We start from the raw sequence: 72,089 nt of genomic DNA on the forward strand, positions 1-72,089 counted from the left end.
GTAAAAGCTACTTCTCTTTGTCAGATTCCCGATCTGACAAGAGAATTCTTAGTTGCTTGAGAATGAGTGATACAGGGAAATTGGGAATTTATAGGGGAGAATTGAGAGAACAGGGAGAGAGAGAAATGAAAATTGAGAAGGAAACTAATTTCCAAATTCATTCATCATCTAGGATTAGGGGCGGATCAGTAGTATTTATACTGATCTGGAGCTGAGTTTGGGCGCCAAAACGGTTGCCCAACTTGCCCACTTGCCTTTACAGCATGTCCAAAGGCATGCTGGAACATTCCTCCAACTATGCCAAACACAGTTTTATTTTCACAAGGCCTAACAGCCCTACGACAACAGCTAATTAGCTAGCTAACTTGACACTCCTGAACTTTGTTTCTCAGGAGGCTTTTATCTTTAGACATTTGCCTTTTAGATTTTCTTTGAAGTTGATATGTATTAGCACAATTAATGGAGTTCAACACGAGACTGTGTTTATGAAGATTTTGACAAATATATAAAAATTAAAGTGAAGAAAATAAAATAAATGGGTATAGGGCTAGAGATAGAGAACACAAAGATTTATAGTGCTTCAGCTTTTTTCCAGCCTCACTCCTATAGCTTCAACCAGAGATTTCATTCTGTCTTGAAACCACAAGGCACAATCAGTAATTGATCTGCTTCTTGCTAAGCATTTTCTTATCTGAAAAAAATTCCAAGATTTTTATCCCAAAACCTCTCAAAAAATTCCTATTAGTTGATACAATATGATGCAAGCTCACCAAAAAGAATTCCTCGGAGGAGATCTCACACTAACAATAGTAAACTGTTGCAAAGAAACGATCTCCCCAAGATCAAATGTACAAAAAAGAAAGCTCTCTTCTTGAAAATATGAAACAATAAAACTCAAAAATACTCTCAAATAGATCAATTGTAGGCACATCTTTGGATGTTTGAATATAGTGTAGGATTTAAGTACAAATATTCTTTAGTTCCTGTTTCCTTTCTCTTCATTGAGAGTATATGAATAGGTTTCAAGCCACGAATTCTTAACTCTTGCCTCTAGATACGAGCGCAACTCCTCTAGATAAAAGGGTGTTGATTAATAGATTTTATTGAATTAAAAAATTTTAGATTTCAAGTTCTCTATTGGTCAACTGTGAGATCAATATCGACTGACCCAACTCTTACAGCTATCTGCTTGGACAATTGACTATAGGGTCAATTTTTGAGCAAAAAGATACAGATACAAAGATTGTGCAAAACCGGAAGGTCTGTTTTTCATTTGGATGGACTACTATGTTGATTGCGCAAACTAATAACTTTCTCACATCGACTGTTGCATTCTTGGCAAATCACTGACCATCTTATCTTACCTCAGTCATTGCTTGCATAGTCAAGTGTAAGGGTAACTGAAGGCTCTAAAATGTCCGATCTCTGTTTTGTTTCAACTGGTTTGTCTGTCTTCTTTTTTGTACATAGTTACATTCACTGCCATTTAAGTCAAACTAATGGAAATGAGGACATTTACCTTAGGTATAATGTAAATAAGGAAGAATATTCCATTTGAATTCAATAAAATTATAAAAAAAGTCAAAATCCTTACGAATAAAAAAGTTGAAATGTGGTTTGAACAAATTCACAATTTTTCTGCAATTTAGTGTTTTTCATCTTCAAGATCAAGGGTTTGGCATTATCAAAGATCATCAAAACTCGTCCCTACCAAATAATCAAAAACGGCCAAATTTCCATCATAATTTAGTTTATTTTCTTATAGCCCTGGGTCAGTCCTGTAAACTTAAAAAAAATTCTAGAATCTTAACCACTGTATACGTCAATTGCAGGATACCATGTTCTACCTTTTCTATCATTTATACCTATCACATTAATGGATATACCTGTATTATATTCATCTATTAACAATATTTTTTTGACATACTAATATCAAACTAATGTCTAACAGTATGAGTGGCTTCAACATCCAATGCACATTTCACCATAAGTAAACACCGATGCATATAACAATATCTTTGAATAATTCTCACACTGTTTCTATTTTGTTGCACATTAAACAGAGTATGAGATTGAACACCACAAGCAACATTGTTCTTATTTCTTATTCTCCTTCCTTTGTGACATTGGCTAGTCTTTGAATGAGGGCTCATTTTGAGCACATTTAATGGGAACAATTGTAGTTTCAATTATATACAAACTGATGCCTACTTTTATGGGGATCTCTTTAAATAACTTGAAAATTTCTTCTCCTGCCTGCCTGAATTAGCAGGTGAATGCATCTTATGTTAGAGGAGGAACAATTGAAATGTACAACAATATGTTAGTCAGTTGTCTGTTTCCATGCCTAACAATGAATTCTTACCCCTGTACTGAATAGACTTTGGTTAGCACCTTAAACTGGTGCTCCTCTCTCCATTATGGCTTTTATTTTATTTGTCTTCATTTTTTTGTCTTAACCAACTTGCTTGCTGGGAAGTGCAGCCTGGCCATGAGGGGTCGAGGCCCCCTTGTTTTCTGGTCAAATCCTCTTACACACACAAATCCTGCCAAAAAAGGGAAAGAAGATTAAAAAAAAAGGAAAAATCACTCAAATGAGCAGAGAACAGATGTATTTGTCATGCATTATATATTAACACTCCCAACCATGCAAGAGAAGGGGAGGAGGAGGATCAACATGTGGGTAGGTGAGGGAAAAAGATTTGCACAAAACTATGTTTGTACTTTTGAAGCATGTCACTCTATGTTAGATGCCTAAATGTTGATGTACCAGGTTGTTTATGTGATATAAAATGATGAAGTTATGTTCAATTCAGTTCATATCGTACTCTACTTTCATGTAGGCTTGGTAGAGGACTGAAACCATGTATATGTATAGCAGAGAGGGAAAAATCAATCAACTGGGGGGGGCAAGACAGTTGACTAACAGTTGAGTGTTCCATCTACTGTGGAGATATAGAAACCATGAAGGGTCAAATGGAGGCTGGGATAGTTGACTATCGCCTCCGGGTTCAATTGCTAAACAAGAAAATCAACTGAGAGTTGGTGGTGGAACACAGAATGTTTGGAAGGCCAGTTATGGTGGGAGGAGAGTCAACTGTTGATTGGCAGTCCATGACTAAATTGACTGGTCACATCCACTGATGTGACGGGTAATAAATACAGTACCTAGGACTGGTTACTTATGACTTTTGGTCATAATAACTAAACACCAAGTTTCAACGTCTAGAAAAAGATGTCTTAAAAACTAAACCAACAAAATGACAAATACAATAACTATCTTTAAATGAAGCGAAAGGCATATCTTGTTTTCATATTTATCTATTTTGTTGTGGTGTGTTGTTATGGTCCACTGCAAGGTATGGGACTTGCCCCACATCGGAAGTTTAGGCTCTTGGTGTGGGGTTTATAACCTCTTGGGAACCTTCCCCTTGACAGCTAGTTTTTTAGGGTAATTCTACCCTAGGGTTGTAACATGTGTTTGATGGAAAGTGCTTCTTGCAATTGATGAGAAGAGAGGAAATCTTACTATACGTGAACTAACTACAACTATAGGTAATTGGATTTTGAATAGTGAAGATATAATGCAATGATGTGTATGTTTATCATGCTTGCTTCTTCAGTTTATTATAGCTCGAATGTTTGATTTCTTAAGGTTGTAAATTATCAAATGCTTATTGTATTCAACCAATGTAGACAAAGGTTAGAATTCGTACCTCTCCAAAAACAGTATTGAATTCCCTCTGTTGTAAGGCCTGGAGAAAAAAACATTTATTTTAGAAGCCATTTTTTGTAAGTTGATAGTTTGAAAGTTGATGCATTTAATTTATTTATAGCAAAAATTGATTTACCTTTAAAAATTGTTGACACAGAGGTACCAAAGTAAACTGTCCGTCTTGGCAAATTCCATAACCATGCCCTTGGAACATCAATTGGGTTCAGACTGGATTCATGATCTGCAAACACCTGATAATAGCGGGGCTTTGTTATGGTATGAGATAAATGCCTTTTAACACTTCTAAAAGGGAGGTCATGTTAGGTAGTCTTTATTCTAGGTTCAATTGTTGGTTGTTATGAGGTTATGAAGTTGCAGCATTTCCTATCTGAAGTGGTAGTACTACCATACAAGCAATTACTACTAGTAAAGATGAGATATCAGCATTTTGATTACCTCATTAACTTGGAAATATGTGCCATTGAGTGGAAAGCTCCCTCTCATTGCAGTTCGACATGGAATCTGGACATAAGGTAAATGTGAGTAAACTGCTAATGGTACAATATCCTAATGGCCTTGAGCGTAACTTGTAGTAGCAATGAATGTGCAAATACTGCTAGGTTAGATTTTCTCACCAGAAGTGTCCCTCTGACTGTTAGTGAATTTGCTTCTCTTACAGAATTGCATGCGAAGCACGTTTTCTCATTGCAGAGTTTTCCTGATTCTTGAGTTCCACACCTGCTTTCTGGTGGTTGAATTGAATTTGCTGTTTCACCTAATATCAATGATGCCAAAGTATTTGCAAGCAATTAGTGCTAAAAGATAACAAATAGCATTGATATGTAAGGATTTAGATACTAAATATTCTCAATCAATTCTATCAGTGTCACTTGGGTTCAGACTGTTGCGGACCATATTTAGGCTTTAAATTATGATAGTCTCAATGGTGTAGGACATCTTGCGGTAAATTTTGTAACGGATGAATATATGTGGAGTTGCAAAAGCAATGTATGATGTTACCTGGTGTCCATATAGCAAGAAGGTATGGGCTTGGATCATCTGGTTCTCGCGTATTCAGCTGAATGGTATAGAAGAAGACAATTAGTTGGGAGCAAGCTATTTTGCACATGGGAAAATATGTAGATAAAAATGGAAGAAATAACTTACCCCTTTTAGGAGAGGGTGTGAATCTGGAAGTTCATACCTGTAGCAAGACGGAAGTAGTTAAAGTTGTGCAACAGTAGGAATTTTGACCAGCCATACATGCAATGGTAATGGGATACTTGAAATTTTCACTAGTTAGGATTGCTTATGTTTGTTGTGCTGAGGTGGCATCGACCCATGTTGAATCTAGACTAATCATTGGATGATTGCATTATCTCCTGCAATCTGTCTTCTATCAAGGTCTAACTAGGTACTTCATTGCTGAGCCACAGCCTTACCAACCTAATAATATATTTTTCTTAGTTGGGTCTTTCACTTGGAAAGAGTTTTCAGCTACCACTGTTGGGATGTGGTAATATTGGTCAACTGAAATCACTTGCTGATTATAGCTTTTCTGCACAAATATGATCTTAAGCAATTCATTTTTGGTGGCATATCGAATCAATCTAGTTAGTTTTAGCAATCTAGTTCTGATGTACTTAATAAATGTGATCTGATTATATTTGTACACCACAATGTAGGATTGGATTTGAGGATGGCTACTTACACTTGGTGCTCTGTCCGCAGTCGACTTACATTCTTCAGTTTGGGCGTCGGGATGGAAGCAGCTTCAGGATCCAAAGCAACTAAAGCTTTGGACATATCGCTACCTTGCAGTTCCATATTCTCTTGCATATACTGGTGCAGGTTAAGTGTGAACTCTTCAATGTTGAGTTTGATGGTGGGGATTTCATCAGGATCCTCATAGAATGCATCTTCAATGTCACTTTCTGTTACTTCTGTTATTTCTGGTTCTGGTGTTGCTGGTTCCTCGACAATTGGTTCACAGTTAGTCACAACTAGCCCTGTCTCTTTAGCTTCACTGCTACTTGCTGGTGGTAGTGGCATGTGTTTGATTGTCACAGCAGCGCTTTTTGGAGTAGCAGTGGGAATAGTTGAACTCACTACACTTTTCACTTCTGGACCTGGGAGGGCAAGTCTTGCACTGCACCAAAAAGTGTCCCAAGTATTTTTATCACATTCATACAGAAATATGAGTTCAAATTTATACAGAAATATGGGCTCCCGTCTTTCTCCGAGAGAAAAGGGGATTAAGGGGCTTGGTGGAACACTGGGGGAAAAGTATGAAATACTCTTTTCTGCTACATATAGTACTGAGTAGGTCATATAATTCAAAGGCACACTAAAGAAAATGCTCCAAATGCCCCATAAGAGAGATAGAGAGAGAAATAGAAGTGGCTACTCATTTATTTTTCCTCCCAAGCACCAAATAGTAATAGGATTTCTTTTAAATAACGTTTCTAAGTTATTTAAGTAGATATATATATATTCCTGTAGATTTTAATGCCTATTATGTTAGAATTTCTTGCACACCTTATTTTGTTTTCCATAGTAGATAATATGGAGTAAACAGTGAGAAAATTATTCCATATAATAAATCTCTGCAGGAACAACATGCTCCCCCCCCCCCGTGCCCCGTGCGTGCGCAACCCAAGGGAAAATTATGGCTTCGTATTTGCCTCAAATATTAACAAATGGGTATTTCTTATATGATTTATGCAGCTTTTATTAGCATTCTGTAAGTTGCACCTGAAATACCTCTAGTTAGCCTTAATGAATCTACAGGAGTGAAGAAATGCATTTCATGTTGGAGATTTGTTCACTTTTTTTTATATTTTAACATGTTTAGAATTGGGTCGGTATTCCCAAATGACAAATTAAAATTGTTCTTGATAGGAACTAAAGAACTCGTTCAGAGTGCCCATAAACTTGTTGCTGTGTTTAAAACTGCATTTTTATTATGTATTTTAGGAGTTAAGAAATTTAACCCAAATTTAAGACTCTACTCTTATGATGTTTTCCCCCTTATTCCCAAGTGTGCTAAAAATTAGGAATGTCAGATAGTTCAGTCAATGCTTTTCTAACAATTAACGTTTGTCCTTGAATAATGTTCACTTTTTAAGTGTTATTGCCATTTCAATTCCCTCATTCAAATCTTGTGTACGCAGATTTTTAGCCACCTACTTTTTAATGTATGTTTTTACACACTAAAATTACACTAGTAATGGACAACTACTACCCTTTCCTTCTGATGAGTTGCTTGCAGTCATTATATTACTTTTGAAATTGCATATTCTTGGGCTTCAACATTGTGGAGTTGATGATACTATCACTGGTTGTCACCCAAAAGTAGCTGTTTGAACAAAAATATTCAAATGCTTACCTGGCAAAAGCACTTGCGAAGTGCCTGCACTCTCCTCTCATTGGACATGCATTGCAATTTGGCTTGCTCTTCGTGCAGAAAACCTGTGTGAATGTCAAGGAACAAGTTGCCACCTGAAGTGCTTGTAAAAATAACTAATGCTTTTAGGAAAAATAAGATCATGATAACGTACCTTTCCAAATGTAATCATCTGGTAATGTAGCTCATACCTGCAATTCATGGTATGCTAATTAGCAAAATGTACAGAATACAAAACAAGTCACCTTCATTTGTTCCATAGAAAGTAGGAAGATGATAGTTTGTTCGAAGTTATGAAATTACAGTGTCCGCTGATCCAACTTGCAAAGTCTTGGCCACAGATATTTTTGAATTGACTCCAGAACTGGGTACCTGGTTTCCAGATGATTAGTGACTTAGTGTTTCTTTGCAATAGAAAATTTTCAGTGTTATTTAGCTGGTGCATGCTCCTTACAGTTCTAGGAGATGCAGTTGAAGTGATTCAGGCAGGGGTTGGAGAGGGACCCATCCTAGTCTCACGGCTATCCTTCCAACATTTGTGTCAACCTGACATATAAAACACTAGCATAAGGTCCTTTTTGTGTCTGTCTACTTTATTAGTAGTTTCCACATGAATCTTACCGGAAATGCAACATGATGAAGAGTTAATAGCCGCACACACTCAACACTTTTCAGGCCTAATCCCCGGATACTCAAAAGGTAATCTCTGCAAAACATGATATTATAGAGATCAAAATATGAACTGTGTAACATATAACTCTCTGCATATTGTAGTGAAGGACAATGTATGACGTATGGGTACTGAATGGGCAACTGAGATAAGTGCATTAGAACTGTTTGTTGTCTCTCTCTTGCAGTGTGCACGTGGCCGCAAATAGTCTAAGCTTTATTTTTCTAATATTCAACATGTACAAATACATTTCATTTAAGTTCATGGAAGACCTTCATAACAATTCTTTATGTTATGTTTTTCTTTTAAAACCAAAAATTTAGTATCCCGTTATAGCCCCAGTTGGGAAGTAAACGGTATCCAACCAAAGCCCCTACTGGTAAAATTTAGCTGAGATATTGCTCAAATCAGTATATGAAATAGAAAATGGAACATTAAGTGACAAGGAGATACCAAGGTAGTCAAGGGCCAAAGGCACCTTTAAGGCGCTATGAACCTTATATTGGCTGAGGTGCTAGGCACTAAATTTACAAAAAAAACAAAAATTAAGGAAAAATATATAATGTGAATAAAATAATCAGACAATATAATATGTAACATTAACACACAAAATCTAAGTTTTATAATAAATGTTCAATGTTTATATAAAAAAATAAACAATGTTAAATACTTATAGGAAGGCAAACATAAAAACAGAATAATATATGAGATTAACATAAAATATAAGTTATAGTATAAGTAATATAAAGTTAAATAATATATAACATTGACACAAACAATATTGAATGCAAAGTTATAAGTTACAGTGCTACAAGATTGCAGTTATAGCAAACATTAATTGAGTATTGACTAAAAGTCTAAAACAAAAATGGACAAACTCACAGTGTGAGGAGCCAGGTGCATTTGCTTTTCTTCTTCTGTTTGTTCTTTTCTCTTCCTATTATAACTGAGAGACCCTTTGCATGCTTTTTACAGACAATGCTTCAGTTTTTCCTTTGATTTTGATTGGTTACAGCCTAGGCAAGCACTTCTGGCGCCTGATGCCTCAACAGAGGTGCTCGCCTAGGTGGCGCCTGAGTGAAGGAGCCTCGCCTAGCAGTAGGCGAGGTGCTTCCCCAGCGCCTTGCATTGCCCAAGTGCCTAGGTGAGCCGGGCACTTGCCTTTGACTACACTGGGAGATACAAGACAGAAGGGAAAAAAAAAAAAGAGAGAAAAAAATTACTCGAGCAAAATTTTAAACCATAGGTTTGATTCTTTTGTTGGGCCATTGCACTTAGTGAGTATGAATTAGTGAGTATGATGCTCATACTATTGCCAATAAGAATCCTTGCATGATTTGTATTAGATGAGTTTAAACATAGCCTGTCATAACCCCCTTAAAATATTTTACTTAATGGTCATTGGATCTTATTTCATATTTGGCTGGCTGGCTTATGCATAACCTACTGGCAGTTCAATATGGCTTACTTTGCTTTGTCTGGAGGAACATCTCTCAACCACTCAAGGTCAATGCTTCCATGTTCTCTGACTAGCCGGTTTAGGAAGTCCTGTATAATCATACAAACAATATCAGCCAGTTAGCCTATCATCTCACATAGTTGGAGCTTTTGAAACGGACTTCAACAAATTTAGCAATCTTCAAAATGGGATTTATGTCCATACCTTGATTCTTTCTGCTAGCATATTGTTCATTCCTCGTTCTCTGATAGAGTTAGAAATCTCATTAACATCTGCACATCGCACTGATTCATAGTTCAGGGAGTCCATCTGGTCCTTGGTTCTTTCTTTTCTTCTGTCATTGTGCTGCGCGAACTTTCTCAAGCTTTCCCAGTCAAATGATTTCCTTTTCTCACCCTCAGTCTTTCCTTTTCTTGTGTTTGGCAGATTCCTACTTGTCCCTGTAGTTGTCTCGCCAGAAGAATATGCTTGCTCCTTTGCATTTGCTTCAATTGCTTTTGTTTTTAAGAGTTTATCCTTACTGACTACAGTACTACCCTCCATGCCAAAAGCTTGTCCTGTGTATGCAGTCTCATCAGGGACTTGATGTCTGGTAATACTCTGCCTCCTATTAACTGCTTCAGTAGGTCTGACCTCTTTGACCAATGCGTTTTCCAATTTATAGGCACCAGACTTGTCTTGTTGAGGACTGTTGACACAAATCTTGTCCCTCCTATTGTCAGGTACTGTCTGAAAGCTATTCTCTCTGGGTGTCATGTGCTTGGTTAGATGTGCATGTGGGGAAAATATTGATGCTTGATTCATTGGTGCTCCATCCTGTTGCACAGAAGTTTTACTTAATCTTTCTGCAGGATCTCCAATTCTTCTACTTGAAGTCAAAGAAGAGATGCTTTCTTCTTTCAGCATTCCCGAGCAGTCTACTTCTGTTGTTGCGAAGTGCAATGACATGGGAAAGTGAAAACAATTTGGGGGCAGAATTGCTCCTTGCATCTGAGGGCTATTAGAATCGATTGGGTGGATAAAGCTGGAAGAGTTCTTCAGGTTATTGGGCTCGCCCAATCTTGGTACTCGCTTGTCTATATATTCTGAGTGGATATGCCAATCCAACGGACGGTCATCAAAGCACAAGCTTTCACTTACAGGACTGTGTGGTACCTGGAACGAGTCAGTTCCCCTCATATGTAGAAGAGGAGAATAGTGGATCTTGTTAGACTTTCCCCTACTTGCTGAATCTTCTGCTTCTGAGTTGGACCCTGAGCAGGAATGGATTTCACCATTGGTTTGAAGAATGAAAGAGTCAGAAGAATTTTGTGATGAGCTGGCTTTTTCCTCTGTTATACTATTATGCTCAGTTGCCAGGCTTGTTCTTCCTGTTGTCTGTGTTGGATCTTCTGTTCTGGGCTTTATTGATTCACAGTATGTTACAGATGATTGGCTGTAGACTGATTGCCTTACTAAGTTACCAAAATGATTCATCATGGTCTCTGTGTCTGGAACCTGGATCTCTGGTACTTCAGCCAATATGCTAATTCCACTTTTATGGCATACTTTATCAGTGGTGGTTGATTGGATGGGGAATCTTGCTGCAAGAGACATGAAGGCAGAGCTGCATCCAATGGAAAAATAAGACATTTTCAGTTATGGTCTATAGCGTCTGCACCTTAGGACTTGAATGAATAGCTGAGTTTACCTTGAAAGATGGTCTGAAACATTCTGTGTAAGGAATACTCCTATTACCGAGTCAACAACTGACCCTTTCCACCGTGAGAAACGTCTATCACCTGCAAAGGGCAGCATTACCTTATTAGTATGGTAAGTGTCTCTTTTAACTTTATATGCACTTGCAAATCTAGAGAAGACTTTTCTATAGTTTTTGATTCAGACATAATTGTAATATATCATGTAAGATGCCTGTAGTAGCAATTCAAAATAATGCCAGGTTGAGGTAGATTCCCCAGAAAATCTTTATCTCAGTGCATCATCCTAAAATGATGTTAACTGTATTGAAAACTTGACCAAGCAATAAAACATGAAAAAGAAATAAACAGAGAACAGTTTTTGGTAGTTTCCCTTTCTTTAAGATTTATAAACAAAGGTGAAATCTCAGCAATGTTAGTCATTTATTTGCCAAAGCTAATTGGCCTTGTCATATAGTGTTATTCCCATATCCATTTACATCTCGAAGTCCTACACTGGCCAGGGTCAGTTAATTTCTTCATCATCTCTCACTTTGTATTTGGTCATCACTTCAGATTTGTTGACACTACTTTGATTTTGGTATGACAAAAGTAAGTATATCCACACATGTGATGGGTATAAATGATAGAGGTTAGAACATGGTTTTTGTGATATTCATGTTTATGGTAGTTAAGATGCCTTACTTTTTTTTTGGGGGGCGGGGGCGGGGGCGGGGATTGGTCATTGGTCAATATAATGAGAGGTACAATAACAAATAGTCAGTTTTTTGCACGGTCAACAAACAGTCAACTATGAAAGTCAACACCTGAGGTAAGATGCCCACTAGTTTGCATGGCTGATTGTCCAAGTGGATAGCTGATCTTCCAGTTTTCCATACTGTCTACATCTTATCATTCAAATTCAATCCAACAGTTGATTGTCTAAGTGGCCAGTTGATTTCACAGTTGACTGTCTAAATGGACTCTCTGACACCCAACCTTAAGAAGTGGTTAATTGATCTCACAGTTGATTGTCATGCACCAACAATACAATTTTTTAAATTGACAGAATCTCTCACTCAATGGTCTTTCATATAAAAATATGGGTCAACATTTCAAAGTTCAAAATCTCTTTATATTCTCTCAAATTTGAAGAGGAAACTGACAACTCAAGAAGAATTCAATTATCACAACCCGCCACTTCATTCATTCAAGCATTTAAAGAGTGTGCCTACGGCTCTTCATCTATTTGAGAGTATTGAGTTTCATTGTTTTATATTAATCAAGGGAGCTCGCTTTCATATATTTGATCTTTGGAGAGATCTTTTCTGCGTAACAAATTACTCATTGCAAGTGAGAATTCCTTGGGGGGATTCTTGTTGGTGTGCTAGCACAATATCAAGTATCAACTAGCAGGGATTTTCTTGAGAATTTTTGGGGTAGAACTCTTGGGTTTGTTTTTGGGTAGAGAAACTCCTGGAGGTGAGCTAGCATTGGATCAACTAGCAATTGGTTTCAAAATAGTGTATTGAAATTTCTAGTTGGAGTTACAAGAGTGGACGTAGGTTGAGGATAAGTCAAACAACTATAAATCATGTTTTCTCTCTCTATTCCTACATTCATTTATTTTTTTTCTTTATTTTAATTATATATATTTGTCAACTCCTTATAAACCCTATTCACCCTCCCCCATTAGTTGTGGCAACAAGATTTATATCTTGCTTTCCTGTTTTAGTTATCCCCATCTCATGTGGCATCACTGCAAGTTTGTTCACATGATTTGAAGGATTATCTGGAGTATCAATGATTATAAAAAAATGATGCTGTTTTCTTTTCCTTTTTTTAAAAATAAGTTAATGGAGTCCACTTAAGGTTTGAATTATAAAATCTAGCAACGTGAAACATTTGAAAGTTCTAGTTCTAGTGTGTAAATAGGTAATATTACCTTGGACAAGATGCATGCGTGCAATGAATGAGTCTGCTCGTCCTTGGAATACTTTCCTTTCTTCTTCCCACCATTTCTCGTTGTCAACTGCTTTGGTGGCTTCACCTCCTTCCTTTCCCATTAATAGATTCCAAATTCTATTTGTCTCTGGATCAAGATCCACTTTGGCCCGTGGTCTGTGTTTCTTGATCTGGTCAGATCCCTTGTATGGAACCATTGTGCCATCACCTTTATATGGGACAAGTGCATTTTGCTGTTGGCCGTCTTTTTCCTTGCTTTTATCGGTTATACTTAGGCCTTGAAGTCTGCATGTGATTTTATCAATTTCAACCAAGTATTGCTCTCTGTCTGGATGATCTGCATCACATATCCAAAAAAGTTACTTTATTACTTGGGATGCAATATTTTGGAGATTTATGCATTGCTATTTTAAGTGATTCAAGTTTCTGAACAGTTACCTCTTTCTTCCCTTGAGGATTGCCAATGGTCAGGTGAGGCATCTTTTTGGTCTTCCAAAAGTACTTTATTTGTACAGGATGAGACCCATTTGGATGAGGTTGGTGATGTATTGTGGCTGTTAACCGATACATTTGTACGGCAAACTTCAATTCCTTGCTCATAACCAGATGTTGGACAATTTTTGGTCCGAGTTGATAGCATTTCCAAGCTTGACATCCCACTGAGGGAGGAAATTTTGTGGACCTGAGTTCTTTTCTGGGCCATGCTGTCTGCAGTTAAATGCAGTTCCCTTGCAGCAAGGTGCTTCTGAATATTAGTAGTCTGAGCAGTTATGTAATGAACACGTTCATCAACACAATTGGAATTGATCCTGTTTGTTAGCTTCTCAAACGTTTTGTCACTGTCTAAGTATGACACAGGTATCCCACCTTTGGTTAGTGAGATATTAGCATTCACACATACACCATTGTTGCTTTCTGTTTCAATTTGTCTCGGGCCATCTTTAACAACAGCAGCATAAGGTGCGCTAGACACAATTGGATGAAATCCATTCTCTGTTCTCATTTTCTTTTGAGTTTCCAAAAACCTGGTTCCAAAGTTGTAGCTGTTACTCTCCTGACAAACTGGGGAAGCCATCTGATTTTGACAAGAGGGAGCTTCCTGATCAAATGCATGATAATATTCCCGTTTTGAGCCTCCTTTTTGATTGGAATTTCTCTCATCTTTTCCTACCATGTGGAGAGTAGTCTGCCATGTGATATTGCCAGTTTCCTTGACGTTTATGGGAGTGGTATTTCCTTGAGAGGGATTCCTGTTGACTTCTCCTTGGAGGCATTGATGCACCTGACTCTGACTGTTTTTGTTGCTTGTTTTGCATTGACTTGCATTTCGCATATTTCTTGCAATAACATTTAGTTTGTTGATCGCAGTTGGTGCAACAGAAACATTACATCTCTCTGGCAATGTTAGAATTTCTGGTGGTGTTTGATTCACAGAATTAGCAAGGCTGTAACTTCCTGCTGGCAGTTCTGCTGCTGTATATCCGCTCTGTATGTTTACCTCAGCCGATTCCTCAACGGCATTCTCAACAGCAATGCTATCGATTCCAGTGCGTTCTGTTGCTTGAGAATCCAAATTCAAATTAAACCGGACTGGATTCTCTTGATGTACATCTACCTGGAGATCAGCTGCTTCACCATGGTTTGCACCCATTTTATCATATTCTAAGTCAAAATTTAGCCTTTTCCTACACGATTTTGCGTTAGACTCAGATGCAGGAACCACTTCTTGATCTGCATCAACCTGCTGAGTTGCTGCTGCGTCAAGTCCCTTCTTACGCACATATTTCCGTTTTCCTGATGGTTGAACTGAACCTGTGCGTGTAGCATCTGCCTGTTGAGTTTCTGTGGATTCAAGGCCCTTCTTGCGAACATACTTCCTCTTTCCAGATGGGTTGGCGCTGGAGTTTGTGTTCTTTGGAGTTTTTGGAGTTGGTGTCCTTTTGGGTTTGCCTTCCACAATTACCTTTGGTCTATGTTTCCGCCTTTTTGGTGTTTTTGGCTGGGGTGTCTTATTCAAGTCAATGCCTGAATTTCCTCCTTCAGAACCGTTCTCCTTCTGTGTAGAAATAGCAGCAGATGACGAGTCCACGATATTCTGCAAGAGTTCATTGCAATTGTTCGCAACTGCTTCAATTCCTGTAAATGTCAACAGATTCTCTAGCTTATCCTTTTCTTGGCTGGAGCTTTCAACAACTGAAAAGTTCCACAACTCAGAATGAGGGTGGTTATCAAATTGCTTTGCGTGATCTGGTGTTACTGGTGTGAAAGCCAAAGAATTTGTTGTACTTGATGTTGCATCAGCTTCCGATCTCTGTGGCGAGTTCAGGTTATAGTTGGGCCGGAAAGGGACAGGTAATCCACCTGTCACAACAGTTTCTTGTTAGTTGTCCACTGTTCATAAGCAAGCTAGATTTGATTTTTTTTTTTTTTTTTTTTGGCTTTTTGGCTAAGCATAAGCAAACAATATTTAAGGATGCATTTCCTTGAGGAAAATAGTCGAGCATACAATTTCTGACGCCAGAGGATCATTCTTTTTAACTCAATAATGGCAAATGGTGGTTCATCAGTAAGGTTTGTCAGCAAAACGAATTCTACGTGTTAGCATTGGGAAACTGAGAAATCGGCAGGCCAATGACACCTTAAGCAACTTGTGCTTGCAGATATTGGAACGTGTTATCAGACAATACAAATGGTGATATTTTTGTGCCAACTATGAATCAATGAAAAACGAAACGAAGTCATGTAAGAAAGTCACTTCCTTGTCAAAATAGCTGAAGGATAGAGATGGCATTGACAGGTGAAATCCTTACAAGTGTATTTTGACAAGAAGTTGCTACGCATATAACAACTCATCAATCATTAATCTTGTTAGGTTGGGGTCGGGGTGAGTTATATGAATATTAGCATGCCAATCAATTTTATCTATTGTCATATACTGTGTAAGAAACTGCTGGGTAAATCTAAGAGATTTTGAACTTATCATAGGGAAAATAAAATGATTTGTAAAGTAAACAAATAAAAAATAAATCATTCCAATGAGGATTTCTTGATTGATGTCATAAGACGAGAAGTTGCAAAAGTAAAGAATTTGCAGGGTAAGATCTAGTTTCAGATGCTTCACATTGCTTGTCCCATTTCATCTTACTCCTTATCTTTTAATTCAGATTAACAAAACAAAAGGTTAAATTACACTTCTAATACAAACAGAAAAAGATGGGGGAAATAACAAAGGTATAAGGTTCAAGCAACTTGCCATTAGCCATCAGTGGTGAACTGCCAGCAACGGTTGGCTGGCTTAGATCCAGGTCACAAATTTCATTTCCAAGTAACAGATTAGTGAAGTTGCCTTTCGTCCAACTGCTGTCAACCTGAGTGTATGAATTCAGAATGGTTGGTGTGTTTGCCGCAAGCATTTTTGTGATCGATGTTCCATTTGCAGAGGCTGAATACTTGTCCCAGCTGCTGTCAACTTGGGGATATGAACTCAGAATCGCCGGCGAATTTGCTGCATATACATTTCTGTTTGATGCTCCATTTGCAGGGGCCATAGAAACCATGTAATTTGTTGAGAATACCTCTGCCAAAGGATTGTTATCCCATGCTGCACCATCATTTCTAAAGGTCTGTGGATAGGAGCCAACACTAGGACCAAATCTCCTGTTCTCGGCTGGGGATGGGGAAAGGGCGAAGCCACAGGAACCGCTATTCTGGCTCTGGCCAATCAGCCCAAGTAGATCAAACCTTTGATGTTGAACACCCCCATTGTAATTCATCGCCGGTTGTAAATGCCCACCGGCAGAAAGTCCGGCTACTTCATAACAATTCATTCTCCCGGGGAGATTCCCCTGCCTGTCCGCGGGAGTAACTGTTGATCCCGACAGGATGGGCTTTCCTGGCGTCAGAGGCACCCAAGGAGCCCCACCGCCGACGGGGACACCATTTTCAGTGCGAACAAGAAACCCCTTTCCAGAATTCCTAGAATTCATTGAAAAATCCGACCAATTCAATCTTCCTAATCACTTTTGTGCTCTTCTAACCTAGAGATTCCAGCATGAAACCTCTAGTTCCACCATGAAAACTAACGTCTTTATCCGATTCACAGAGAGAGTTGCTAGTTTTCTCATTGCCTGCACCTCCCTGCCAAAAGCCCTCAATCACATGAAACACCATTTGATGCAAATGCAGACATGAAAACAAAAGCCATGTTATCAAATGCCCATAGAATAGAATCAAATGCCAGCTAATCCAGAAACCGAGCTTTCCAAAAAAACAAAAAGACCTCTCCTCAAAGCCACCAATCCAGCAACCTTTACTAATCAGCAAACTCACAGCGCCAAAAAGCGAAACACACAGATAGAATGCAGAATCAAATGGGAAAGAAATCGGCAGCAACAATTCGCGAGTAGCTGCGGAATTGGGGAATCTGAGTGAATTTCACGAGTTTAATTGCTAGCACGAATGGAAATTAAACAGGAAACGAAAAACGCATCAAATCAGCACAGAATCTCTCGCCTCGATTTTGCAGAAAATGTATAGCCACCTACTCGTTTTGGGCGCGTTCGGTCAATCCAGCATGAATTGGATGAGAATGCCAGGCCGAACAGCCCGAAAAATTCACCGCCCGCTTCTTAGCTAGCCGATCTCTGCTTCTGTTGCGCAGCCGCAGTCCGCCGCCGGAGACTCCAGTCAATGCCGGAGCCAAGTCAGTCCTAGGTAAACCAGCGAAGGGGCCGAGAGAGAGAAGAAAGCAAATACGCACAAACACACACACACACATATATATATATATATAGAGAGAGAGAGAGAGAGAGAGAGTGTATTTTATGTATAAAAATAAGTGCTCGAGGCTGAGCTGGTCACGTTTTTATTGGGGCACCCCTTCCCAGTTTGGTACAAATAAGATTTAATTCACCGCACATTTACATCATGAGTTAAAAGTGTTTTGAATTTAAAAATATTAAAAGTAAAAAAGAAATTGACATTTTTATATAGAAAATATCACTAAATCGGAAATGTCAGTAGTAGTTTTAGACCAAAACCATGTTTTTTTTTTCTTTTTTACTTTAAGAATCGATTTTTGCTTTGAAAATAGAAAATATACTTAAAAGCAGAGTGTTAGAACCTTTTTTAACGATTCTTTGACTTTTAATTTTCAATACATAGATACGATCTTATTTTTTTTTTTTAATAATTCCATATTCATAAGGGTATTTTAATTTTAAAAAATAATTTTGACTTGAAAACGACAAAACATTATATAGAGTATCATTAGTGTTCTTACAATTCTTATCTTTTCTCGGATTCTTATAAATATTTGACTTTTACTTTTTAATACAGGAGTATAATCGTATATTTCTCTTTATGGTAGTTTTATAGTTGTGATGTTATTTTGAATTTAAAAAGTGACTTAGACTTGAAAAATGACAAATAAAAAATACCATTAAAAAGGGGTGTTTGTAGTGTTACTATAATTATTTAATTTTTATTTCTCAAGACATAGATATGAGTCATATGCTTATCTTTATAATAATTCTATATTTATACCACTATTTTGACTCTAGGATTTGATTTTAGCTTGGAAATGCAAGAGTCAAAGAATATAACTAAGTGGATTGCCGATAGAGTTCTTACAATTCTTTGACTTTCACTTTTCAATGTATAGATATATATTTCTCTTTACCATAGTTTTATGTCTATAATATTATCTTAATTTCAAAAAGTAAATTTGACTTGAAAAATAATAGACAGTTAAAGTGAGTGTTAATAGTGTTCTTACAATTCCATGACACCCACTTTTCAATGCATAGATATAATCTTATATTTTTATTAATAATTGTATTAGATCTGAACGTTATTTTAACTTTAAAAAATGATTTTGACTCGAGAAAACGGCAAATATGACCTTGTTAGAATTCCTTTTTTGTTTTTCAACTCATTGTAATTCTTTTTATGAGGATATTATATCTATAACACTATTTTGACTTTAAAGAATGTTTTTGAGTTGTGAGAATGACAATTAGAAATATCACTAAATTAAAGTGTCTATAATATTTTTATAATTTTTTTAGGTATATGAAAATAACTGTAAATGTCTATACCCGTAAATATCACCAAAACTATATATATATATATATATATATATTGCCACCAAATGTTTGTCATCTTTAGAGTAGCTCCTTGGAACAATTTTATAATTTTTTTACTTTTTTTTTTCTAACGAGAGGATATGAATCATATAATTATCTTTACGATGATTCTATATTTGTAACATTATTTGAACTCCAAAAAGGGATCTTTAACTCGAGAAGACGACAAATAAAAAATGTCATAAAATAGAGTATCAATGATATTGTTATAATTTTTTGAATCTCTTTTAAATGCATAGATATATGATTGTTCAAATCTCCTATGATGATTCTATATCTATAACGTTATTGCGACTTTAAAAAATAATTTTGAGATGAGAAAGCAACAAATAAAAAATATCAATCGAACTAAAATATTGTATGTAGCATTTTTACAATTTTTTGACTTCCTTTTTCTAGATGGGAAATACAAATAAACACTTTTCAGATATAGATTAACTAATTTTATCGGACATTAGCAATAGTTCATGGATCATGTGCACTAGATAAGCACCTAAAAACCACTCACATAATTTCTTTCGTGACGATTCTATATTTGTAACATTATTTTGATTTCAAAAGACGATTTGACTTAAAAATAAGAATAGAAACTATCATTAATTAATCGGAGTGTTAGTGGTACTTTTACAATTTTTTATTCTTTTCTCAATGTATAAAAAATGATTGCATAATTTTTTCTATGATAATCCTACATTTATAATATTAATTTAATTTAAAAAATGAGAAATTAAAAATATATCTCTAGAACAGAGCACCTAATAGTGTTTTTATAATTTTTTTACTCTCTCGTGAGTAAGAGTTGTGTGATTCTTTCTGCAACAAATCTATATAAATAACATTATTATTTTGACTTTAGAAAATGACAAATTCAAAATACTACTAGAGCTAAGTGTCAATAGTATTTTTAGTATTTTCTTTCTACTTTCTCTTTTAATGGATATGCATATGAGTTAGATAATTCCCTCCATAATGATTATATATATATACACACATTTGTACCATTATTTGCCTTCAAAAGATGATTTTGACTTGAGAAAGCAATAAACAGAAAATATCACTAAACTACAGTGTTAGGATTATCATATATTTGAAACATTATTTTTACTTTAGAAGAAAACAATTTTGACTTCAAAAATAACAAATAATATATATATATATATATTTGTAATACGAGCTATTTAGATTTTTAACTCGACAAATTCTAATCATGAGTCTATACAAATCGCTCTGATTTAGACAAAATGTCACACATGATCGGGTGGAGCCCCACATTTCTCACAAGAGAGACATAATGATTGCATAGATCCCACCATATAGTGTTGTAGATAGAGTATCGTATCAACTATATGCAACACACAAGGCCACACAAATCCACCAAGTATTGTGGTGGGGGTGGCCCCTAAATAATCCAACTGTAAAATGTATTTTACACGTGATAAACGAGATTTGAACTTGTACCAAGTAACCCTAAGATCACGGTGAAGATCAACCTGGACAACTTAGAGGTGGACAAATAGAAAATATTACTAAAACATAATGTAATAGTATATTTTAAATTTTTCTTACTACCTTTCCAATAAATAGATATGATCATATATTTTTGAGTCCCATGCTTCTATATCTATGATGTTATTTTGACCTCAAAAAGAATGAATTTAATGTGAGAAAACAACAAATAGAAAATATCACTACACTATGGAGTGTTGGTGATATTTTTATAAATCTTTTACTTTTGCTTCTAATGTGTGGATATGAGTTGTATAAGTATCTTTATGATCATTCTATATTTGAAATATTATTTTAACTTAGAGAATTATTTCGAATTGAAGAAAAAAATAAAAAATAAAAAGTATCACTAAAATAGAGTGCTACTAGAGTTTCCTTGACTTCCACTTAGGTATGGATATAATCATATGATTCTCTCTATGACGATTCTACATTTATAACATTATTTTGTCTTTAAAAAATAATTTTGGGTTTAAGAAAAGACAAGTAAATTTTTTTACAATTTTTTTGACACTTATCTCAATGCATCCATATTATTGTATAATTTTATGTTTGATGATTCTATATTTGTAATATTAACTTGATTCAAGAAAATGGTTTTGACCTAAAAAATAATAAATAAAAAATGTCACTAAACTGAAGTATTGTGGTATTTTTATAAATATTTACCTTTCACTTTTAATGTGCAGATATGTGTTTATAATTATCGTAATGATGATTTTATATCTATATTATTATTTTAACTTCAAAAAGCAAATTTGACTTGTGAAAACCACAAACAAGAAAATCACTAAAGTGGTACTTTTAATTTTTTTTATTCTCTTGCTCTTAAAAGAATAATGATTACGTCATTATAACATCCACATCATCATGCAATATAGACTCTAAAGGCTAAGTCATTGATTTTGGCACATGCACTTTTTGCCTCTTTGGCTACTCGATAATTACACTCTCGATTTGAGTTTTCTCAATATAATGAGTGTTTTTTCGACTTAATAAGTCTCATTTCAACATATAATTTATAAATTTGATAACATTTAAACTTTTAAATTTTAATAAATACATAATTAAATAAGTTTTGTAACTTATAAGTTGAAAATGAAACTTATATAAGCAGTCAAACCGGTAAGCCAAACATCTCATAATTGGCGCCTTATTTGACTAAGATAATAAGCTTATCTTGGCTCCACAAGTTTTGCCGTCAAACAAATCATAGCAAGGTTGGACCTCAACTAAACATTATGGCCCCCTCCACGTCAGCTCACCCCAACTAACTAGGGCTACTATAGTGATGATTTTAACAAACTGAGACCACTCATGGTAATGCTCCTATACAATCGGAATTGCTACCAATGGCCTTTTAGAATGAGGGGTATCAACACCCATAAATACCATAAAAGGTGGATGAAAAAGTGATGACTTCATCTTCTACAACTTTTTAGGAATTGGTATCACCCCATATCCTTAGTTACAACTATTTAATGAGCCTTTTAGCATGTAATTTAGGTACATTCGGTTATCCCAATAGCCTTGTCTTAATTAAAGATTGACTTAAATATTAAAGGGTCTTTTTCGACAAGCTCTCGGATCCTTCGAATGAGTTATTTTTAGATTAGTTTAGTTAGAGAAGCCTATCATCATGAAAGTCGTATGAGTTGATGACATCACAGCAATCCAAATCATATAAATTTATTGGTGCAATTTTCTAAAGCATCAAGCAACACTACATTTCGTATATAGATTAGGTAAATTTATTCGGCACGCATGATGACTCATAAATCACGTACAAATATCTACATAAAAATCACATACACTAAATAAACACACAAAAATCACGTGTATTGGCTTTCTCTTTTCGACGTGTAGATATAAATATCAGTACAACGAAACATCATTAATAATTTTTATGACTTACTGTATACAATATAAATATGGGTCATATAAATTTTTCCAATGACGGTCTTTATATATGACCATATATATTTGAGAGTCAATAATATTTTTATAATTTGTTAACTTTGTCATTCAATAATTTTCTATATAATAATTCACAATATGTCACTGGCACGTGCAATTTCTTTGTTTTGCTAAATCACACGTGCACTTTTGAGGTTTCTTTATTTAAATACTAAATGCATAAATTTTCAAAATATGTGTCAGGGATTGCTTACTCAAATATTAAATGCACTTAGCATTCTCATAAACAACTTAAAAAGTCATGTGATTTTGATCCATCACATCTAAAACATTAAACAAAAGATGAAACTATATTTGTAGCATTGATTAATGTTTTTTGGTCAATGCCATAAATGTTGAGATTTTGGAGATATTAGGATTTAGGAAAAATTACAAAAATTAAAACGCTCCTAGGGTTTGACAAAATTACAAACAATTTTTTTACGTTTGAGAATTAGAAACCACCATCTTTATTATTAAATATAAAAAGATAAAATGACTAATTTACCCCCTATTTTCTCTTTTATCTCCTTTGATTAAAAGATAAAAATATAATAAATATAAAAAATTGATATCAACACAAAACCTACTAGGTTTATCGCCAATGTCGGCCAAAATAACACATTGGGTTTGTTACCTTTATATATATAAGACCCTCATTTCTTCTCCCTCATTTTCTTTCTCCTCGTTAATCTCTATTATTCACCGTCACTGATAAGTTTATTTCTTTTAATTTCTCTCTTTCACACACAATTAGTGTGTATTCGACTATTTTTCATTAGTTACTATTAAGGTTTATATTTAATTATTTTGATTCATTATGATTCAAGAGTTAGAATTTAACTTTTAAAAACATCGAATCACTCGCAATTTAAGAAAAAAAAAGTGATTTATTAATCTTATTAGCTGAAGTTACCAAAATAATAAAATTAAATGAATTCATCCTAAGACTTCAACCAAACGAAGGGCTTCCATAACTAACAATATTTCACAAATAAGCAAAAGTTTTAGTGTATGTTCATTTGAATAGCATATCTTTTGATTTATTTCAATTGAGGATCCAAATACAAGTGAATGAAAACAAAAATTGAGCTTTTTATATGATAAAGCTATATATATTAAACCGAATTTTTATTAAAAAATAAAGCGAATTAAATAAAAATAAAGCGAATTTTAACAAATATATGTATATATATATATGCAATGAAATACATAAAAAAAAAACACAAAATTACACATTTACAGCACAATATTCATATTTCTTCCTTCATGAGTGCCTCTAAGTAAAGTTAGTGCCCCATCAACTTTTCCTCCAATAAAATAAAAAATTAAAATAAAATTATTAAGATAACGAGAATAATCTTTTTTACTTGTTTAAAAATATAATTGTGTTTCAAAAAAATAAATTTATCGACATAAAATGCAAGACTAAAAGACATTTAAATAAAAAGTTTGACGAAATAATTGATAAGTAAACATATTATATTATTATTTATAAAAAGTAAAAATATTATCTATAAATTTTATGTAAAATACATGATTACGATGATAGTGATATTTTTATAATTATAAATTATTTAAAAATAAAAGTGATGGTGATATTTTTATAATTATAAATTATTTAAAAGTGGAGCGTCGGGAATCCTAGACTTGACTTGACTTGTTTCCTAGTACTGACATGGGACCCCCCAAGGGTGGCCCTAACACATGGGAGATTGGACAGAACAAGTAATAATCCACTTTTTGTCTTTTTATCCAATTGGGACACTGAAATAGATGCCTTTGATTGATGGGCTTTGCATGTGTGTGCGTGCCACGTGACTTTTTTTTATTTAAGGAAATATGAATAAGAGTTAACTATAATATAATATTTCTTTCTCATGCATCTTAGAGATTCTTACCAAAGCAAAAAAATATTCGTTTCATATATTGACGATTCGTGGAGTTTCATGGTCCGTGTACTTTTAATACTAAACAATGATTTTTCAAATTAAATTCTTAGTCAATGGTGTAAATATTTTGAAATCCTATCCTTATATTTAAAATATATATATATATATATAGGTCACGTTACATAACATGGGCACTAAGCAATTTTCACTCAATTTAGCCCATAATTCGGTCCCATATAGCGGGGTCCTTCAATACTTTTAAAATATATTAGTGTGCATATATATATGGATTAATTAGTGAAGTTTCTAAAATGTAAGGATGATTCATGTATTTTATGCTATGAATTATTATCTAGTTTATATTACTTATTGTTGATTTGATGACTCATGAGGCATTAGTTGAGTTTATTCTTTACTTATAAGTGGGAGCTTTCAAATGGGTTAATACATAGGTTATGGATTCATTTTTTAAAGAATTTAATTAAACGCGACTTTTAAATTCTTCATCAGTTTCTTATAATTATAATCTTGGTTTTCGTATAAAAGAAAAAAAATTAAAGTGAAGATGCTAAATATAAATACTTTTTACTGTTTTAAATAAGGTTCAGAAATAAGGTTCGAGTTAATTTTTATATTTTGATCTAAGAGTCATGTTCACTCCGTTTACTTTTAAATTGATAAAGTGACATTAGTCTTTTACGTGGTCAACATTTAAATATTGTCTAATGTCTATTCCTTCAAAGTCTAGTCAATGGTGTGTCAACATCTATTCCTTTAAAGTCATTATTAAGGTGTTAGCTAATTTCCAACTTAAGAATGATTTGGTATAGACTAATTTGAAGTTACAAACTACACAAATCAAATCTTTATTCTCAAAAGTGAGTTTTGTATTTGTTTTTTTAAACTCTACAAAAGTACTTTTCAAGAACTTTGTTGAGAGGACTTTGGCTCTTAGAATTGCATTTCAAACTCAAATTTAAGGGCCATTTGGTTACCTATCATTTGATAGCTTTTATAAATAAAAAACATAGCATGTTATCCTTGACTTTTGGGAGTTATATTGGCAACTAGTGATTTTTAAGTAAAGAACCCCTCTACTTTGTCTCATGCAACTTTATTCTTGTTTCCTTACTTATACTCGTACTTGTACTTGCACTCGTATTCATACATATATCCATACTCGTACTTTATTTACCTTCTATCCCGATATTTGTAGGCTAATGGCTATTCAATTGGTACTCATATATTTAATATATATATATATATATAAAATAAAATGCTTATTTTTTTATTTTTTTCTAAAAATAATAATTATATATATAAAATAAAATGCTTATTTTTTATTTTTTTCTAAAAATAATAATTATATATATATATAAAATAAAGAATTCTGCCTAATCTCCACTGCAATAAATAACCAGATTTAGGATCAAAGGTGGTCACTGAGACAAAGTTGTGGGTGAAGTGGGCACTGAATGCAACAACACAAACACATGTAAATGTAATGTAAAGAAAGCATTATTTTCACTTTCTTTTTAAGAGATTTGCTTGCTTTAACAAACAGTGGGGATGTGAAAGCTAATAAAAGTGGCCAATCCCAATCCCAATCACACCCCAACCCATTTTAAGCTAATGAGTGCTCAATCCCTACCTCACCATTCTAATTTGTTTCTCCTGAATTGTTTCCGATCTGATTTCTAGATTTTATAATATATTAATGAAATGACCAAAATACCCATTTCAGACATCTAAACGTCCCCAGACCCACAAAGCCCTCTGGAATGAAAGTTAATTTGGTGGGACACTCCAATCAATACTAGATCTTAGGCATCTTATTCTTCTATAATTTATTTTTTCAGAATATTTAAAGCTCATTACAGTACCCTAAACAAATTTATGTTTAGCCTTAATTCGGACTTAATTAATCAGGTTATAACGATCTTTTCTTGGTCTCAAAGTTTTCATGTTTAATCCCAAAACAGTTTTAATCTCATCTCTAATTGAGATGGTCTTTTCTATTTCTTTTTCTAGAATTCTAAACTTGTTAATATATGTTATAAACCGCAGAGTTTTCTTGTTTTGGGTGTCATTTTATCTCATCTACCCCAACCGAACAATCAATTCACCACATCACTTCTAAGAACATAACATAGAATTAAGGCTAAAACGTGCCCCTAAAGCATATGTCAAGCGGTTGGATGAGTAATATGCCCGTATTAATTCGGTGGGTTGCGAGTTCTTGATTCTTGTCGCAAGGGCCAAAATCTCAACTTACGATTTATCTCCTCTATCGTAATTGAAGGCATGAATACCGAGGACCACATAAGAGTGGTCATCCCAAAACTAAAACCTCAACATAATAATGAAATCAATTCAAGTATCAGTAAGGCATCCAATCATATAATTCTTCAATGTCTTCTCTAAATACTCAGAGAAAACCTACATAACAATACAAAAAATAAGATATTTTGTGGCATTTTAGCATGAAAAAGTTAAATATTTTCATGTTTTTGCGATTTTAGCCAAAATTTTCAATTTTGGCAATAAAGACCCAATTTAAAAAAATGGGTGCAATTTTATCATGCGGACAAAATTGATTGGAGAGGCGTGTGGCTTTGCCCAAGTGACTTTGAGTGGGCCTCACATTAACTATTGTTGAAAAAAAAATCAAATCAAAACATAGGGGCTAACTGATTGAGAAAACAAAGGGCCACGGATCTAAGAGATCATAAGCCATTGCGACGGACACTATTGACAACGAGAAGACAACCATGACAAGCCAACGCCCAAGGTGAGATGCGGATCATCGGCCACGACCGACATCGTCGAGGTGAAGGTTGTCACGACAACCCATCGCCACGGTCATAGCCATGGTGCATTCACGACGGCGAGCCACGACCCACGAGGAGTTGGCCATCGTCATCGATGGTCGCTGTGCGTTTGGATTGATCGACCGTTGTCTATGGGGAAAAAGGTCGATGTGAAGTTGGCCATGGAAAAGATGCAAGATCGCGACCATGGCGAAACTGACCAACCTCGGCCATGGGGAAAATGCAAGGTTGCAGCCATGACTATGAAGGATGTAAAAGAAGGGGGCGGTTGGTGATGGAGGAAGAAGGCGACGGCTACGTAGAGGCAAGGCAAGTCGATAGAGAGGGAGAAGATAGGTCTTGACCTAATTATTTTTATTTTTATTTTTTATTTTTTTCAACAATAATGAACATGAGGCCCACTCAAATTGCCAGGTGGCATGCCACCTGGGCAAAGCCACACACTTCTCTACTCAATTTTGACTAGGGGATAAAATTGCACCTAATTTTTCAAATCGAGTCTTTATTGTCAAAATTGAAAGTTTTGAATAAAATCGCAAAAATAAGAAAATATTTGATTTTTTCATGCTAAAAGGCCCATTTTTTTCAACCATTTTGCAATAGTTTTGACTGTCGCAATATATATATATATATATGTAATACCCTAAAATTTTAGAAAGAATAAAATATATATATATATACACACATACATGAAATTAATAACATAATATAATACATTAAACATATGGTTGAGATTAATAGATAAAATCAATTAGAATATTTTTTTATCTGTAAATGAGAATTGTATAAAAAGAAAAAAAATACAAAAGCGTCTACAGTTACAAGTTAGGGCATACCTTAATCTTCACAACGAGAGTCTAAGATAGAAGATCTATAAAAAGAAAAAGACAAGAGAAGCAACCCGAATCAAGGAAGTAGACAAGGAGTATATAGAAAAGCTGATAGAAGTAGGATTCTCCCTAAGCATTAGATTGAGACATTTGCACAAGAAGTTGATGTAGGGCTCTGTCAATCCACAACTACTCCCCAAATGACTTAGAATATTAAGGGATAAAGTTTTCGATAGTAATGATTACTAAGGATAAGATAAGGTACTATTAAAGGGATTACATTGCAATTACATTTGAACAATTACATTTGAAATATCTTGAGACTTAGGAGTTAAATTTTTAATTTTTAAGGGTGACAAATTGTAATTTTATTATCTAAAGGGTTTCAAAATGTAATAAACAAAAGTTATTTGGGCATGTGTCATGAAAAAAGGGCTGAAGTGCAATTTTTTTAACTTTTGCCTTATGAATGTTGCAACACCTTGGCACCACTTGGAGGGTTGGAACTAGGGTCTTAAATGAGCCAAGCAACTCGTGAGAACGCAACTCAATGTTCGGTTTGATAAGAACTTATTTGTGTTCATCTTACGAACAAAGCTTACGAACAAGTTTGTAAATAAGTTCACAAATAAAATATTTTATTATTATTTTTTGAATAAAGACAATTTTTTTCATCTTTATTGAAAATATTATTTTTTTAATTGAAGATGCTTCAAAATGGTTTTAGAGACTAAAGTTTTCCATCTCTAAGCAAAAAATTATCAAAGATTAGAGCAGAGATGAAAAAAAAATCCATTTCTACACTTGGTTCAAGCTCAATCCCGAACTTTCTCCTTTCTTTTCCATTTGTCAATTTGTGAATCTCTACGTTGAGATTCTAACCCTAGGTCAAAATTTAGCCTCTTGGACCATCCATCCTCCTTGTTGTCGACGTTGCTTCTATCGTCTCAACTATTTTTTCTCTCGCCACAAAAGCCTCCTTGTTATTCTCACCGTTGATGCCATCTTTTTTTACCATTCTCATTGCCTTCGCCATTCATCTCCTCGCTATCAATTTTTTTTATTGTCATTCTCATTGTTGATGCTATCATTCTATGCCATTCTCATAGACTTTGCTGTCTATTTGCCTCACCATCAACATTTCTTTCTCCCAATTATCACAAACGTTGCGGCCTTCATTGCCATTTCCACCATTTGTCTTGTGTTGTTGCTCTATTTTCTTGTAAGTGTAGTGGTTCCTTTATTGTAGAGCTCGAGATAGAGCTTGGCTCACTAAAAGTTCATTTATTATATTAAACAAACTAGCTCGAGCTCAATAAATTCTTAACAAGCTCGAGCTTGAGCTAAAAATTTGAGTTCAAGCTTAAGTGCCATTTTTTTTTAACAAGCCAAGCTTGGGCAGACTTGGGTTTGCTTGGCTCGACTCGATTACAACCCTAGTTGGAACATGTTATGATAGCCCTATGATTGGCCATGACCTTCGATTGATTGGATTTGGGTTAGTTTCGGTTGTAAATACAATGGGGTGGTTGAGGGTTATTTTTCACAAAAAATGATTCAACTTTTAATTGATTGAGTAGGTGTGAGGGGTTTTTTTGTGAGGATTTGTTAGGGGTTTTTGTTCTTGGGGTCATAAGGGTTTGATTTGTGGTTGTAAAAAATTTTTTGATGTGGTTTTCGGGGAGTTCGAGCTAGTCACAATAAATTACTACTCATTGGAGCCTAAGCTTCTCCAGCAAAATCGATGGCTTTTTGGTGTTTTGTTAGGGAAATAAAGGGGTAGAGGCAGGTAGGGAAGAAAGGAAGAGATTGAGAAAAATTGAGTGAGAAAAAAAAAAGAAAAAGTTTTGGGGGTTATTGGAACTTCGGTCGAAAAACTTCACCTATAATGTTTTGCTTTCTTGGACATGATATTAAAACAAAATATGGTGGAATTTTTTCGAAAAGAAATAATTTATTCAAATCCAATTGTTAAATTAGTTCTGTTTCTCTTGGGTCATCTAGTAAATTCCTTAACCCATTTTTCTTTTGGTTAAGTAAGTTTACTTTTAATTTATTTAAAAATATAGTCATTTAATTTAAAATCACAATTAATGGTGATAATTAGAGTCTCAAGATATCTAAACGTGTGTAGATCAAACTTTAGTGATATTGCCATTTTATACCCTTTTAAGTCATCTTTCACCCTCCTTTAGGCATAAGAGACTCCTAAAGTCTTCTTTTAATATGGTTTCTAATCAACATCTCATTGAATTAAAATCCTTAAAATATTAAAACTTCATGTTAATCTATACAAATTTTACAACAATTAGATCACTCTTAAGATGACCTTATATAAAAATATTAACTTCAAATGACATTATTTGTCCATTTGAAAAATTATATAAAGTCAACTGTTTATTATTTCACTCTTACTATGACACATTTTTATATTTCGACTATTTAACTAATCAAATTTTTAGAATTACAAATGAATTAGGCCAAGTAAAATCCATATAAGCTCAGACTTGTTTGTTTAAAAGCTTGTCGAGCTTGTGCTCAACTCATTTTATATTAAGCAAGCTTTAAACAAGCTATGATCGAGCTTAGTACAAGTCTTTTCATAAGTTTTAAATTTAAAACTCATTGTAAGTTTGATTTTAGGTTTGTCTATGTAGAACATATAAAATTAGCATACTTTAATATATTTTTAAATCTTAAATAATATTAATAATATAGCAACAAAAATTATCAATTATAAAAAACACACATTATTTCAAAATTTACTTTAAATAAACGTACAAACGAGCCTATAAACAGACTTATAAACAAGCTTATAAGTGAGTTTATAAACGAATCACAAATGGGCTTGTTCACAAGCCCAAGAGTTGAGCACCTTAAACCTCAAGCTTAGTTCGTTTACTAAACGAGCTTAAAAATCAAGCTCAACCTTGTTTATTTAACTAAATAAATTAGATTAGATGAGTCCTAATTAAGTTGAGTTTGAGGTGGTTCATGAGCATCACTGTTCACTTGCAACCATACAAATCTCTACCTTTCACATGAACCATACACCATTGGAAAACTCACTCAATGGACTACAAAATATAAAAAATTCATTTGATTTTATTAAGGTTTGACCTTACCAAATTTGACTCCAATTCAATTGGTCTAATTGAAAGAGTACACTGCTCAAACGTTACCAAATGTGACGTATCTTTTTTCACAAAAATCAAACAAATATGAAATTAAGTTTTCTAGAAACTAGAATTTATTGGCCACCATCTAGAACTTTCTTGTAATGTAATATGTTGTCTATGATTCCCAAGAAGCTATAAAAGTAGATTGGTTTATAATACTGTTCTGTTTTAGCCTATTTGGACGAGTTTCATAAGAAAATTCATAACTAAATATAAAAATAATATTTTCTCAATTATTCTTATGCCAAAAGCTCGAAAGCACATCATAGTGTTTGGAAAAAATATACTTTAAGATATAACCACACAATAGGTGTAATTCCCAGAGACCCCAAGGTAAGAAGAACTCTAGAGAAGTTAATGTATATTTTGAAGATAATAAGGAAGGAAATAACATCAGCTAGATATTTTTTGAGCTGAATGTGAATAAAGAACTTTTGGGTTAAGTATGCTTGAGATAGAGTAGTTCAAGAATATATGACCCCTAAAAAGTTCGTGTGGACCTATTAGGATAAGTTGATCCAATCTTTTCTATTGCTCAATGTGAGATGTTACAATAGGATTCTCGTTTAAGCCAAAATAGTAAGCATGATTAGCCTAACCATATGTTGATTTCTCAGTCCAAATCATTTCATGACAAGATTACCTTATATTTCAATGGTCTACGTACTACTACATGAGATTTTATTTTCATACAAAAATCTTACCTAAAATGAAATCTATGTAATTTAAAAGGTTATAAGAACATAGATTTGTAATGTGTAAGCAAAACTAAATAAAACGTTATCCATGTTTCATATTCGAAAATTATATTCCTTCATTTATCAAGCATGTGTGTAAAATTTGACATATATCACATTTTCAACTATATATTTCAAATGCATCAAAATATTCACATATAAAATGCTCTTTTAAAAAATACCTAACAAGCATATGTATAGCCAATTTTAATATTTTTTTTATAAAGTATTCAAAATAACATTCATGAAATCAATTCATTATGTCAAATAATGAAAGAAAAGTCTACTCATTATTCCTCTTACTTTGATAATGTGTTTGAAAAATACTTATTTACAGTGCACAATGCATTTTGCGTTGCAACCTGTTCATTTTTTTAAAATTTTATATTATTATTGTTGTTGTTCAATTATATCATTGAATTTATAGATGGAAAATCAGCTTAGGATGACTCATGTGTGGATTATCCGGATGATGGCTGGCTATCGAGAGCGATGAATGAGTCTCTCGGGATGGAGCGACAGCGATGGATGACTCTTCCAGGGGTAGCGATAGCGATGGATGAGTCTCCTAGGTCGATTGAGAGTCATGGATGACCCTCCGAGTGATGAATGACCTGTTTAAAAAGAAGATCGATTAAGGGCAAGGGTGAGGATCCCCGCGCAAGCCCTTCGATGCCTACGTTAATCTCTCGAAAGTATAGAGTAGTTGAATGTGAGAAGAAAATGCCAGTGTGAGAAATTGCATACCAAATGAGGGGGAAGACCCCTCTATATATTTATAGCGATGGAAGAGGCTACCAGGTGTTGGGTGACCCGATTTTTTCAGCTAGTAACTCGGAGGTAATTTTGATTGAGTCTCATGGTGGTGATGGCACACGGATCGCAGGTGTAAGCACGAGGGCACGCCTATGGTACCCTCGAATGAAGGTCACTCGGGGGTGCGGGCAGGGGGACCCCCGAGTAAGGGTCACCCAAGGGTGCAAACACGGGTGCAGGCCAGCTCTTGGCCACCCGGGGCCACGTGGGGCTATGTAGAGTTGCAGAGGGCACTCTCGGGTGAGGGTCACCTGAGTGAGCTGACGGGTGGGTGTTGGGTGATGCATAAGCGTGCTGTAGCGGCTGTATGACGGGTCGCAACCATGAGCGCGGGGGCTTCCGCCTGGCCACGTGGCGCTGCCTCATTTTTTTGATTCTTTCATTTATTTTTGCTAATCCATTTCGTCCATTTATTTTTGTAGGGCACATCAATTGCTCCCTACTTTTTTGTCTGGGTGCCTTGGACGGAAGAGTATCTAGCTCTATTAATCTCATATATGCCTTTCTTTTAGTTCTTTCACTTTTACCTTTTCTCCATGCACTCGACTTTTCAAGTCCCCATGTCATTTGTAGTTCTAGCGTTTTTGTATTTTAACTTCCCATAAGCGCCAATGGTGCAAAGATGACATGGCAAATGATGTGTTAAAACTTTTACTCTCACAATAGGGGTCTGTGTGTTCAGTTCTTCATCCTCTAGAAGTGTAGACATGATTTTTTCATGTGCTCCCGGCTCTCGAGATAGAGGGGGCTATGAAATATCTTCAAATCAGCTTAAGAGTGACGGTGCCATTATTGGCTCATATATGTATCTACATTTCACCGAGAGAAGCATTGGAATATTGGAGAATTTTCTTCAAATCTGGGGTTGTTCATGATGATTGGCGTTACATTTCCTGGTTGTCGGATTACTTGCGGAACGACAAATATGACATCTCTTCTTATAGGACAATGGCTATTGCGCCATTCGGTTACCAAGCGAAGCGGCGTAAGTTGCTTGCAAGGCCACTGATATTATGTTTCCTCGATGTATGGCTAATCGCATGACAACAGTCTTATGTCTTCTCATTGTCAAGTTACTCATGGGGCAACCGCTTTATTTTTCCTCCATTGATGTCCTACATACAGGACAATAGGATGTGTTTGTCTCCTCGTTGCTAGGCAGTCATCGGGGCAGCGAGACCTTTTATTTTTTTCTCGTTGTTAGGCTATGCACGGGGCAACTAGCTTGTGTTTTCCTCATTGTTGGGCTGTAAGCGGGGTAATGGGCCTTTTTTGTTGTAAAGTTGCAGATCCCTTGTTTTGTGTGTATGCACTTGCTAGTATTGTGGGTGTAATGTCTATGTTTGTAATATATTTTGTTCCTACAATTCGACGTAATGTCTACATCCACAATTAGTTTTGTTCTTGCTATTCAACATTATACTTACCTCCGCAATTAGAAAGAACATCTATAATTTGTTTTCGTGGTTTGGCATGACACCTACGTCTGCTATTTAAAAAAAATATCTATTGACAGGCTATGTGCAGGACAATGTCTTATTTTTTCCCTATTGTTAGGCTATGTGTGGGACAATGGGCCTGTTATCTTTCTCGCTACCGAGCTTTGAGCAGGGCAACATGCCTTTCGTTTTCACCTCATTATCGGGTAATGTGCGGGACAATGGGCTTTTATTTTCTCCTCGTTTCCAGGCTATGCACGGGCAACGGGCTTGTTATCTTACTCTTTGTCGGGATGTTAACGGGACAAGAAGTCTTTGTTTTTACCTCATTGCTGGGTTATGTGCAGTGCAACAGGCTTTTTGAAGAGAACTTTTTATTGATCTTTCCTTTCATCCTAAAAAATGAAGATAGATTATAATGGACATAATAAGGATAATGTATTGCACGAGAGAGTACAAGCATTTATTTTTGATGTGGTTTAGCTAAATGTGCTTGCGTTTACGGTCTTACCTTGGGCTCATATTATTAACGATTGTCAAGCATACAATTCATATAAGGGGGATAATACAACTTGGGGTTTTGCCACCCGAAATGACGTGTATAGCCTTGTGTGTCGGTTCATTATCTAGAGGGAAATTTTGTCTATAGTTGCTCCATCTCTTTTGCTGTCTCTAATTATGTCTCTCTTATTCTTCAAGTCTCTCTTCTCTTTTTCGTGGCTCCTTGTCGTTTTCCCTTTCTTCCTGTGTGTATCTTCGTAGGTTTCCTTCTCGAATAAGCATCTCAATTTAATTTTTCAATTCCCAGCATTAATTAGTGGAATGACCATGAGTTCTATGGTATCGACAGAACTTATCCTGATTCTTCCCTATAGGTCGATCCACCATTTTCGAAAGTTTGATAAGGCCTAATTCTTCTATGGCTGCTAATATGGCAAATCAAGGTTGGGTGAGCCAGGTGTAGTGATTGAATTGGGGTCTGACATCCTCCACCCTTCGGGCACTCTCTTATCGCCGATTATTGTCTTCTTCAACATTTTGCTATTTTTTTTTTTTCATTCACTATCCTCATCTATTGTCACAGTCCTCATTACTTCTGTATGATGTATGTATTTATTTTCTCTAACAAACATGTCTGCTAGGGATTTTAGGGGATCAAGAGACAGGGATTCTTGGAAGGAAGTTAGTCATGTCCCTCAAAACATAGCAGACACTGCCATTTCAATCGGTAGGTTACTAATCTCTAGCACGACATTCTAGAACCTGTCCACATAATGGCGTAGGGTCTCTTTGCTTCCCTATCGAATGTTAAGGAGATATGTTGCATCTTTTTCCTCTAGTTGTTAAAAATGAACGCTTTAATGAATTTTGCCTTTAGATGCCCAAATGAGGAAATTGATGCTTTGGGTAAACTATTAAACCAAGCTCAAGCATGTCTAGCCAGGGTTAATGGGAAGAACCTACACATTATCTCATCGTTCCATCCATGGAGTATCATCAAAAACTCATAATTCTGAACGTGATCATAAGGATCGTATTTGCCTGAGTAAGGGGTTATTTGGGGTATCTTAAACTTCCTTGGCAAGGGTTTTTCCATTAAATTTTTCACAAATAACAGTCTCTCTTGAGATTATTCTTCTAAGACCAGTAATAACTTATTTTGTTACAACACTTACTCAATTATTTTCTTCATGTCCTCTACCTTTTGAGCATTAAAGGAAGTAGGCTTGTCATCAAGCTCATCATTCCGCCTTGTTACAGGTTTATGAGAATTTTGACCTCCTTCTGTGGGGTTGTTGGCCACTTTTTCAGAGTATCTCCCACTTTGAGGGCTTCTCTATCTACCCTTTGAGGATCAGTCCCTCTTTGATTTCCCTTATGGGGAGAAGTTTGGGTATGATCCCCTTTCATAGAAGAGATTGGTTGATTGTTTCGAGGAGAAGCAGATTGAGCATGAGTCGCAAGGGTGGCCTCCTGATAGGAGTCGTTTCATGGTACCTCTTGGCAAGCTCTATTAGACAGAGCTTTTTCTGGTATAAACTTTTTCAAGGTGATTGGGATTAATCCATGAGGAACCAAGCCTTATAGAATCTCAGCCATTTCACGAAGATCTTGCACTCTCTCGGCGTGCCACTGCTGTAATACTTCGTACTCAGCTCAAGGAACCATAGATGGGACATGTATAATTGAGCCAATGTGACGTGGAAAATAGGGTCTTGGAAAGGTATGTGAGGTGCTGAGGGGTGGCACTTGAACTCGAATCCCCAATGGGTGAAGAGGCCCCGGAAAGGGCAGTTTCTTATGAGTAAGGGATGGATGACCCTTATGAGGAGATTGATGGGTGGGGGGTAGTTAGCCCTCATGGGTGGATTGATATTGATCTTCTACATGAGAAAGAGTCTCTCGTCGAGGTGACTGAGCACCACGAGAGAGGGTCTGACGATTGCTTTGGGTTTGTGCCATGACGATGGAGTTGCTTTGTGGCATTTTGTTGGTTTCCCATAGACGACGCCAATTGTTGTTGTTCAATTACAACAATGAATTTATAGATGGAAAATCGCCTTAGGACGACTCACGTGTGGATTATCCGAATAATGGGTGGATATCAGGAGCAATGGATGAGTCTCTTGGGGCAGAGTGATAGTGATGAATGAGTCTCCCGGGGATAGCGACAGTGATGGATGAGTCTCCCAGGTAAATTGAGAATGATGCATGACCCCTCCGAGCGATGGATGACATGTATAAAAAGAAGATTGGTTAGGGGCACAAGTGAGGATCCCCATGCAAGCCCTTCAATACCTAAGTTAGCCTTTTGAAAGTATAGAGTAGTCGAATGCAAGAAGGAAATGCCAATGTGAGAGATTGCATACCAAATTTGGGGGGAAGGGGGGAGGACCCCTCTATTAATAGCAATGAAGAGGCTACCATGTGTCGGGTGTCCCGATTTTCTTGATGAGTTACTTGGAGATAGTTTTGATTGGGTCTTGTAGGGGTGATGGCATGTGGATCATAAGTGTGGGCACGAGGGCACGCCTATGTCACCCCCAAGTGAGGGTCACTCAAGGGTGTGACGTGCGAGGCACCCCTGGGTAAGGTCACTTGGATGTGTGGGCATAAGGGACTCACGGGTGAGGGCCTGCATTCCCAAATGAGGGTCACCTTTGGGTGTGAACATGGGCGTGGGCTTGCGCGAGGCCATGTAGGGTCATATGGGGCACCTCTGGATAAGGTCATTCAAAGGTGTCCCGTGCCCTTAGGTGAGGGTCACTGGGGGGTGCCGTAGTGGCTATGTGGTGGGTCGTAGCCATGCATGTGGGGGCTTCTGCCTGGCTATGTGGCACTGTCTCATTTTTTCGATTCTTTCATTTATTTTCGCTAATCCAATTTGCCATTTATTTTTGCAAAGCACATCAATTATTATTATTATTATTATTATTTCATTTTCTTTTTCTTTCTATATATATATTTATCTTTCTCTCCATATATATATATATATAACTAATTTCTTTGATAAGTACATTATTTATTAAGTTCACATATATATATTTATATGTATACATATTCAACTATTGTATATTTGGGTCAAATACACTACTATATCCAATATTAATTTATTTTTACATTTATTCATTAAATCAAATAAATATTGAGTCTCACTATTTGTCAGTGTGTACTAATATTTAATTACAAATTAACTTATCTCAACTCCAATTTTTTACCACATTTACTTAGGAAATAATTTTAAAAATTATTTTCCCAATTCCCTCAAGTATCAAAATTTTGCATAATTGCACCAATATTTTCAGATTTTTGAATAATAGCCAACTAAGCTCATTCTTTTTTTATTTTTCTTCAAAAATTAATTTTTTAAACCTTCCACAGAATCTTGGTAATTACACTAGCACCCCAAACTTTCAAAAATTTAATATTCTAAAGTCCTAAAGATATTTGGATAATCCCACTAGTATTAGAATTTTCAATTTATTCATCAATCACATTTATCTTAATGATTTTTCCTCTTAACTTTCTAAAATTCTATAAAATTTGGGTTGTTACATTATCTTTCTGGAAAAACCATTATGGAAAGGCACAAAACGACAACAACAATGACCATCTTGGTTGGAGAAGAAGAGGAGGAGAAGAAATGAGAAAGAAGAAGAAAAAAAAGAAAAGAAATTGAGGTAGTTACAATTGGTCAGCGATGAGCATCTTATTGAAGAAGATAATTAGTATGAGGAGATAGTTAAGCATATGCATCCCAAGAGCACAAATCAAGGCACGCATGAAAGCTCATGCATGAAACCCATACACTAGAGAGAAAAATAAAAGAAAACGAAAGGAGGAAAAATAGGAAAATTAGAAAAAGGAAGAATAAGAAAATTTTTTCTTAGGCCAATTTGAGAATATGGGAGACAATCAAGGATAGATCGAGCTCATCAAAGTCGTAAATATATAAGAGGTTAGAAATTAATACAGTGCAAAAGGTTTTGTTGATTGATACGGGGGTATGAACATTTTTATTTGCATTAAATGATGACACAAGCCTATGTTGCACGGAAACAGAAACGGGAAACGTTTCCGATAGGAAACGAAAACGTGGAAACGAACGTTTTTCTAAAAAGATAGGCATAAATAGGGTCTGAAACGAGAATAGAAAACGTTTTCGAAACGTTTCGAAAATGGGGAAACGACACCTATGAGGTGTTTCTGTGCAACATAGACACGAGCTACATGACTGCATATCATTATGTTTAATTGTACTTGATAAATGTGAAAAAAGGGGTATGCATGTGCTACTTATTTCTTTTGGAAATACATGAATGCGTCATATGTGATATTTTTGATGTTTTCATGTCATGAACCTTTTGCAAAATGTTTCTAAAAATTAGGAAATATCAAACTCTTTTGATGTCAATCAAACTCTTTCATCTATTTTGAGAATCTCTCCATCTTCTCAAAACACCCTAATGATCTCAAGTGATGTCTAGCAACAAATCAAGATAATCTAAATGGCAATGAAGTCAATTCAAAGTGAACCCATTTTGGTAATGATTACCATGTAATTCAATACTTCCATTACTAATGTCCCGATCAAATGAGAGCCTTGAACTGATCAAACTCACTAACTTGGTACTATGCGATAGATCTTAGTTGGTGTGATGAGATGGAACATTTAAAACTCCTTTTCAATCATTCATGCCTTTGCCAAGGACTTCTTCTCACAGAGGTAATGGATTCTATCTAGCAAACACTTGTTTCTATATATCAATCGAATGAGACCATACAACGAACATTCCTACCTCGTAATTAAATGAGTTCATATCACTAGCAAATCTCATAGACTAATACAGAAGACAACTTTGTTGCTTTAAGTTAAAGGATTAGTTGCACAATAGAAACTGATAACAAATTATTAATCTTCTCAAGTATGTGATTTGTTATCAACGTGACATTCGATGTGTTATTCAACCAACAACCACCCACATGTTTACTATAAGCATCTCATATTTTGTGGCATGACTCATTACACTTTATTAATAACATCTCATACTAATCAAAGAAGTAAACTTCTGTACTAGTTCTTACTCGCTTAAAGTTCCAATTTAAGAAATCTAAGGATCGAGAACAATTTAAGATTTCTTGTACTAAAGAATTTCAATTTCATATTCTTAAATAAAAAAAGTGTAGGGACTCATTTATACAAAATTGGAGAGTCATGAATAAAGATAAACTGTCATTTATTAAATACAAAAATACATTAAAATGACTATTTAGATGTTATCTAAATCTAGCATTAGGGTATATCACTAACAATCTTCCACTTGTAGTAATGCTAATCAACATATTCTTACTACACCTTTTGGTATCTTATATCTGTCTTCTCAAGATGATGATCAAGTTGTGACTAAGTCATAGATTTAGTAAGTGGGTCAACTATATTATCTATTGAAGCTATTTTCTACAACAACACGTCTCCATATACCACAATCTCTCTAATAATAAGAAATTGTCTTTCAATGTGTTTGGTTTTTTAGTGAGACCTTGGTTCCTTAGTCTATGCAATGGCTCTATTGTTGTTGTTGTGGGGTGCCCTAGAAAATCCTGAGTTCTAAAAAGTATCTTGTTGAAGTCTCTAGGGTGATAGTCCATCGGGGCCTCTAGAGAGTCCCTGGGATAGTTTGGCCTTCTAATCTGCATACCCCAAAGACTCCCTTAAAGTCTTTAACGCCTAAGTTACCTGGTGGCCTCAAAGAGCTCTTTGGGTCTACTTGGAGACATTCATCGGGGCACTTTCACCCCAAAGATATCTCCAGATCCTTCGGCCTCACCCAATGCATCTCCTAAGAGAGTTTGAAGACTCATATGTGGACCCCACCAAGCATCTATAAATACCTACCTCTTCCATGGAAAAAGGATATTTTTAGACCCTTACCTTCTCTCACTTTAAGACTCACCCGCAGACCCTTACCCTACACTACCATTCGGGACACCAGAAGATCCCTTAAAATGCATAGCATACATACTCTTGTATACCTTTACATGAAGATCACAAACTACATTGTCTAACTTAGGCATTGGAGGGCCTGGGTGGGGAAGATTCTCATTCGCCTTTCTGACGTCCTTTGTGATTGCAGACTTAGCCAAGATATCGATCCCCGAAGACCTACTGTAGACTTCTTTGGAGACTTTTCAGGGCCTTCCTGTCCTTGGTCCCTTAAAGACTCTCCCAAGGCTAACTATCCTAAAGACCCCGAAGACCCCGTTTGGGTCCCTAAAGTCTCAACCATATAGAGCTGCTGATCTTGTCCAAACCTGTTAAGACAAATAAATTTAATTGTTGTAGTTTGGTAACAACAATTGTCATAATATAATGATATCAACAACTCAATAGATAGAACCATTTCCAATTTTGACATGAACTTCTTTATCTAAATAGCTTTTTTTGCAATATCACACGTCATTACATATTCGGTTCAGTAGTGGAATCTGTAGTTGTTTATTGTTTGGAACTCTTTCAACTTACTGCTCCACCATTACATACAAATATGAACCTTGATGCAGACTTTCTATTATCAATATCAGATTAAAAATTTGGATCTATGAATCCATCAACATGGAATTCACCTCCTCTATAAATAATGTAAGAATAATGTACACCAAAGAGGGGGTGAATTGGGTGTGTTTATACCTTTTTTCGGTTTGAAGAAACTTTTTATAAAAAAGCTATTTGGACTTTCTAAATCTTTGATTCCTAATGAAAGCTATTTTCCAAATGTTAAACTTGATAGAAAATAGTATATGATAAGTTTAGAGCAAACTCTATGCACGTGAATAAGCAAAGCAATTTCAACTCCTTGGGTCTTTAATGATAATTTATTTGAGTATAGAAATAATTGAAATGTGTATAACAGGCACAATACAAGCAATAATGCAAGAGATTGAGCCTTGTTGAAATGAGATGTGTTGAAAATAAATAAAAGTAGAGGAATGTAGCACATGATATTTTTAGAGTGGTTTGGCTCACTGTCTACATCCACTATCTTGGCTCCTCACTAAGGATTTCAACCAAATCACTAAACAGATTTTTAACTGGGATCAACTATAACCTCTTTACAATGACTTCTCAAGGATTTGTTAGATTGACACAATCATGTCACACACACCCTGAGGGGGTGAGTTAGGTGATTTAAAAGTAGGTGGGTTTTTACAAACTTTTTAAGTTAAAATGGTTTTTTTAGTTCAATGAAACAGTGCTAAACTTAGGGTCATATTACAATTTTATCCAATTTTGATCTTTACTTAAATTTGGTCATTGAACTTTAACTTTAGTTTCAATTTTATTCTCAATTGGCCAGGCGTGTGCCTTAGCATATGTGGCAGCTGAGGTGGCATGATGATGCGTCCAAATATGGACACATCAACAAAAAAGTGTTGTTTTTCCATTCTGATCCATCAATGTCAACGAAAAAATAACTTTGTTTTGTCGTGCTATTGCACAAGGAAAAATGATGCCATTTTGAATTGTGCATAAAACACCCATTGCCCATCATGACTTAGGGTTTTGGAAGAGAAAGACGAGGAAATCGACGGCAAGGGTAATGATGACGCACACGAGGGAGACAAAAGGTGACACACAACGACGATGGCAACATAAGAGGAAACGAACCACAATGACGGTGACATAATCGATGCATGACTTCTGCTAGGCATCGATTTCTGTTAGGAATTGAGGCATGGCTTAGATGATGACAAAATCGATGCACGTATTCAATGATGATTAAATCGATGGCAATGGAAAACATCGACAATGGATAGGCATCGACTTCTCTTTCTCAAGTAACCCAACTTCTCTCTCTAGGTTGCACACCAAAATACCCACTCGACTAACCCAGCTTCTCTTTCTTGGTTGAATTGCATATAGGTTCCTTTGTTTTATACAACATATTACCAGACCTTAATTATAGTTTTTGATTATATGTGTTAGGTGAAGCTCGTGGAAAATTGTGAATCCATGGTCCCCAATCTGTTGTCTCTTACATGTGTTTTGTTCTCACCATGGGCAAAAGGCATAAAAGACAATGAGGGTAAGAATTTGTGGTTCCCTACATGTGTTTTGTCCATGATTCTTCTATGTTTTGTCCATGTTATGTAACAATATGCAACAATTACATTATTAAATTATTTGTTAATTATTTTGTCCATTACTATCCATTACATTATTTGATAACAATATGCAACGACATGCAACATGTTTTGTCCATTATTGTCCAATACATTATTTGATAATTGTAAGACCTAATATATATGCAACAATTTTGTCTCCTAGCATGTTAAATACAGTGTAAGCATCTGCCCTATTATATACATTGTTAAAGTATGTTTTTTCCATTATGTTTTGATACTTATGACAAATATAAACCCATTAACCATAGTCATGCTCACAATTGTTTCATATCCACTGTAAGTGGACCATATAATCTTTTGCTTTTTTCATTCTTTTTCCTTTTCCAGCCTCAATTTTGACTTAAAATCTTTGTTTGCCTTTAACAAATCAAAAGGCCAAATAAGGAGTAATTTAGCCATATTTGACTTTCTTGTCATAGTTGTTTATTTGTTCTTATTGGCTATTAGAAATGGTATTGATCAACAAATGAAGAACTAATATAACAGGTAGTGGGCTTGGCCTTCTAGTGAGAATAAAACTTCAGGGATTAAAGTCAGTAGTTTGTTTGCTACAATGGGAAGATGTAAGTTATGGGAAAGATAATAGACTTTATTATATACATGTGTGTGTAAAAATTTATGTACACAAAATTTTGCACTTAATTAATTTCTCTCATATTTTATGCAATATGCTAGCAATTCTAATATAAAGACGTAGCATATTTAGAATAAAAAATTATCTTTCACTATAGGTTCCTATTTTTCCTCTGTTATCATTATACGGTGTTGTAGCTAGCCCAATTCAAGCACTATTGATTTTTTTTTCTCCTTTTGCATTGAGGGTATTGTTTTCCATTATATAGGGCTCTGGGATTGGGCATTAATGGATATCCAAGCATGATTAATTAGTTTAATTACCTTTTAACTACAAATGCCATAACATATAGTTTTCATGGTGACAAATACATGTGGAGTTATGGCACGAGGGTACTTTTGTCAATGAACCCATGATGATGTATAAAGGTGGTGAGGCTGTTTTGATTCAAAAAGTAGAAGGGTTGACATTGAGGGATTTAATAAATAGAATAAAAGACTTGGGGTATAGTTACATAATGAATATGGCATATCAAAATCCTAGATCTAAAGGTTGGGAAGGGTTAGTGTTTGGGGCAAGTGATGAGGAATTCTTCTAGATGACTGAGGTTGGTTTAGGGTATGGGTTCTTAAAGGTATATGTTCAAGTTAGCAATAATAAGAATGTTGTAGTTGAAGATGGGTTACATATAGTTGAAGTGCGTGGATAGATAACAAAGAGAGATGCAATAGCTAATGAAATATAGAAAGAGGATGATGAAGGTGAGGGTGATGATAATTGTAATACCCAAGAAATTGAGATTATTGGAGAATAAGCTTTTTATTAAGAAAATGAAATTTTGAGAAAGATTGGTATCTAAATAGCTCAAAAAATTGACCGAATCGACTGTAGGGAGTGCCCTAGAGCAAAGATGCCAAAAGAAAATGACATAGCCATGATGAGTATTTTGAGGCATGATTTATGACATCAAAAGAAATAAGATCAGGAATAATTTTCAGTACAGCTAAAATGCAGCTGCCATTTAGGTTGCAAAACTGAATTGTTACAGACGATTTTCGAGAAGTCAATGGAAGCTTGAGGGGGCTTTGGTTTTTTTATAAAGAACAACCCTTTAGTGGTCTCAGAAAGAAACAAAAAGGTTTAAGGCCAAAACGAAGATTCGAGCCTAAGTACAATTTCCAAAATTTCTAGAGTGAGGTCTAAATGACATTTTTTTGGAATCTTCGGGGGTCAAATGGATGTTTTAGGACTTAAGGAACTCAAATGCAATTATGCAAAGTTGAGGGGCCAAAGTGTAATTTGAAGAAAGGTTCAAAATAGCCATGGCTGACCAGCCCATCCAGTCGCCGAATTCGGCCATGGGAGACCTGAGAAAGTGGCTGGGGGGCCTCAGGGCAAGCTAAGACAAGCTTCTTGGCCAGCAAAATGGCCAAAATCGCCTCAAAATCAGGCCACCTTTCGGCCAAAAGTGGCCAAAAGTTTGGCCATTGATATTTCAAAAATGGAGCCTTTCGGTGGGTTTTTGGACCGACTTGGGGGAGGTAGAGGCTCTAGGAGACTTGGGTTGGTCGAGATCGAGCTTTTGAAGGATCGAAATGGCCTATAAATAGGCATCAATGAAGGCCAAATCTGAGGAGGTAATTGGCTTCAAATCGAGGTCGTTTTTGAATGAATTGAGCGACCAAAATAAGGGGCTTTTGTTGCCCATGAGAAGTAGATGATTTTTGGAAAATTTGGTGAGTTTTGGTGACCATTTGAATGGGTTTTAAACGCTGGCCGGAAAAACGTGAAGGCCGCCGGAAGTGGTCGGTTTATTGGCCATTTGGGCCGGTTCCGGCATGTTTTTCGGCCACCGAATGGTGCCATGGTGATCGACTCAATGAGTGCTTCAAGATAGTGGAGTCAAAACGAGCATCAGGGCTTGTTGCAAGTGGCCTGCGGCGAAGGAATCGCCTAAGAAGAAGACGCGCGTGAGCTGCACGCGCGGATCTCACGTACAGCCCACGCGCCAGCGCGTGAGGGTGCATGAAGGTCTAGAAAATTGTGCAAAAAATGTAGAAAAATCTGGAAAAATATTTTATGAGGGTTTGTGTAGAAAGTTTTGGTGTTTGTCATCCCGATGTCTCGATTTTCAAACCAAATAGCCTTGTTTTGAGTAAAAATGAAATATCCGGGTAAGTTCAGTAATTTTCCTTTGAAATTCATTGGATATTATAAATTGTTATGCAAAGAAATTTAAGAAAATAGTCTTGAGGGTATTTATTCAGATTCTTAGAAGGAAAAAAATGAGAGAAAATAAAGGAAAATAGGAGAAAATGGAATATTGAGTTATTTAGTGATTAAATATGCTTTTAATGATTTATGTGTTTTAGAAAAAGTGATTGGTGCAACTTTCGAGAGTTGGCACGGAAATCAAGGCAATGCGCATTTTTTGAGGTAGTCCGAACTTCGTGCTAAAGGTGAGTGGTTTTATCCCGAGAACCTATATATGACATGTTTACTTCATTATGCATGATATTTATTGAAGTTATGATCATTTTGTCATATTGCATAGAAAGACGTGATTTTTACATGGCTTGCTATTATTGGCATATTGATATTCGTGCATGGGATTGAGATGTCGCCCTGATAGTGTAGCCGTAATTTTTCGAGGACAAATGATGGAACAACGTTAGGATTATCCTGAATGTAGGTCGGGATTCCGTGCTGGGTTGGTGGGCCAGGGAAGTTACACTAGGGCATATGATTGTTTATGTTATTGCATCATGTATTCATGTTTCTAAACCCTCACTTGAAGATTCATATTCTAATTGGGTTATGCCGCTGGAATATTCAAACGGTCCAGTTAGGATTTGCAGCTATGGCAAGGGGATGATTGATGACGTGGCCGATGGGTTTGGTGAGTTGTTCGGGTATATGCTCCTTCGTGAGGATTCAAGATAAGTCTTTAGCCATGGTTAGAAGATTATACTACATTGAAGATCATGTATAATTATGTATTTCTGAGGAATCGTCAGATTGTGTAGATAAGTCTCCATGTATTTAAGTATTCAATGATATGTTGGTACAGATTCTTATGATGTGATTAAGTGAATTCAGATATGTACCATATCAGGTTTCGATTATTGGTTCCGCATTTATGATGATTACCTGTCTCAACCTATTGATTTTTATTTTGGTATGCTGAGAAGGTAGAACGGGATTGTAGGGAAATGTTTATAGTTAAAAAAAAAATATTCCCAAAATTTTTAAGTTATTTAACGCTCGAAAAAGCGGGGTGTTACAATAACAGTTAAGATGATGACTACCAGCCCATTGAGGCAGAAGAATTAGGGAGCTTATCAAGTTTTGGTCCATAGTCCTCTAATGATGATGACTATGACATTGTAAGGCGAAATATAAGGAGATTGAAAGAAACTAGTATAGACCATAGATATGGTTAAGGTCTTGATAATATGAATAATAGGACCACACATTACTTTATTAGGAGTGGTGAAGATGATGATGGAGATAGAGAGAATGATAGTAATGATAGTGGCTACCATAGTGTATATAATGACACTGATAATGATAACAAGACACCTAGACAGTAGTGAGGAAGGGCACTTGATTGTTAGGGTACGAAGGAAGAAGAAATTGAACATTTATAACCATGGGTGTGACCACAAGGAGTTTGACTTTTCTCTTGGCATGAGGTTTAACAATGTTGCACAATTCAAACAAGTTGTTTAGAAGTATGGAATCAATCAAGGGTATAATATAAGATGGGTGAGAAAATCTGATACAAGAATGAAAGCAAAGTGTAATGAGGCATGCAAGTGGATGATATATGCCTCTCAGAACGAACGTGATAGAACTTTTATAGTTAAGACTTATGATTCTAGCCACACAAGTTTTAGATCCATGAGTAATAGGCAAGCCACGATAGAGTGGCTGGTAATGGAATATTTATCTGAGTTTAGGGAGAACCCTAACTATTAAGTGCATGCAATGGAGAAGGATTTGATGGAGTGACATGCCATGTCTGTTAGTAAAGTTTTGTGTTATAGGGCAAGGAAAAAGACTTTGAGCAAAATTAAAGGAACCTTGGAAAAACATTATGAATGGTTGGTGGATTATATTCTTGAGTTAAAACGAGTGGATCCCGAAGGCACATTTAAGCTGGGAGTAGATAGGGATAATCAAAATAATGAACCTATATTTAAATGGCTATATATAGGTTTCAACAGTTTGAGAAAAGGGTTTAATGTGGGTTGTAGGCTCGTGATTAGAGTAGATGGTGCTTTCTTGAAGACACTGATTGGTGGGGCCTTTTTTATTGCAATTGTAAGAGATGGAAACAACTAGAAGTTTCTAATTGCATGGGCAGTTGTGAGAGTTGAGAATGAAGCTACTTGGACGTGGTTTTTGTCCTTATTGGCAATAGATCTAAGGATGGACACTGGGCTTGGTTATACTATCATCAATGGCCAACAAAAGGTTAATCACTATAAGTTGTTTCTCTTTGTCTTGTACTTAGTTACAATGTTGTTGCTTTTTGTGTATGTTATTAACTCATAATTTGTTTGTCTTTTATATAAGGCTTATTAAATGTTGTGGTTAATCTATTTGTATATGTTGAGCATCGAAATTGTGCAAGGCACATCTATGCAAACTGGAAGAAAGTGCACAAGGGATAAGAGCTGAAATTTCTATTCTGGGAGGTTGTGAATACAACTTATGAGGTTGAATTCAATGCTGCTATCAAGGAATTAAGTAATGCAGTACCACAAGCTGCTGAAGATTTCTTGAGTAAAGGAATGCACCACTTTTGTAAGGCTTTTATAAGCATTATCCCTAAATGTGATAACGTGGATAACAACATTGTTGAAACCTTTAATGGTTATGTTTGTAAGGTAAGAACAACGCCTCTTATTTGGATGTTAGAGGAGATTAAGACATCACTTATGGAGAGGATGCACAACAAAATGAACATGATGCTAAACTGTGATGATGTGTTGTGTCCTAGAATTAGAAAGAAGATTGAAAAAGTGAAGGTAGATTTGAGATGGTGCACTCCTAAACTAGCCCTAAACAATAAGTTCCAAGTTGGAGTTGGGAAAGATCAGTTTATTGTGGATTTAAATGAATGTACTGTTCATGCAGATTATGGAGTGTTAGTGGTATTCCTTGTTGTCTTGCTATTTCCTACATTCATTACATGAAGCAAGATGTTGATTTTGTGGATGACTATTATAAGGAAAACGCTTACTTCACGGCTTACAAGTATGCATTGGAGCCTTTAAATGGAAGAAGGATGTGGCCTACTACAGATGGAGAAAAAATGAAATCCCCACCTTATAAGAAGGGTCCTGGTAGACCTAAAATTAGAAGGAGAAAATAGTTGATGAGAGAGAAAAATCCTCTCGAAAGATGTCGAGAGTTGGGGTTAAAATGCAATGCCAGATTTGCTATGAATATGGGCACAATAAAAAGGGATGTACAAGAAAAGACAATCCTCCATCTAGGTAAGAAAATTCAGTAAGTTTTCTAACTCTTTTATTTTTATATTCTTCTTGTGTTACATTTTTATATTTTGAGTTGTAACACTTTTATATTATTACAGTCATCAAGAAGGAAAAAGGCCAAAGAGAACCAAACTAGTTCATCTCAAGATCAACGTACTCCCAGTTCATCACAGACTCAATCAATTCCTATTGAGGCACAGCAAAAGATGGAAACACAAGCCAGTCAAACAAGTCATAGGCATGTAATGAACAAAGAGAGTGATTAGGTATAATTATTAACTTCAGTCTCAATAATTTTATTTGGTTCACATATTGGTGCACTCATTTTAGATTGATTTCCACATACTAGAAAAGGATATGGAGTGAGTTTGTTCTCTAAGACTAGGAATATGTATTTATGTGTAAAGCTTCACAATGTGTTCATTTCGAATTTAATTTGCATATATTAAATTCTTATTACTATATTTAATATTTTCCATAGATGATAGGAGAAACAAATGTTAGATTTGTTAGTGGGTCTTCTGCAGCAGTAGTTGCTGCTAAGGTAGTCTCCAAAAAAGCTACTACTGAGGTAGTCCTTAAACGAGTAGCTGATCAGGCAATGGCTAATGTGGAGTTGTTTATTTCATCTAGGTGTCAAAGCAATTATGTCCAATCAAGCACTCCTCTTCCTTCTCAACTAGATACTCTACTTTAGTCTCAATCTATCCAACCAAATACTTCCACTTGTTTGCCTTGTTCCCAACCACCAAGACCAAAGGTATCGGTAAGGTAGTCATCTAGGATTGCAATTCAAGTCAAGAGTAGTTCTAGCAAGAATACATATTCCTAGTCTTAATTGAAACAATAATTTTTATTTGAGTTATTGTTATTATTTAGAGATGGGACGGGTTTACAAAATGTGATGATGTTGTTGGTGTTATCAATGTTTGTGGTGTTCATGTTTTTTGGAGACGGGTTTTAACCAGCCTATTGTTTCGAACTATTTTGGAGGAAATTATAAATGCTTTTTGTGATTGTGATTGTTGTTGTTGCTGTTTTTTATGTGTATTTGTTATAAAACATGCATACTTATTATGAAATAGGCACATTTGATATGAAAGCTTTTGGTATGAAACATGCATATTTGTTTGTGTTTTGAAACAAGTTACTGTTATTAGGATATGAATGCTTTTGTTAGGAAGCCAATTTTTTTTTTTTCTAGGTGTTATGCTTTTTTTTTGGTGAAACTTGCTTTTTAAGGATGTCTCTTAATTGGCACATCTATTGACATATACTATCCAAAATGCCTAAAATTGTGTTCATGTTTTAACACTGGCTAAGAGACAAGCATCAAGATATTAATTAACATATCAGTTTTCTAATAACTAAGATAACAATTACATGCAAATACATTATAAACAAACAACAAATGTACTTATATCACTTAGATGGAAATACATTAACAAAAAAGCAACCAAACCCTAACACTTTCCCAGCATACTTCATGCCTTACAATTGTTCATACACTGATTACACTAAAGTCAAATACCTACTTCCTTCATTTTTCATCACCCATAAAATCCACAAAAAACAACCCAACCCTAATACTATCAGACCCCTAACAAACTTAATTTCTTTTGTCCTATACTTTTAGAGCTTCATTTTTAATTGATTTTTTTCATAATACATCTATGGTCTTTCTCAGGCTTTTGTAGTTTTTCTTTTCTTCGTAAGGCTTTTTCTTTAATAACCCTCGCTTGTTCTTGTAGTATTTTCTCATTTTCAACCATTTCTACCATGTTACATTTCATTCCATTTAACTTATCCAACAAAACTTCGTATAATGCTTTCTCATGAGCTATGCGTTCATCATTAATCCATTTAAACCATATGGAATTATCTTTCTATCCACTAAATCGTCCAACAATCAATTTCATTCACACTAACAGTTTTTTCATTTATAAGAGAATAAATTACCTTCCATAATCGACACCCCAGGAATTTTCTTCCAGGATTGGCCTTACTTGATGATGTGTAGCACCAAACAGATACACTATGCTCACAGACAATTCTTTGATGCAAGGTAGAGGAGTTGATAGAAACTTCACCTATTTCCAAATTGGGAGTCATCTTAACTGAGGCAGGCAGTAATATTTGATTCAGTTAAATGATTGTAGCTTAAAGGTTTTAACATTGTCAATATCCTCCAATTTATATGATATAAAGTATGTAAAAAAACATTACTAATGGATTAAGTAAATTGATAGGGTGCATTGTTTAGTTGATATTACCCTCTTTGTAGCCGTCGCTGTTAGCAAGGGCTGGTTCCATCACCATTGTTGCGTGTTAATTTCGTGACTGTCGCTATGCGTCGCTTCCGCCTTCGTTACCCTGCGTCTGTTCTGTCGAGTTGGCTACTATTGCTATGTGTCGATTCCTTTAACGTTGGTGTGGGTCATTTCCATGGTTGTCGTTGTCCCTTCTATAACACCCTGCTTTTTCTCTTACCGAGTATGTCACTATGCTGGGGCCCAAAATATAGATAAATCATTTTTTTCTTTTTTTCTCGGTACATAACTTAACCTTAAGTACCGAATTCCAAACAAAAACCCCCAGCAAAACATTAAAGATGCGGAAGCAATAATTGAAACCTGATATGGTACGTAATCAGTTTACTTTATAACATAAGAATCCGTAATCCTCAATATTGAAATACATAAATACATGGAGATTTCATAATATTCTAACAAGGCTAATCATCAATAAAGCATCAACTAAAACATATCCAAGTCAGCTCGCTGAATCCATCAGTCATGCCATCACGTGCCGTCTCATCTCAATCTGCTCTTTGACTAAGCTGCAAGTCTAAACTGGAACGTTGAATGTTCTAAGGGCATAACCCATTAGAAGAAACTTCTAGTGAGTGTCCAAAACATATATATGAATGCATGATGCAATAATATGAATAACATTTGCCCTTAATGTAACTTCTCAGGCCCACCAGCCCAGCACAGAATCCTAGGCAAATCCCGAACCTCTACAGGATATGCCTAACGTTATTCCATCATTGCCCTAGGGGAATTACGGCTATACTCTGGGGGCGACATCCCATTCCCATACACAAATATTAACGTGACAATAATATCGTGCCATGCAATTATCACTACTTTCCATGCAATATGACAAAATGAATCATATCTTTCATAAATATCATGCATAATAAACAATCATATCATGTAGGATAGGAAAACTCACATTTGACCAAAGATCAAGACACCTCGAAAAACGTGCACCCCCCAATGTGCGTGCCTGACCTCGATTCTAGTGCCAACTCTCAAAAGTTGCACCAATGACATCATCTCTATCTCCTTAATCATAAAATAATATTTAGTCACTAAATATCCTTGATATTCCATTTATTTCCTATTTTCCTCTATTTTTCTTTCTAAAAATCCCAATAAATACATCGGGACCATTTTCTCAAATCTATCTTCACAACAATTCATAATAGACTATAAACTTCCAAGAAAAAATACTGGACTTACCCGGGTGTTGCTTTTTCACGCAAAATGAGGCTCTTTAGCGCAGAAATCGAGACATCGGGAATCTCAAATCCCAATCTTTTTACACGAACTTCCATAAAACATTTTTCTTGATTTTTCCAAAATTTTTGGCCCATGCACGCGCCCCCATGCATTGGCGCGTGGCTCTACGCGTGAAGGCCACGCGTCGGCCATGCCGGCGATGCTGGATTTCGATGCCATTCTCTTCCTTTCATCAAGTCGATCAGGATGGCCAAGTTTGAGCCTCAAAGGACCACCGGAAGACCTCAAATCGACCGGCCAATCTCTTGGCCAAACCGCCTGCCTCCAAACTCCGGCGAGCCTTGAATTACTATGAAACCTCGATCAAAACGGCCTAAATTTTCTAGAAACGATCCTCAGGCCATGGGCAACAAAACCCCTCTATTTTGGAGGCTCAATTCGTTCGTTAAAGCCCTTGATTTGAAGCTCCATTTCTCCCTATTTTCGGCCTTCATGAAACCCTATTTATAGGTATCTTCGATGCTTCAAATGCCTGAGATCGGCCAACCCATGAGCCTTGGAGCATCTACCTCCCTTATATGGCCCTGGAACGAGCCTTACCCAAACACAAAAAGCAATTTGCAGCCACTCAATCGCGCAACCATTTTCAGTCGCTTTTTCATGCTTTTCTGGCCAACCCAATGGCCATTGTCGGATCCTCCTTTACAAAAGATGCTCCCCCGACCATGCATCGTGCAACCCCGTGGTCTATTTCAGCCATGGCCGACTGGCCATGTGCTGGTCATTGGCCAACTTTTAGCTTTTTGCATTTTGGCCTTTACCTTTTTGACCCTTTTTACTTAGCCGCTGAACTTTTCAATGATGCATTTAAGACCCTCAAGTCCCAAAACATCAATTTGACTCCTGAAAATTCCAAGAAATTATCGTTTCGACCTCCCTCAGGAAATTTCAAAAAATTACACTTAAGCCCGAATCTTCGTTTTGGCACTAAACCTCTTTGTTTCTTCCTGAAACCATTGAAGGGTTGTTTCTCATGAAAAACCGTAGCCCCTCAAGTTTTCGTTGACTTCCGGGAAGTCGTCTATAACAATTCGGTATTACAGCCTAATTGGCAGCTGCCTTTTTGCTGTACCAAAAATTATTCCCGATTTGTTTTCTTTCGGCATCATAAATTCTATCTCAGGGTGCTCGTTAATACCACATCATTTTCCTTTGGCATCTCAGCTCCAAGGTACTCCCGGTAGTCAATTCAATTATCCATACGGTAATAAATTACTCTTATACCCTCAATTTATCCTTAAATTCCATTTTTGCCCCAAGATAAATTACCCTTGAGTCCTTTAGAATTTCTCAAGTATTACACCTTCCTCGCCATGGGTCATCGTTGTCGTCCGTCGATTCCTTCAGCGATGGTATGGGTCGCTTCCTCTACAATCACCATCACTTTCTCATTGTGCGTCACATTTCATCTCTTTTGCATGCATCACCATCGCTGTCGTTGTTGATTTCCTCCTTCTCCTCATCTTCTAACTAAGGCAAAACGACAAAGGGGTTGTTTTATGCACAAGGCAAAACAGAGTTGTTTTACCTTGTGCAATAGTTAAAAAAAAATGACATTTTATCGTTTGCATTGATGGATTAGAACAGTAAATGGTCCATGTTGAGGACACATTAACACGCCACCTCAGTTACCTTTTATGCTGGGGCACACGCCTGACCAATTGAGGATAAAATTGAAACCAAACTTAAAGTTCGATGACTAAATCTGTAACAACTCGGTAGTGGGTCTAGGAGTTTATTAATATTTTATTTATGGGCATTGAAAATTTTTCCCTTACTAAATTAAATTTTGAAAATATTTTTATTTGGAAAAATGTATGTAAGTAAATTATGTGTTTAATTTAATGGATTGGGCTTTGAAATTGGGTTGAGGCCAAGTGTAAATTTTGTTGTGATTTATGGGAAGTAAAGTTGTAAAACCCATTGGGCCCTAAGATGGAAGTGGGCCATCTTATTTAATTGGGCCATTGAGTTAGGCTAATGAAATGGGCATTGGGCCCATGTGCATAAATTGTGTGTTTTATTTAATAAAAATAGAAATGAGTATTTTATATAAATAATATTGTGTGAATTATTGGGTGAAAAGAAAATGGGAAAAGACGATAAAATGACCATTGCGGGTTTCATGAATGTATTGGAGGAGAGAAAAAGTTAAGGGTAATTATGGAAATTCATAAATGAGGATATAAAGAAAAGAGAAAATAAATAATAAAAATGACAAATGTCTAAAATAGACTTGGATTTTTGTGTGTGTGTGTATAAGGTAGGGGCAAAATGGTAAAATTCCAAGGGGGTGGTTGGAAACCCACTCCTCCCCATTTTCTCCCTATGCTCTTGTCTTTTCTTCATTCATTTATTCTTCTTCTCTTTTGGTTCCCGATAGTTCCTCCTCATTCTTCTTCCATTTTCTTTTTCTTCTTTTCTTTTCTTCATATTCTTAATTGAAGCTTCGAGAGGGAGGATTTCCTGATTTTAAGAGGGGTAAGCTTCTTCTTCGGTTCAAGCATCATTAAAGGCAAGTTCTCCTTGCACTTTTATTTTCTTTTGTGCAAGCTTTCCTTATTTTTCATTGTGACGTCGAAATGTTTCACGGTTTTTCATCTTCTCATTGTTAAAATTATTTTTGGTATCGATTGTATATTTTCTTCGAACTGTATGTTATGTTAAAACTTTTGTTGGGTCTTGTTGTTAGTCTCGTTGGGGCTTGTTCACCCCATTTTTCATTCATTGAATGACATTTGTGGGTTAGGAAGCTAGTAGTGGTCATTTTGGGGGTGTTTCAAGTCCATTTTGTGTGTTATGTGTGCGCTTAGTCGACTAATTTTGGGGTTTAGTTGACTCAACAGAGGCTTGTTTTCTCAGATTTTAGTGCTCGCCCTCGGCCCAATCGACTAAGCATTAGTCGACTAAAAATTTCCTTAGCCGACTAAGCTTTAGTTGACTATTCCTTTCAAAAGTCGACTATTCCTTCCAATAGGCAACTATTCCCTTTCTTTCAATTCTGCGCACCTTGTACTCTTTAGACCATAACTTTTTGTCCTGTTATCGGAATTAAGATTCATTTTTTTGTTGCGACCCTAACTCGATAAGCTTCGATTTGGAATAGGATTTGATCTATTTGAGCAACTATTGAACCTTTGGGCTTCCTTTGAATTATATGCTTGATTCGTGGCTTTCTATTTTCTTAAACTTCGTTCAATCTTTAATTTTGGAAACGAATACTTTCTCCTTGACCCGATTACTAATATTATCAAAGAATTACCCTTATGTGGTGGAACCTATTTAAATGTGAAATGTGTAAAATGACCAAGAACCTTAATAGGCAATAACTGCGGGTGTGTGAATGTCACATGTTATAGCATTGTTTGTGGCTATGCTGCATGGCATTGTGATACTATATTGCTTCGCATTATGATGTTGGGTAATGGGTTGCATTCATTGGGGGGACATGCTTTATTTGTGGTGATGTGTGCGCATTGACATGACTCAGTTGGCCTAAAAGCCAACTTGGGTATACTAGGTGAGCATATGCATTTAGAGTATTTGTGTGGATGAATTCCTACGTGGGCATAGCATGACCTGATGCTTGGTTTATGGGGGGGCCTTGCCATCACGTTAATGTTGCAAGTGCTATTGTATTTCTTTATATGTTGCATTGCATGGTTCCTTTTTGCGCATTGATTTTATCCACAAGATGTACATCTATTTCGGAGATCGGAGGACCATTCTGATGGAGCATTAGCTCATGAGTTTTACACACGTAAATGTGAGTAAAAATTAACTTATGTGTCAACTATAATTTTTCCTTACACATATTGCAAATGTCAATATGTGTGGGTAAATGGGGGTTAGAAAATAACTCTTACCCACACATATATTTATGTGTGGATAAAGCTTAATATATTATTACCCACACATATATGTGTAGGTAAATATTTCTATATATGTAGGTATTTTTATATCAAGAAGTTGTAATTGTGGCGTAGCTGATGACGTGGCTTTAATTGGATAATGATGTGGCATGACACGTGTATTTGTTTATGTGTAGGTAAAGTTAAGATTATGTGTGGGTAATAATATAAAAAATAATTTTCATATGTGTGGATAATAATAGAAAAAAAAATTAAATATGTGTGCGTAAAAAAAATATAATGTGGGTAACAAATATATTATGTGTGGGCAATAATAAAAAAATAATTTACATATGAAAGGATAATTTCCATATGTGTGGCTAAAAAACATATCATGTGTGGGCAAAGCTAAAATTTTATATTTAAAATTTCAATTGTTGCAACTTGCAACATCATTTACAATATACTTCAAACATATTAGCATCTAAAAAGTCATAAAGTCACAAAATAAGCATAAGGTCACCTAAAAAGTTCAAACATATATGAAAAAAAAAGCATAAAATATATTATTAAATCCTTATTGCCAAATTCCTATTCAACAGAATGGAAGGAAGGGCTGGAGCTAGATGGGTCGAGGCGGGATCGTCTTGAACTATGATCTGATGGTAAATGTGAAGTAGACGGAAGATGCATAATATTCTTCTCAATCAACACTTGTCACAACATGTTTACATCTCCTTGAAGCTATTGAAAAATAGACTTGTACTGGTTCAAATTTTCAACCAATTGATTATAGGTTGGACGACTAAACTCCTCACTAGTGCATGTTGCCCTGGAAGTACTAGGAGATCGCTCCCAACCAAACAAGCGAACATATTGTCGTCCAAAGAGCTTCTCTAAGATATCCTTATCAGTCATTTTATCTGGAGAATTATCTCACTTTAGCTGCATCATGTGTTCCTGTAAAAAAAAAAATAGCATATTCTTAATCAACTGAAAAGAAAGTAGTCTTTTCATGGTTTTTACCTGCTAAGAAAGACCCAACAATAATAGTTACACCATTTAATATCTAAGAGAACCAAGTTGATTCAAAAATGATGCGAAGAACATGAAAGCGATGAAACTAAAAAAAAAAAAAAAAAAAGCATCCTTGGAGATGTAATTTCACAAGACCAGTTGACATGAATATAATCATCCCCGCTCAAAAGTTTATGACAAAGAATTTATAAAGTTTGCACAAGCTTCATATACCGTAATACAAAAACAAAATTGCAAAAAAAAAAAAAAAAAAATTAAAGGACTAAATAGAATTGTTTTTGATGTTTTTTCATATTAATTTTTTCCCATATAAGAACCTCACCTTAGGAAGCCCTTGAAAAAGAACACCTCTACTCTAGCAACATTAACACCAACATACTTGTAATGCTAGATGGTTCCCATAACAATTCCATCAACATAAACTTGAACCCCACTAACATGGTATTAAGTTTGGATATGTTTACATAGAATTGCCAAGAGCATTTTGCCCTTACCAGAAACTTGTTAATTATTTAGGAAGGTAAATAGAATGCACCTGAAGATACATATTTTTTGACCAAATAATAGAGGTACTGAAACCCAGAAATTGTAGTTCCTTGTTTTTCTTTCAATTAAAAAAATTTAGTTCCATGTTATATCGTTGTCACATTGGAAGATGAGCAATCGCATCAATTAGATATATCGTTTATACAACACTAAAACAAATCTATCATATAACACTCACAGTCGCCAAGCTACGTATCTTGTATCGCACACGCACAGTGCATAAGCCTTACCTTACCATCTCTTTTGCACTTCTTATTTTTCATTTTGTTATCAAGTCAAACCATTTATCGCTTTGTGCAGCAATTAAAGGCAATGCAATGAGATTCATGTCCCTGTGCTATATATTAGAGTCGTAACTCTTTTGCATATCATGCCTCAGCCTCAGAGGACCATTCCTAGTACTTTTTTTCTGTTGATTGACACAATTTTATAATCTGGACAGAAAATTTTAGTTGTTATTCGAATAGTGGGGATGAAATTAGCTTGCTCAACCAATTTATTTATGAATTAGGAGTGAATGTCATTTGAAAAAAGAATTCATAATACAACAGGACATCAAAGAAACAAAATAATGAATAATACAACATAATTGTGAACAAACCAACACAAAAATATGCGGTTACTTGTTGAAAGTGTCAAATAGACAAAAACCACAAAATGAGGGAAAATAAAATAAAATTGAAATTTCTACAACGAAAAACATGCAATTTAGGTTTAATTACCTTTCGTATGTAATATATTTGTATATAGAAGTAGATATTCAACGGAAACAGTCCCATAGAAAATGAAAAATTGATGGAAAGGCAAGCAATCAAATAAAGTCGACGTCGTTTCGTTGAAAGGCGTTGATTCAATGTCCTGAATGCATGAATAACATGGAATCAATTGGAGATAGAAACAGAGTTGAAGACGAAATTACCTTCTACTACCAGTAACACCACTCGTGGAAGAATAATACCTCGCGCTTCTCTGGAAAAGATCTCTTGTGGGCTTAGTGGCAGCGAGAGGCGATGGTAGCGTTGAGGCGGTAGAAGGAAGAGGCTAGAGAAGGCAAGGAGTTATAGTGAGAGGAGAAAGGCAGGGAGTTAACAATGAGACGGGGTTTACAACAATAAGTGATTTAAGGATTTGCAAAAAAGAGGCGGGACTTCTCCTGCTAATATTTTAGTTTTTTTTATTTTGTTTGAAATATTTGGTTATTAAATAAAAATTAAAATAGTTTATAAAAGTAATATTAATAATTATTTAATTGATAAAAATAAAATAATTTAATATTATGATAACTGATAAAATAATTTAAAGTATGAAAATTATTAAATAATTTAAATTATAATTTATGATAATCATCTAAAACATGATAATAAAATAATTTAAATTATTGTATCAAATTAATATTTATTTAAAAATTTAACTATATAATAAATCTAATAATTATAATAAATTAGTTTCATATATTGTATTCTTTTTAATATGTTCATAATTTTTAATATATTGTATTATCAATAAATAATTAATGCTTAATTATAATAGCTTGATAATTATATTCGTGCATTTACAGAATTATATTAGGAATTGCTTATAATAGTGTTAGTTAAATCTTAATAATTTTTTTTTTGGTTAGAATTAATGAAAATAGATTCAATAAAAAAAAAATTATAAATATAACCCTAAATACAAAAAAAACTAGAGAAAAGAGAAAAAAGATAAGAGAACAGAAGAGATGAGATGAGATGGGATCATATAAACAAGGTTAAAAGAAATTGAGATAGACCTAAAAACTAACTAGTATGAGAAACGTTGAAAAGGACAAGAAAAGGTCCAGAGCTTTGTTGTAATGCCCCAAGAGTCCAGAAAATGGTAATATATATTGAGGATAAGTAAGGAATGAAACAACACCAGCTGGATACCTTTTGGGTTGAATGTAGGCAGAGAACTCCCGGGTTAAGCGTGCTTGAGCTAGGGAAGCTTAAGGATATATGACCCCTTGAGAAGTTCGCATAGGCTCATTAGGGTAAGTTGTTTTGATCATTCCTATCGCCCGATGCGGGATGTTACAAATGGTATCAGAGCCAACCCTTGGTGAAGGTAGTCCGATGAGGGCAAGGAGTGGCACCGGGGCTTGAGGGCTTGTACAATGAGCTGTTTTTGGCAGGTTTCTAGGATGGTAGCCCCCAAAGAGGAAAAGGTCTGGAACCAGTTGTAAGGTTGTATGACGAGGATGTCATGTGCTCAAGGGGGGAGAATGTAATGCCCCAAGAGCCCAAAGAAATGTAGTATATATCGAGGATAAGGATAAGTAAGGAAGGAAATAACACCAACTGGATACCTTTTGGATTGAATGTAGGCAAAGAACTCCTAGGTTAAGCATGCTTGAGATGGGGAAGCTTAAGGATGGGTGACCCCCAAGGAAATTAGCGTAAGCTCATCAGGGTAAATTGTTCCGGTTCTTTCTATCGCTCGATGCGAGATGTTACATTTGCACCTTTGTCTCTGTTCCTATAGGAACTTTTTATGAGGTTAATGGTACCGTGTATTTGTTAAGATTTAGTTTTAGAGGTTTTAGAAATGAGCAAATGAGCAAAAAAGGGATTTTAGAAATTAGAAATTAGAAATCGGGTAGGGATTTAATTTTAGGGAAGGGAGAATTTTAGTGTAGGAATTTAGTTTTAGGTTTATTATTTGTATTTGTAAATAAAATAAAAATAAATAAATTATTTTAAATTATAAAAATTAAAACGATGTAGTTTTTTAATTTAAGTATAAAATCATAGATAGTGGATACCTACACATATATAAAGTTTGTAATTATATGTTAATAAATTTTTTAAGTAATACCCACACATGAGTAACATTTATTAATATGTGTGGGTAGTATAATCCAACAAAATGCTACATCAACTAATACGTGAATACCCACACATATATAACATTTGTAATTATGTGTGGGTAAGTTTATAAATAATTACCCACAACTTATCTACACATGAGTAACATTTATTAATATGTGTGAGCAATATAATTCCAAAAAATTGTTATATCAGTTAAAATTTTATTGAAAAATATTTCACCAACTTTTGAAAGGGGAGGGAATTTTTTCGCCAAAATAAGTGTTGGTATATTAATTTACCCACACATAATAAATGTGGATAATGTAACGAGTTTGTCTAATTTAATCACCCATACATATTACCATTATGTGTGGGTAAATATCCACGTATAATATATATGGGTAAATCTCTCAAATTCTTGTAGTTAGATTACAACGGCTTGAGATCTTTGATATGGTGGTATTCATAATTCCATTTGGTAGCCTGTTATGGCTGCTAGCTGGTTTGTATATCGGTTCTTGGGTGCTAGTGTCTACATTTTATGTGGGCCCCAAGCACACTTAACCCGGGAGTTCCTTGCCTACATTCAGTCGAAAAAGGTATCCAGCTGGTATTATTTTCCTTTCTTACACTATCCTCGATATATATTAACTTCTCTAGGCTCTCGAGATATTACAGGGTCACCCATCATTGAGCTTCCCTAGCTTAAGCACGCTTAATCCCATAGTTCTTTGCCTACGTTCAGCCCAAAAGGTATCCAGCTGGTGTTGTTTCATTCCTTATTTATCCTCGATATATACTACCATTCTCTGGGTTTTTGGGGTATTATATACCATCTGTAACATCCCGCATCGAGCGATAGGAAGGACCAGAACAACTTACCCTGATGGGCCTATGTGAACTTCCAGGGGGTCTGTAATACCCCATATCTGTGTGAGGTTATTGCATAATTTAGATAAATTTAAAATACTGAAAAGTGGGTTTAAAAGTAAAATAAATCGCTGAATCGACCGAAAGGAGTACCTCTGACCCTAGATAATTAAGAAAAATGGTATAGCATCATCAAGTAATATAAGTTATGATTTTTGGTGATGAAATAAATTGGATCGGGAACAGTTTTTGGTACATCTGTTGACTGGGCTGAGAAAATCGAATCGACATAAGAGACATCTGAAAAGTCAACGGAGCGTGTCAATGACTAATATTTGATGTATAGAAAAACCCTTAAGTGATTTCGGGTTGAATCGAGTAGATTTAAGGTCAAAACGATCAGTCGGGCCTAAGTGCAATTTTCTAAATTTGCCCAAGGGAGGTCAAAACGGTAATTTTTTAAAAGTTTCAAGAGAGAAATGAGAAGTATTAATCTTGTGGGTCTTAATGATGGTGTTGGGAAGATCAGGGGCTTGAGAATGGCGAAGCATGGCCGCGATCGTTGGATTTTTGTGAAGGACGATTCGCACAAAATCATCACGATTTGAGACCATTAAATGGTTGTAAGGATGATAGAGGCATCGATTTGACCAGGTATGGCTTGATTGAGCTTCGAAAACGGGTATAAATAGAGGTTCGAATGTGGCCGAATGCATCAAAAATTTTACTTCGGATTTCTCACGTTTGGGAGCGAATTAGAGGTCTGGGATAAGGGGCTTTTATTCTCCATGTATTGAGGATCATTTCTGGAGAATTTCGTGAAGTTTCATTGAGATTTGAAGGTGTTTCGAAGCTTGCCGGAAAACGCAAAGTTTTGCCGGAGCGGGACTGTATATTGTCCAATCAGGCTATTTTCGACGAGTTTTTCGGCCATATGAGGGTGCCATTGTGATCGACTTGAAGAGGGCTTCAAGGTGGTGTCGTCGGATCAGCCATCGGAGCAGGTCGCCAGAAAAGATGACCGGAGGTATTTTTGTATTTTTTTAAATGTTGAAAATATAAAAAATTTGAGAAAAAATATAATTAATGGAAATAAAATTTTGAAAAAATATCCAGAAATTCAATAAAGAGGAATATTTTATTTTGATGAATTTTTATCTTGAACATTTCTTGAGGAGATAATTATTTTGGATTTTTGAAAGGAAATGTAAATGGAAAATAAATATGAGGGCTTTTTATAAAATTATGAGAAAATTCTATAAGGATAAGGAATTTATTTTATGAGTTTTTGTGATTTTTCATGAAGGATATTCTGAGGAAATCAAGGAGAAATAAATTTTCTCAAGGAAAAGTAATTATGGAAATTTGAGAAAATAGGAGAAAAATCTGGAAAATTTCCAGAAAATTTCAGAGGCTTATAAATATTTTTTTATGAATTCTTGTGGAGAAAAAGTTGGAAAAATGCTTGAATAGGTATTTATTTGGAATTATCGAGAGAAAAATAGGATGAAATTAGAGAAAAATTATGAGAAAATTGGGAAAATAGATATTTATTTTCTTTTGAATGCATATGATGTCTAGGGTATCCTTGAAGCTCGATGTTGAACTATAGAGTGTCTGACACGAGAATCGAGGTCGGGCACGCTTTTTGAGGAAATTGAGTTGCGTCTAAAGGTGAGTGTTTTTCCCTATGGCTTGGTTTATTGTGAGTGGTTCTACCGAAAAAACTAGTTTGTGCCATGTGAATGGTTTACTGTGAGTGTTCTTCTCGATGGCTTGGTTTATTGTGATGATTTGTCCAAATGATTATTTACACTTGTATTAGATTTTGTACGGTAAATTGCATACATTGAGATGTTGATTTTATGTATGTTATGATTTTTTTGGCATTGGCATGTTGTGTTGTGTATGTGGGACGTGGGTTGTTAACTTGTGACGTAGTCCTGAGTGACAACACTCGGGATGCGTACCAAGTATTAATACTGGGTGACCCACTTGGGATGGAGCTGAGACGGACTTCACCCTATGGTACTCAAGTGGCGGGGCTGAGAATAGACACCACCCCGGATGTTGGCTCAAGTGGCGGGGCTGAGAATGGACACCACTCCAAGTTCCTTTGAGCGATAACATTAATAACGAGGTGGCGTTGATTCTGAGGATAGTGCTGATGTGATACTCTTAGGGCTAGGGTTATGTTGGATTTTGGAATGCTTCTGAGTGGGAGCGTAATGCCTAACAATGACAATGGGGTGGTTCCCAGGTTCATATGTCAAGGTTATCCCTCTTAAGCAGAGTTGTGTTTGCCAATGGGTCGATGTGGTTGTGTCGCCTTTAGAGAGATTGCATTTTCCCCGGTTAGGGCTAAGTGCTATGTGGGATTCTCTTAGGCTGGGGCATGTCAGGATTTATCGGTTTTATATATGATTTTGCATATATTCATGAAAACATTTTTGAACTCTCACTTAGATGATTCAGCATCTAATTTAGACTATATCCCTGTAATATTCAAACGTTCTAGGTGAAAGCAGTGGCGCCAAGGGAAAGAATGTCATCGAGATGTAGCTGCTATATTTAGTTTTCGTAGGTTTTTGTCTATGATTACGATGTTCAGAGGTTATGTAATATTTTGATATTTTCATGTGAAATATCGATTTGGATATTTAATTGTAAGAGGAATTGGTTGGTTATATATCATTGAGGTTTCGATCTTGCTTCCGCTGATATGATTGATAATATTTGTCTTAGTCTATTATTTTTTTAAATTTTGATATGCTGAGAAGGTATAATCGGGATTGTCGGGAAATGAATATGATGAGGGTATGTATATCGAGAGACTTATGTTGTGTACGATGTTGGAAAAAAAAAATTCTTGAAATCTCGAGGTAATGCGTGTTCTGGGAAAATTGGGCGTTACATGGTCACCCATCCTTGAGCTTCCCCAACTCAAGCACGCTTAACCCCCAGAGTTCTTTGCCTACATTCAGCCCAAAAGGTATCCAGCTAGTGTTATTTCTTTCTTTACTTGTCATCGATATATACTACTCTTCTCTGGGCTCTCGGGGTATTACATTCTCCCCCCTTAAGCATATGACGTTCTTATCATGCGATCTTATAATCAGTCCCAGATCTCCACCATTTGCATAGCTAATGTGGGATTTGCCTAAGGTGCCTACACGCACCCCTCCTTAAGGACTCAATTTCCTCGCTGAGGGTTGCCCCACCACCGCGCTCAAAGGCTCGAGGGTCAGCTCTAATACACCTGTAACATCCCGCATTGAGCGATAGGAAAGACCGGAACAACTTACCCTGATAAGCCTACGCGAACTTCTTAGGGGATCACTCATCCTTGAGCTTCCCAGGTCAAGCACGCTTAACCCGGGAGTTCTTTGCCTATATTCAGTCCAAAAGGTATCCAGCTGGTGTTGTTTCCTTTCTTACTTATCCTCAGAGATGGGAAATGGGTGGGCGGGTTGGCTCGACCCGCATCCTGCTTAGCCCACCCATTTGATGGGCCAAGCTGAATTTGGCCAACGAGGGAGACGGGCCGGGCAAGGTTAGGGAAATGGAAATTGGGGCCCAGCACGGCCCTGTGGCCCTTAATAAATGGACCAAAGTGGGTCGGGCCTGGCTGTTTGGGCCGACCCATAAACCATTTATTTTTAATTTTTTTAAACATAATTTTTTTTTCTCAAATATAACTAATATTTTTTAAAATTTATTTATAAGTAAACATTGTTTACTTATAAATTTTATGTTTGTAAAATTATGTTTACAGTAAACATAAATTTACAAACATAATATTTACAGTAAACATTATGTTTACAAACATTATAATCAAATTATGTTTATAATCATAATTTTACAAACATAATAAATATTATGTTTACAAACATAATTATGCTTACAAACATTACATTAAAATTATGTTTACACTAAATATAATTTTTAATTATTATGTTTAAAATATATTTATAATTACTAATTACAAACATAATTTTTTAAATATTTTTTTTATTTTTGGTGGGTCAGGCCGGGCCATTTTAGCGAACCAATTGGTGGGTGGCCATGGGCCATTTTGGTGGGCCAGGCAGGGCCGAGCCGGGCCGTAGGCCACATATCGCTGGCCCGGCACGGTCCTTATTTTGTTAGGCGGGCTTGCCCGGCCCGTCTGCTACAGTAACGGGATGGGCCGGCCTATGGGCCGCCCAGTCCATTTTTCATCTCTATTTATTCTCGATATATACTATCATTCTCTGAATTCTTGGGATATTACATTACTAATTAATTTATTATTATTCAAAATGTATTTATCTAAGTTTTACTTGTCCGTATCAACTTTTTTCTTAACTGTAGCTAGCCATGTTGATAGGAAGAATAAGTAATAGGGAAATTCTATTCACAGCGAGAGTTTTACTCTTTGCAGTCTTTTCCCACCAAAATTTTTCTTCATTTTTCATAAATCCTATTTTACCATTCTATCAACTCACCACGTTATCTTTCTCATAGTCACTCCATCTCTCTTTCTCTCTCATTATATCAATTTTTTTCTTTTTCACACCCATCTCTCCATTTCTCTCTCCCAATCAGCACACACACAAATATGTATATATATATATATACAAACACACACACACAGATAATTTATTATAATAAAATAAAATTAAAAAATATAAATAAATATCTGTATTTTAAATAATTATAAATTAACTAATTATAGATTTTTTAACTAATTTTAAATATTAAATTATCGTGAGTTAAATTTTTGATACTCAAAAATATTTAAAATTAATTAATTTATCTTATTAAATTACTTAAAGATACATATACTTAAAATTAGCTATTCAATCAACTAATTTAATAAAATATATATTTTTTAAAAATAGTTGAATTTATTTAAAATTATATATGTATCTTTTTAAAAATAATCTATTAAATAAATTCAACTAATTTATTTTTTAAAAAAATTAACTAATTTAATTTATTTAAAGATGGAGGTATATTTTTAAAAGAATTAACTAATTTATTTATTAAATAAATTCAACTAATAAGATAAATGTATCTTTTTTAAAAAGAATTTATTTATTTATATTTTTTTATTTTTTTATAATAAAAAAATTAATTTAAAAAAACAAAAAAAAAACAAAAAAAACAAAAACTTCCCCAAAAGCTAGCTTTTGGGAAACATTGGGTTCCCTGAAAGCTGGCTTTCGGGGAACCTTTTAATAGTCAAAAAAATATTTAAAAAAATTAGTTATTTTATTTTATTAAATTATTTAAAAATACATATACTTAAAATTAGTTATTCAATCAACTAATTTAATAAGATATATATTTTTAAAAAATAGTTGAATTTATTTAAAGATATATGTATCTTTTTAAAAATAATTTATTAATTAAATTCAACTAATTTATTTTTAAAAAAATTAACTAATTTAATTTATTTAAAGATGGATGTATCTTTTTAAAAGAATTTACTAATTTATTTATTAAATAAATTCAACTAATAAGATATATGTATCTTTTTAAAAAGAATTTATTTATTTATATTTTTTTATTTTTTTATAATAAAAAAATTAATTGAAAAACAAAACAAAAACAAAAAAACAAAAACTTCCCCAAAAGCCAGCTTTCGGGAAACATTGGGTTCCCCAAAAGCTGGCTTTCGGGGGAACCTTTTCATAGTCAAAAAATATTTAAAAAAATTAGTTATTTTATTTTATTAAATTATTTAAAAATACATATACTTAAAATTAGTTATTCAATCAACTAATTTAATGAAATATATATCTTAAAAAATTAATTGAATTTATTTAAAGATATATGTATCTTTTTAAAAATAATTTATTAAATAAATTCAACTAATTTATTTTTAAAAAAAATTAACGACCCCCAGCATTCCCCGACCCCCAGCTTTCGGAGAAGTTTTTTTTTATTTTAATTACTTTTTTATTATAATAAAATAAAAAATACAACTAAATAAATTCTTTTTAAAAAGATACATATATTTTATTAGTTGAATTTATTTAATAAATAAATTAGTTAATTCTTTTAAAAAGATACATCCATCTTTAAATAAATTCAATTCGTTAATTTTTTTAAAAAATAAATTAGTTGAATTTATTTAATAAATTATTTTTAAAAAGATACATATATCTTTAAATAAATTTAATTAATTTTTAAAGATATATATCTCATTAAATTAGTTGATTGAATAACTAATTTTAAGTATATGTATTTTTAAATAATTTAATAAAATAAAATAACTAATTTTTTTAAATATTTTTTGACTATGAAAAGGTTCCCCCGAAGGCCAGCTTTCGGGGAACCCAATGTTTCCCGAAAGCTGGCTTTTGGGAAGTTTTTGTTTTTTTTTTTTGTTTTGTTTTTTTAATTAATTTTCTTATTATAAAAAAATAAAAATATATAAATAAATAAATTCTTTTAAAAAGATACATATATCTTATTAGTTGAATTTATTTAATAAATAAATTAGTTAATTCTTTTAAAAAGATACATCAATCTTTAAATAAATTAAATTAGTTAATTTTAAAAAAAATAAATTAGTTGAATTTATTTAATAAATTATTTTTAAAAAGATACATATATCTTTAAATAAATTCAACTATTTTTTAAAAATATATATCTTATTAAATCAGTTGATCAAATAACTAATTTTAAGTATATGTATTTTTAAATAATTTAATAAAATAAAATAACTAATTTTTTAAAATATTTTTTTACTATTAAAAGGTTCCCCGAAAGCCAGCTTTCGGGAACCCAATGTTTCCCAAAACTAGCTTTTGGGAAAGTTTTTATTTTTGTTTTTTTTTTAAATTAAATTTTTTTATTATAAAAAAATAAAAAAATAAAAATAAATAAATTCTTTTTAAAAAAGATACATTTATCTTATTAGTTGAATTTATTTAATAAATAAATTAGTTAATTCTTTTAAAAAGATACCTCCATCTTTAAATAAATTAAATTAGTTAATTTTTTTAAAAATAAATTAGTTGAATTTATTTAATAAATTATTTTTAAAAAGATACATATATCTTTAAATAAATTTAACTATTTTTTAAAAATATATATTTTATTAAATTAGTTGATTGAATAACTAATTTTAAGTATATGTATCTTTAAGTAATTTAATAAGATAAATTAATTAATTTTAAATATTTTTGAGTATCAAAAATTTAACTCACGATAATTTAAAATTTAAAATTAGTTAAAAAATTTATAATTAGTTAATTTATAATTATTTAAAATATAGATATTTATTTATATTTTTTAATTTTATTTTATTATAATAAATTATCTGTGTGTGTGTTTGTATATATATATATACATATTTGTGTGTGTGCTGATTGGGAGAGAGAAATGGAGAGATGAGTGTGAAAAAGAAAGAAATTGATATAATGAGAGAGAAAGAGAGATGAAGTGACTATGAGAAAGATAACGTGGTGGGGTGATAGAAGGGTAAAATAGGATTTATGAAAAATGAAAAAAAATTTTGGTGGAAAAATGCTACAAAGAGTAAAACCCTCGCTATGAATAGAATTTTCCTAAGTAATATGTGTCGCTATAGGTGGCTGGTAGTAGACTTCAACTACCCACAGAACGTGTTGAGAGCATTAATTTGGTTCTATTAGCCAATCCCATAGAAAGTTGTATATGGAGTATGTGAACAATTTGTAGTTTTCATGTATCATAGTAGACTACAATAATATTAATATTAAAATTTTGTATGTTTTTTCTTTGATAAAAAATGTTGTGTCTTAACCAAGTCAATATACCCTAGTTCACAATTTTTTTTTTTTATGATGCAAGTGTTAGACTATATGTGCCTAAGAGTATATCTTTATGTGTTTTTTGTCGACATTCGAAATAAGTATTGATGTGTAGTAATTTATTTTTGAGCAATTGTTCGATGATCGTAAAGATGTTATAAATTGAGTACTTAAGTTGTTAAGTATAGAAAAATTCTATTTATAATGCGATCTAAATTTGTTGTCCATGACTAGTGAATAAATTGCGAACACTTTATTTTGATAAGATCGTTTTGATTTTACTAAAAGTTTATCTTTGGTTTTCGCAGTAAAATTAAGAGTATATTTTAGATATATTGGACTGGACCAAGTTGAATTTAATTTGCGACAATGACCACGTGAAATTAAATTCTATTTAACATATTGTACATGAGACCTTAATCCTAAGTAAATAATGGACTTTGATTATTAACTTGAACTTTGGGAATTAAAGTGAAGTAATGAGGAACATATATTTACAATATGGAATCCGTCACCTGTATAAGGTACGATCATTAACTCAAGGGATTTTTTGATAGACAGTTAAATCTGAGCTCAGTAATTTGACAGTTCTAGTCAAATTATTATTGTGATGTGATCATGATCAATTGTCGGATCGAAAATGGGACTCGAGGAATTATAAATATTTTGAAAGAGCTCTCTGGTCATTTTAGTTGAATTTCAAATATTTCAAATGGTTGACGGGGGTCATGTGCAAGATTATTTTTGTTAGAGGACAAAATTATTGATTTTATTACTTCAGTAATTTTCATTGACTTGAGAGTGTAATTTCATTCTTTTAGTGGAATAGAACAAAATTAATAAATTAATTTTGACTAGTCAATAGTTGATTGGGTAAAAATTAAATTATTGGAGCTTAAGTTAATTGAGTCCAATCAGGTCCCTTTAGTGGCTTCAAAATAAGAATTGGATTTAAATTATAAAGTTATAATTTAAAAGGGATTACATTGAAATTATTAGATATTTTTGGACAAATTGCTTGATAATTGGCAATACGATAAATGACTGCAATGTATCTAGACAGATATCATGACTAAATACGTTCCAATCTGCTAAGATTGAAAGATATGTATTAGGTGGTTGATATGAGTGATTTTGGAGTAGGAAAAAGGAAGTCTTTATTTTTCCTCCTAAATTCATATATTTGATTGTCCAACTTATTTGGGAAAATATAATTTTTCAAAATTGGTATTTGCTACCTTCTTATATCTTGTGCCCACACACAAAATGAAAAGTAGTGATAACAAGAAAAGTGTAGAAATTCTCTTAGAATTCTTGAAGAACACCGGAGAAGATTTGGAGGTCTGAAGGAGTTCTCAAAGGAAGAAATCTTGATCGTGGAATCGCTAGTAAGAATTAAAGCATGCTTCAAGGGTAACCGTCTAATCTCCTTCGTGTTTTATTTCTAGTAAGTAATTGTTTTAGTTTCTAGTTAACACAGAAAAGTGAACGAATCCTAATCGTTTTTTTATCGTATGAAAAATTAATTTTCATTATGGGGAATTACGATTCCATCACCAAGTGTCCAAACTTTGCCCGCTTAATTTTGGAGGAGATCGGTCTTCCCCTGTCATTCGACTTTTGAATAAATTGGATGCAGTTATAAGGTTATACATTCTTAAATGGACATGCAATTAGTCCCCACCAAATAAGGAATTTTTGCCTATTCTAAGAGTTAATCTCCCGCCACTTTAAAAAAATTTAAAAATTTTATCACTTACGCCATACCCTAAGATTATACAACTAACATCATGCTTGTAAGTCGTAAAATGGGTGTCACTCAAGATTAGGAAATCAGATTTAATTCTTTTCCCACTTCTATAAATACATGAAATATCTGCTTTCTCCTACCGTTGACATGTCTTGTTAGGTTAGTCACACTCTTGTATTTTCCCTTTTCATTAAATAAAATTTGAATAATTTTAGCTTGGAATTTTGGGCTGTCGATTTATGAAATTTAGAGCTCATTGGGTCGATAAGGCTTCTTATATTAAACAATATATTGCTTAAAGTAATGTTTGTTAACAAAGATATAGACTGAAAAAGATAAAATATGAAAAACATTTCAAATTTTGTCATTTTTAATGTGTTTATTAAACTTATCTGATGATATTTGAAAAAGAAGTTACATGACTTCTTATCTGACATTTTCTAAATATGCTTATCTCTCTCACTCCCTCCCTCAATTTCAAATAAACATATCTTGAACTTTATAGATAAGAAAAAAAGACTCATATGTCTTCCAATACATTTTAAAAAAATTAACAAATAGTTTAATAAAAAATTTAAAATACTTTTTAACCTTATTTTAAGTATTACATATCTTAATTCAAAAAATATTATAATCTTATCTTTATATAATCTTATCTTACTTATTTTAATAAACGCTTCCAAGTATAAATGCACATCAAAAGACACTCGAAATCATCCAAACCAAACCAAAGAGTTAAAAACAATCTATCATCTTTATGAACTAATACAATGAAAATATAAGCAAGATAAAAAAAAATGAAAAAAATTTAAAAAATGAAAAAGTCTATAAACAATAGTAAAG

The 72,089-nt window shown here is 34.5% G+C and overlaps 1 protein-coding gene across 4 annotated transcripts; it reads right to left on the reverse strand.

The window, feature by feature from the left end:
* Positions 1–2,072: 2,072 nt before the first annotated feature.
* LOC127806106 (transcriptional activator DEMETER) lies at positions 2,073–17,646 on the reverse strand. 4 transcript variants are annotated; one of them, XM_052343135.1, is made up of 21 exons: positions 17,436–17,646; positions 17,171–17,297; positions 16,145–17,028; positions 13,330–15,252; positions 12,872–13,228; positions 10,941–11,031; positions 9,455–10,856; positions 9,260–9,339; positions 7,743–7,827; positions 7,576–7,667; positions 7,425–7,493; positions 7,276–7,312; positions 7,104–7,186; positions 5,427–5,864; positions 4,883–4,919; positions 4,736–4,793; positions 4,351–4,490; positions 4,172–4,237; positions 3,852–3,966; positions 3,717–3,755; positions 2,073–2,546 (listed from the first exon to the last, which is right to left on the reverse strand). In XM_052343135.1, the coding sequence occupies exons 3-21, from the start codon at positions 16,875–16,877 to the stop codon at positions 2,443–2,445; spliced, it is 5,949 nt and encodes a 1,982-aa protein (XP_052199095.1). In that variant the 5' UTR covers positions 16,878–17,028; positions 17,171–17,297; positions 17,436–17,646; the 3' UTR covers positions 2,073–2,442. The 4 variants fall into 4 exon arrangements, with proteins under 4 accessions (XP_052199095.1, XP_052199094.1, XP_052199092.1 ...); XM_052343134.1 differs by lacking the exon at positions 17,171–17,297; XM_052343132.1 differs by having other exon boundaries at positions 16,145–17,297.
* Between the last annotated feature and the right edge of the window lie 54,443 nt (positions 17,647–72,089).

Source organism: Diospyros lotus, chromosome 7, assembly GCF_014633365.1.
Source record: "Diospyros lotus cultivar Yz01 chromosome 7, ASM1463336v1, whole genome shotgun sequence".
In the NCBI taxonomy this organism is placed as follows: domain Eukaryota; kingdom Viridiplantae; phylum Streptophyta; class Magnoliopsida; order Ericales; family Ebenaceae; genus Diospyros; species Diospyros lotus.

Coding starts and splice junctions, on each gene's coding strand:
- LOC127806106 (XM_052343134.1), bottom strand. CDS start 16,877: ATGAATTCTAGGAATTCTGGAAAGGGGTTTCTTGTTCGCACTGAAAAT. Junction 7,313..7,424: donor AAGTTGGATCAGCGGACACT/GTAATTTCATAA, acceptor CATGAATTGCAG/GTATGAGCTACATTACCAGA. Junction 3,967..4,171: donor CATATTTCCAAGTTAATGAG/GTAATCAAAATG, acceptor CGCTATTATCAG/GTGTTTGCAGATCATGAATC.